Source organism: Bos taurus, chromosome 19 (assembly GCF_002263795.3).
Source record: "Bos taurus isolate L1 Dominette 01449 registration number 42190680 breed Hereford chromosome 19, ARS-UCD2.0, whole genome shotgun sequence".
NCBI classification, from domain to species: domain Eukaryota; kingdom Metazoa; phylum Chordata; class Mammalia; order Artiodactyla; family Bovidae; genus Bos; species Bos taurus.
The window spans coordinates 37,072,615-37,143,748 of record NC_037346.1 but is presented as its reverse complement, the minus strand read 5'-3'; the positions used below and the strand labels follow the sequence as shown (position 1 = coordinate 37,143,748).

The 71,134-nt window shown below is 51.3% G+C and overlaps 1 protein-coding gene across 1 annotated transcript; it reads left to right on the top strand.

Annotated features, from left to right (window-relative positions):
* The first annotated feature begins 31,625 nt into the window (after window positions 1-31,625).
* NGFR (nerve growth factor receptor) lies at window positions 31,626-50,581 on the top strand. Its single transcript, NM_001102478.2, is given in 6 exon segments — window positions 31,626-31,817; window positions 38,693-38,834; window positions 42,106-42,465; window positions 46,037-46,289; window positions 47,525-47,685; window positions 48,348-50,581. Coding segments are annotated over 6 exon segments (1,290 nt in total). The 5' UTR covers window positions 31,626-31,745; the 3' UTR covers window positions 48,650-50,581.
* The last annotated feature ends 20,553 nt before the right edge of the window (window positions 50,582-71,134 follow it).

The following is a 71,134-nucleotide window of genomic DNA, read 5'->3' as shown; positions in this document are numbered from 1 at the left end:
GCAAAGGCTGGGACAGTCACTTTGTTATGTGCCTAATGCAAAAGAGGTGTACAGTTATTGCTGGGGGAGGAAGGATGAAAGAACCCAAGGAGGGGATCATCAGAATCCCCACTTGAGCCAACAAATCGCTGTGTATAATTAGTAATTCATTAGCATTTGGTTATCTAGTGCTGCTGCAACTAATCACCACACAGTAGTTTTTAAAATGTAAGTTCAGGTCAGAGGTTAGAAATAAAAAATGGTCAGCAGGGCTGCACCCTTCAAAATGGGAAAATCTGTCTCCTGGCCATTTCTAGCTTCTAGAAGCTGCTCACATTCCTTGGCTCATAGCCCCTTCCTCACATCCCTCTGACCTCTGCTTCTATTGTCACATGTCTGTGACCCTCCTGCTGCCCTCTTTCCCTTATATGGACCCTTGTGATTATATTGAGCTCATACAGATAACGGAGAAGGCAATGGCACCCCACTCCAGTACTCTTGCCTGGAAAATCCCATGGATGGAGGAGCCTGGTAGGCTGCAGTCCATGGGGTCGCTGGGAGTCAGACACGACTGAGCGCCTTCACTTTCACTTTTCACTTTCATGCATTGGAGAAGGAAATGGCAACCCACTTCAGTGTTCTTGCCTGGAGAATCCCAGGGATGGCAGAGCCTGGTAGGCTGCCGTCTATGGGGTCGCACAGAGTTGGACATGACTGAAGCGACTTAGCAGCAGCAGCAGCAGCAGCATACACATAATCCTAAATAATCCCAGTCAAAAAATCCTTAACTTAATTACACCTGCAAAGTCCTTTTAGCCATGGAAAGTAACACATTCACAGTTCCAGGGATCAGACAGAAGGTGGACATCTTTGGGGCAGGGCAGTATCCTGCCAACCACACCCTGGAAACAGAATGGATAAATTTGGGAAGAAATACGGCTTCTGGAGTCTCAAATGAGACTCCTGCGTGGTCCCATTTGTAGTCAGGATCCCTGAAGTCCTCTTTGGGGATGTTTTAGGAGCCCAAAGTTCTGCCCCTGAAGCAGGAGGGAGTGAGATGAAACCCCAGGAAGACGAGCTCCTTCTCCTCCCACAGGTGACACCTGCCCTCCCCAGTATGAACTCTGACTCTTCCCAGAGCCTCCATCAGGCTAGAGTCCTGCTGCTCCTGGCATCCTTCCACCCCAGAGTCTGTGCCATCTTTCCCTGAGCAGGACAGGGGGCTTTGTCTGGGCATCCTGTGTCCCCATGGAGCACTACAGCATGACGCAAATCAGGGCACAGGGCCTTGTCAAGTGCCTCAAGTGGGCAATGCCAAGGGGTGAAACACGAATTCCTTCTCAGTCCAAGATTTTTCAAGGGGAAGTTTGGTAATTTAGCTGAAAATAAAAATAATTTCATTTGGAGCAACACAGATATGTTATGGAGTAGAATACAAAATTGGCTAGAATTTTGCAAACAAAACTGCAGGACTCATTGTGTGGCAGCCACTGAAGGGAAAGCTGGAGGAAGCAAAGCAGAGGCCCTGCTCGGGGCCTGAGGGGCCACAGGAGGAGCTGAGAGAGAAAACAGGTGTGTGTCGGGCAGCGGGACTGAGGGAACTGGAGATTAAGGGCAAATCTGTGTTGAATGAGGCCTCAGGGAGGTTCGGGGGGTGGAGGAAGATGAACCTCTGCTCTTTCCCGTGGCTGGTTCCCCCCACCCCCGCCTCCACTGGCCCTTCCTTCAGAGCCTTACCTCAGATGTTTCCAGAGGAGGCCAGATGCTAAGAAACCAGGAGGCTTGGCCCCTTCAGGGGATGAAGGAAGGACAGGAAGTGCGGGAAGAGGGGTATGATCTCAAGCCAGGGCCTTACAGACATGGTCTCAGCTAATCCTCACGAATGGGGAAGCAGGTGTGGGGCCCACTTTTACAGATAAGTCAACTGAGACTCAGCAGCGCCGCCTCATCTTCTAAGATTGCCCACCTTCCTGCCTGGCCACCTACCACCCCTCCCACATGCTGGATGAAAAAAACCTGTACCTCCCTGGTAGGCCCCTCTTCCCTCTCCCAGGCTCACCATTGACCCTTCCTCTTTTCCTTGGCCTTGCTCTTCTGTGCTCTCCTTGCCCCCTCCTCCAGGAAGTCCACCTGAGGCCCTCACTCAGCGCTCTCCTGCTGGACTGTCTGTCTCTTCCGTCTGTCAGCAGAGGGGGGAAGAGGAGGATGTCTCTTCCATTTGTCACCTGCCCCCATCAGACTGGGCGTGCACTCCTCCCACCGAGTTGCCTAACTACTCCAGGCTTAAGGGCTGCTCCCTTGTAGACCCCGTGGAGGGGGGCCAGGTCAACCCCCCATGGCCGGTGCTGGGCATTAGGAGATATACAAAGGCTCCAGATGAGGTGAGAGTCTTGGCTACATCCCCACACCCATAAAGAAGGATGTTAACAGCCTCTGAGGGAATGCGCGAGGGTTGATCAAAGTGGTGGGTCGGGGGTTTCCTGCTGGGGCAATGGCTCCTTCCAGGCTCTGGGTCAACACTGGCACCTCCTTTCTGCCCCATCAAATGGAGTATGTCATCCTGAGGCTGCTGATGGTAGGAGAGTGGTTTGTTTCAGCTTCTCACTTTCCCTCCTGTCCGCCACCACCAGGGCCCATCTCTCCCTGCTCCCCCAGGATACCCAATGCTGTCCTCCCCGCCTGTGGACGGCGAGGGGACCAGGGTGCTATCCATAGGGATATGAGGAGGGGACAGGCAGGAGGTCAGACTGGCATATAACAATCTGCACTCCTACCAGCCTGACTGTGAAAATAAAAATCAGTTGGCTGTGCCAGCTGACTGATTAAAAAACCAGGATCATGAAAAGGCTAGAAGGTGTGCTTGGAAGGGGGAAGTAGGGAAGCAGAGAGGAGGACAGGAGCTGCTTTGGGAAGGAGCCTGGAAAAGCCAGCCAGGCATGGAAAGAACCCAAACATGGCACTAGACACCCGAGTCAAGGGGTCAAAGATAGTAAGTATATGGGGCTGGGGCTGAGGCTGTCAGGACCCTTGGTAGGACCCTGTGGTTAGTGGGCCTCGCCCATGCCCGTCAGAGATGGTCAAGAACACCCCATTATTACTACTTTTAAAGTTTATTTATTGAAGTATAGTTGCTTTACAATGCTGTGTTAATTTCTGCTATAAGCAAAGTGATTCAGTTATACGTATATATTAGGCTGACCAAAAAGTGAGATTTGGTTTTTTTCTGTAGGATGTTATGGAAAAACCCAAACGAGCTTTTTGGTTAACTTAATATATTCTTTTTCATAATCTTTTCCATTATGGTTTATCACAGGACATTGAATATAGTTACCTGGGTTACACGGTAGGACTTTGCTGTTTATTTGTTCTACATATAATAGTTTGTGTGTGCTCAGTCGTCTCTCAGTCCAACTCTTTGTGACCCTTTGGACTGTAGGCTCTTTGGTCCATGGGGTTCTTCAGGCAAGAATACTGGAGTGGGTAGCTATTTTCTCCTGCAGGGGACCTTCCTGACCAAGGGATCGAACCTGTGTCTCCTGCATTGTGGAGGTGAATTGAGCCATCAGGGAAGCCCATATGATAGTTTGCATCTGCTAATTCCAATTTCCCAATCTCCCGCCCCTGCACCCCTCCCTTGGCAACCATAAGTCTGTTCACTGAGTCTGTTTCTGTTTCGTAGAGAAGTTCATTTGAAGAATACCCCGTTATTTCACAGATGATGAAATGGAGACTCAAAGGCAAATAGAACTTGCTCAAAGTCCCACAGCCACAATCCAGCGGCAGAGCCAGGACTCAATCCCAGCTCTGGTTCAGGGGTTGACTGCTGTGGAGGCCTCGTCTCCCGCATCATAAGTCCATTGAAATGTGTGGCCATGAGGTTCTCTTTGTTTTTATTGCATCCCAATTCTCCCCATCTTCCCCACCACCAATTCTAATGGCAGGTTTTCCCCCTTGCATTGCTCCTTCCCTGAACTCCAGCCCTTCCAGCCCTGTTCTTCTATAGTAACCTCGGGTCAGCCCTGAGAGAGGGCTGCAGAAAGGATGCCACCCCCCATCCATTCATTCCCTGAGAGTCTCCAACCCCCAGGCTTTTCCCTGGCTCCCGCCTCAGGCCAGACCATTGATTTCCTCAGTTAACTGAATCAGAAGAGCTACAGCCATCCTCTCAGTGAGTGTCTGCCCTGACCTTCTCTCCAATTGATCCCTCTTGCTCTTAGGCACCACCTCCCTGAATGATCCACCCTCAAGACACATCTCTTGTTTCTCATTCACATATCCTGCCAATGATCCAGAGACCTCCACAGGCCATGAACTCATAAAGCAATAAATTCATATGACATCAGAACTGGAAGGGTCTTTAGAAATGTCATCACCCTCTACTCATTCCCTCACTTAACATAAGATCACTGAGGCAGGAAATAACAAGTATTGACAAGGATGTGGAGAAAAGGTAACCCTCTGACACTGTTGGTGGGAGTATAAATTGATGCAGCCACTATGGAAAACAGTATGGAGTTTCTCTAAAAAGGTAAGAATAGAAATATCATAGGATCCAGCTATCCCACTTCTGGGTATTTATCCAAAGAACACAAAAACACTAATCCGAAGAGATATCTGCACCCCTGTGTTCATCATGGCATTATTTACAATAGCCAAGACATGGAAGCAGTGTAAATGTCCATCAAAAGATGCCTGAAGAGACTTATGGTTACCAGGTGGGAGAGCGTGGGGAGGAGAGATAGTTAGGGAGTTTGGGATTGACATGCACACATTGCTGTATTTAAAATGGATAGCCAGGGACTTCCCTGGTGGTCCAGTGGTTAAGATTCCACACTTCTGCTGCAGGGGCCACGGGTTCCATCCTGGTCAGGGAACTAAGATCCCACATGTTGCACAGTGTGGCCAAGAAACCTGTTTTAAAATGGATAACCAATAAGGACCTACTGTATAGCAGCGGGAACTCTGCTCAATGTTATGTAACAACCTAAACGGGAAAAGAATTTGGAAAAGAATAGATACATGTATATGTATAAATGAATCACTTTGTTGTGCACCTGAAACGCATATGTCATTGTTAATCAACTATATTCCAATGTAAAATACAAAGCTTTTTAAAAAAGAAAGAAAAAGATGCATGGACAAGGAAGATGTGGTAATACCAAAATAGAATACTACTCAGTCATAAAAAAGAACATAATTTTTTTCATTTTCAACAACATGGATAGACTTGACAGTTATGTTTAGTGAAATAAGTCAAGGAGAGAAAGGCAAATACCGAATGTTTTCACTTATATGTCGAATCTAAAAATTAAAGCAATGAATAAATATAATGAAACAGAAATAGATTCAAGGATATAGAGAACAAATTAATGGTTACCAGTGGGGAGAGAGATGGAGGCAGGAGCAAAATAGGGGTAGGGGATTAAGAGGCACAAAATAAAAGGTGTGAAATAAATGAGATACAAGGATGTAATGTTCAACACAGAGAATATAACCAATGTTTTATAATTACTATAAATGGAGTATAGGCTATAAAAATACTGAACCATTGTTATAAACCTGAAACTAACATTGCAAGTTGATGATAATTCAATTAAAAAAAACTGGTACATACACACACACACACACACTACTCAGCCATAAAAAGACAAAATCTTGTCATTTGCAACAACATGGATGGACCTTGAGGGTATTATGTTAAGTGAAATAAGTCAAATGGAGAAAGACAAATATGGTATGATTTCACTCATATGTGAAATATGAAAAAACTAATAAATGAAAATAAAATAAACAAACCAAATCAAACAAAGACAAACGTAGATACAGAGACCAGTGGTGGTTACTGGAGTGGAAGGGGCAAGGGGAGGGTGCGATGGGTAAAGGGGATGAGCAGTTTGCTGAGAGATGGAAACTAAATTTTTGGTGGTAAGCACATTGAAGGGTATACAGAAGTAGAAATATAATGCTGTACTCATACAATGTTATTATAATGTTATAAATCAAGTTACCCCAATTAAAACGAAAAGAAACAAAAAGAACACTGAGACCCACAGAAGAGAAATGACGTGTTCAAGTTTTGTAGTTTGATTCAAAATCCAGATCCCCTGACTGCAATTTCTTTTCTGGTCCAGATCAGGTACTTGAGTTCCAGGGGTCATGCAGACCATGGCCAACTGTCAGGATTGCCTTCCAGCAAGACTCCTTGAATTGGATGTTTTCAGCTTGGGAGCAAGGCCAGAAGAACAGGAAGTTAGAGACAAGAGAAAAAAGTGAGAGTGAGCCCTCCAGCATCTCTCAAGCCTTTACTGAACATCTCTAATGCCCCAGACCCCATCAAAGGAGCAAAGTTGAGCAAGCCACAGCCCCTCCTCTCAGGAATGGACAAGCAGATACCTGCTAAGGGATCTGCTGGTGTGGAAGTGCTGGGCTAGCAGTTTGAGCAAAGTGCTGTGGGAGCACAGAGGAGGGAGCAATTCATCCTGCTGAGCAGGGCAGGGAAAGCTGCATTGAGAAGATGACATCTGTCTGATCTTAGAAGGAATAGTACAAGTTTGCCAGGTGGAGGCGGGGAAAGGGGTGTTCTGGGCAGAGGTTAAGTGGGAGCCAAAGCAAAGGGGAGTGAAAACCTTGGCACATCTGGGCAAGGGGAAAAATCCCATGTGGCTAGCAGCTTGTTAGATGTGAGAGGGAGGTGGTCAGAGGTGGGTTTAGAAAGGTTTGCTGGGTTTGAATCAGTTCTAATGAGGTGGATGAAACTGGAGCCTATTATACAGAGTGAAGTAAGCCAGAAAGAAAAACACCAATACAGTATACTAACGCATATATATGGAATTTAGAAAGATGGTAACAATAACCCTGTATACGAGACAGCAAAAGAGACACTGATGTATAGAACAGTCTTTTGGACTCTGTGTGAGAGGGAAAGGGTGGGATGATTGGGGAGAATGGCACTGAAATATGTATAATATCATATATGAAAGGAGTCGCCAGTCCAGGTTTGATGCATGATACTGGATGCTTGGGGCTGGTGCACTGGGACGACCCAGAGGGATGGTATGGGGAGGGATGAGGGAGGAGGGTTCAGGATGGAGAACACATGTATACCTGTGGCAGATTCATGTTGATATATGGCAAAACCAATACAATATTGCAAAGTTAAATAAAATAAAATTTAAAAAGAAAGAAAGGTTTGCTGGGGACGTCCCTCATAGTCCAGTGGTAAAGACTCCACGTCTTCAACAAAGGTTAGACGCCACGTGCTGAACTAGAGATCCCATATGCCGCAAGTCAAAGAGTCTCTATGCCCCAACAGCTAAGACCCAGCACAGCCACATATATATACATTAAAAGACAAGTATGCTGAACCCACTTATTTATCTATTTTGGTTGCGCTGGGTCTTCATCGCTGTACGCAGGCTTCATTTAGTTGTGGCAAGTGAGGGTACGCTTCCTTGAGGTGTATGAGCTTCTCATTGTGGTGGCTTCTCTTATTGAGGAGTACTGAGTTTTAGGCTCAGTAGTTGTAGCAGGGTTCAGTAGTGTGGCACTTAGGCTTAGTTGCTCTGCAGCATGTGGAATTGTCCCCCTCCAGGGATCAAACCTGTGTCCCCTGCATTGGCAGGCAGATTCATAACCACTGAGCCACCAGGGAAGTCCTGGACCCACTTGCTTTATTTTGAAAGTTATGGGAGCCAACATTTTTAAAGCAGGAAGTGAAAGATTAGATTGTTATTTGGAGAGGTGCATTCAGTGAGCAACACGGAGGGAGGAATTGAGTGGGGGTGGGCTGGAAGCCCATTGAGAGGGTCCTGGAATTGTGCAAGTGTGAGGGGCTCTGGGGCTGAGCCACCCCACTGCCTCACAGCTGGGGAGCAGAGGCCCAATATTGACAAGCCCATTTCATAGAGTGGACCAAATTCCATACTCTCATGCCTGGTCAGACATGGAGGAAGAAAGGGAAGAGGAGGCAATAGCCCCATGGTGCCAGCTTGGGCAGCCAATGCTGGCTTGGGCAGCTGTAGCTGAAGGTCTCTTTTGCAGGAGGGAGGGGTGGGCTGGGGAGTGAGGGATAATGAGCTCAGACTGCAACACGTTGAGTTTGAGGCCCCTACCAGACAGCTGGTTGATGATGTCAACTAGGCAGTGAGATAAAGGAGGCCACGTTCAGGACAGAATCAGAGTCTCAGATCCACGTGGTTCAGAGGACATTTGCTCAAGCACCGAAGTCAGCCAGGCTGGGGTTCAAATCCAATTCCCACATTCTTGCTCTGGGACCTTGAACAAGTCCCTTAACTTCTCCATGCCTTAGTAATCTCATCTGTAAATTCACGTGGCAGCCAAAGCTCTGGTAGTTTCTCTCCCCACCTTCTCTGACTCGCCCATTGCTGCTATTAATTCTCCAACTAATCCCACCCAAGAGTGTCCGGAGGATCTTTCACTCCCTTCCTCGTCTGCTGCTGCCCAACATGGACTTGAGGCCAATCACTGACCAGGCCTGAGAGTCCAGCTTTGAGGCTTCACCATGCTGTGACTGACGTCAACACAGAGACTCCCCTGGGCTCAGGAAAGACAGCAAGGCACTGGCCGGGCTGACTGGGTGTGGCTGTCTGCTGCCTGACCTGGGTCTCTGACAAGCACCTTCTGTGCCCTTCACCTTCGTCGTCTGTCAGAGGAGGGGCAGGTTTGGATCTTGGGGGCTGACTTGGGTCTGAAGCCATCCAGGACTCATCTTTCCTATAACCTGACAACTCAGGTCTAGCTCTCTGTCCTTGGAGGATGGAGAAAAGGGGGAAAGGCCAGGCTAAGGGGTCACCTATCAGGTCTTCCCTCAGGTTGAATCAGTCTGGTTGGTCGTGGGGGGTGGGAGTGTCCCATCTGGGAGCATCCAGTGCCCTCTGCCTTGCCAATGGCATGCTTCTGGGATATGAAGGTCAAGGGTCTTCTCAGCAGTTCTGAGAGGGAGGTGCTCTGGGGAAGAGAGGACCATCCAAGGGAGGAAGGATCTCCCCGCCCCATTTGGGGGGGAGGGGCAAGCCGGTCTGACTAATGGGCTCATGATTCATCGCCGGGCTCTTGTCTACGCTAATTGGCTCTGCCGGCCGCCTGATTCATGGCAGGGAGCCGGGCTCTGGGGGACCCCCGTGTCCCTCCCCCGCCTCCCGCCCAGGATGGCTGCGTGAGGCTTTTAGATCCAGGATCCGTTCCAAGGGACTGCTGCCCAGCATCCATCACTGCTGACAGACTGGGGCTCTAAGGTGGGGGAGGGGACACCGGCACGGAGCTGCCATCCACAGCTTCCGGACCCCACCCCAGCTGCGGAAGGGCATGAGAGGGCAGTGGGGGCACCGGGGTCTTAGGGAGCAACACATGGGGGTATCCAGGCAGGTGTGAGTGGTGAGGAATGGTTTTTTAGAGGAGAGAGAAATGGGATGCAGTTAGAAAACGGAAAGAACCCTGGGATCAGGAGGAAAGGCTGGGCATGGGCTTAGAAGCAAGTGAGGATTGGGCTAGGAGGGAAGGGAGAATTGTGGGCTGAGCTTGGTGACTCAGAGCAGAGCTGTGTAACCTAGAACTTTGGGCATCTCAAGATGCCCAGAGCAAGACAAATGAGACCTGAGGTTTTGCTTGAGAAACTGCTGTGACCTTTGGTAAGTCACTTAACCAGTCTGAGCCTCCACCACGCAGGACCTTCAGAAGAAAACTATGACCCTCAGGCATAGGCACTCTTGGGGTCTTCTGGCAGTGTCTTGGTCCAGGCACCCAAGACCACTGAGTAGTGTCTGTCATTCATCACCCTCCACAATGACAAGTGTCTATCAGGACCTGCTTTCCTGGGTACAGGGATTGGTGGGGACTCCATCCCCTGGACAGGAACGCTCCCTCTGTTCCCCCCATCCTCCTTCAGAGCGTCTCACTACTCAGAGACTTTCAAGCTCTCCAAGGCCCCTCATGTCCACCCCACATCTGGGCAGCGGTGTATGAGGCCACACCCTGCAGGCTGGAGGGAAGGGTAGCTGTCTACCCTGATTGCAGAAGCTGGACAGGGTCTGGAGAGGGCAGGGCTGGGGACTGGAAGGGGCCTGACTTGAGCTCAAGATATATCTCTTGTGGGAATCCATGAATGAACCTGTCCTGCAGCCTCTGCCGAGGCAGGCCTAGGATGGCAGCAGAAGGAGATGAATGGAGAATGCAGTCCATACAAGACACAGCGAGGCTCCACCAGCCTCTCAGCTGCTCCCGCCAAAAGCCCAAGCGTCATCTCCTCTCCTCCTGTTGACCCTCAGCCACAACCAGTTGTCAGCAGGGCTTGCTGGCTCAAATTCTAAACCAAACCCAGAATCTGGCTCTTCCCTCTGTCTCCACTGCCGCCAGCGGCTGTCAGCCCAACATTGCAGCAGCCCAGGTCTGACCTTCCCTCCCAGCCTCCACGCTGGCACCTATAATCCATTCTCCACACAGCAACCGGATCTTTTAAACACATAAATTGGATCTCGTCACTCCCCTACTCAAAAAACCCTCTAGTGGTTTTCTCTCACAGTTAGCAGAGAATTCAACCTCCTTGCCTTACCTCACAAGGCCCTCCATGATCTGGCCACTTCTCTGACCCCACCTCTGGCCAGTTTCGCTCCATTCACTCTGGCCTTCTTGCTGTGGCTCAAAATCCACCAAGCTTTGCACTGGCTGTGCCTTCTGCCCAGAAAGCTTTCCCTCTCATTCTGCACAAGGCTGGCTCCTTCTTGGCTTTTGGGTGTCAGCTCTAATGTCACCTCTTTAGAGATACCCCCCATGACCACTCCATCTATTGCAGCCCCCAAGGACTCTCTATCATATCAATTTGTTATATTTTTTAAACCCTTAATACTCCCTGACATTCTTATTTGTTTAAAAATCTTCCCTCTATCACAGAGTTCTGTCTCCTAAGCTTTCACTCCACCAGCTGCTGTTTTCCAAGGTGTCTGGGTCTCTCCCAGCATCTGAGGGTTGAATAAAGGACTCAAAAAGCAGGCCTTGCCACCAGCTTTTCCTAGCAGAATGTTTTTCTCCTTCTTCTTTTTGTTTGTGGAAATGTTTGTCTTCTCCATGCCTTTCCCCCACAATTGGACAGCTGCCCCCCACTGCCATTCTATCCTTTTCACAGGCACTTCCTTTCTCCCCACCTCATCTTACCCCACTGCCTACACCAAGCAGGAAGCCTAGGGCCAGAGCTGTGATGGAAGGGTAGTCACCAGAGGGTGGTCCCTCCTGCAGAGGTTCTATGTGGCTTTGTAATGAGACAGGTGGCTTGTGGGTTCGTGAAGCTGGTGGGGAAAAGCATCCCAGCAGTGTCCAGGAGTCTAGCCCCCTCCATGCCATACACCCCTTCCCTGCCCCCAGGAAGGAGGCGGTCTTGGGAGAGAGGATCCCCTTTCCCACTGGGGATGTGGCTACTCCCTGCAGGGCCCCTGCCTGCTAGGCTAGGAAGTCCTTCTAATTTAGTATCTATCCATTCTCCTGCAGTTCAACCTCACAAGTGACCTAAGTGACTCTCACCCTCCCTCAGGATTTATCTCCTGTTCCCTGACCCCACTACAGAGGAAACTGGGAGTCAGAGGTCAAGAGAGAGAAGGCCAAGTTCATGTCCTCAGTGCTTAGAGGCCAGAGTCAGCAGGGAAAGACTCTTAGCTACAATTAGCAGCAGGGCCAGGCTGGAGAAACAAATCTCTTTTCTGGCTGGAAAAACTGAGGCCTGGAGGCTTGCTTCCCCCTGTCTAAAGTGGAGAACCAGGTTCCTCCTGCTGCTCCTGCCTGCCTCATCCCCCAGAGGCTACAACTGCAAGCTTCCGCCACAAACCCATGCCCCCACTGCCTGCCCCACCCTACTCAAGAATTGTGATGGGAGTAAAGAAATGGCTATGGAATTCTTTGTAGAAGGCAATGGCAACCCACTCCAGTACTCTTGCCTGGAGAATCCCAGGGACAGAGGAACCTAGTGGGCTGCCATCTATGGGGTCGCACAGAGTCCGACACGACTGAAGCGACTTAGCAGTAGCATGGAATTCTTGAGTGATGTGCCCTGTGGTCATTTCCCATCAGGGGGGTTAGCCTGACGGAAGGAGTGTAGCGACCTTTGATCCTGATGGTGGCCACTGGGCAGAGCCACACCAGGAGTGGGCTGCTGTGGCTCCTGGAGGCAAGTTTTTTCCTTCTCTGGACGCCAGTTTCTCCATTTTCTATGAGTCCAAGTGGTGGCGGTTTAGTTCTTAAGTCATGTCCAACTCTTGCGACCCCATGGACTGCCAGGCTCCTCTGTCCATGGGATTCTCCAGGCAGGAATACTGGAGTAGGTTGCCATTTCCTTCTCCAGGGGATCTTCCTGACCCAGGGATCAAAGCTGGGTCTCCTGCACTGCAGGCAGATTCTTTACCGACTGAGCTATGAAGGAAGCCCATGAGCCCAAGGGTCTTCCCCAACTCTGCAGCATTTTCTTCTGTGAAATCCATCTAGCTAGAGATCTAGGAGAGATGTGAATGCATAGAAAAGAGGATGGTGTGTGCCTACAAAAGGGAGCTGCCTGGAGACTGTAGTGTCATTCTGAGACCTGTCACATTGGCCACTCTCTGGTCTTACTCATTGTGTTCTTTACTGACCCTATTTTTCCCCAAGCTCCTGCTAACTAACTGGGAAAAGGAGAACTGGGGAGAAGGCTATGGAAGAAAGCAGCAGAAGAGAAAAGACATTTCCTCCCCAAAGTCTACTGACATCAACACGAAGACTGATGCTGCTCCAACACCAGAAGAGACTTGGCAGCTGCCCTAGTTCCTGGGGGCTCAGAGAGGGTGAGACAGGGGTCTGAGACCACCCTGTGAGTGAGCCACTAAGGCTGTGGGGGCTGGAATAAGCCTACCCTTGGGGACACTGAGAAAGGGGCAAGAAACCCAACAGGTTGAATTTCTGAAAAATACACCAGGATTAGGCATATTTTCCCAGCCATCTCGAGTGTGGTTTTAAATGGAAAACACAGCCCGTCAGGGCAAAAACATGTTTAGATGAAGAGAACCCCCTCCTCCCTCACTGCCTGGAAGCTCTCTTTCTGCTGAGACAAACATGTGATTATATTTATTTTGCAGGCCTGGGAGGCCTGATTGTCACCCCTCCCCTCTGCACAGCTGGGGGCATACAGATCTAGGCTTCACCACCAGAGGTTTCTTCTCCTAGGGGCCTGGGGATGGTGGGAGGTTGCTGGGATCACAGAGTAGAAAAAATCAGTGTTCAAGCCTCTGCTTTGAGTGACTAGAATAATTCTGGTGGGCCTCAGTTTTCTCCATCTGTGAAATGGACGTGGTCAGGGCACCTGTGGTAGCCAGCTTCCAGCATGGGCCCCATGAATCCTACCTCCCGGTTTTCATATTCTGAGTCCCTGGACCCCCACTAAATAGGATCAAGCGGCATGAAAGACAAATGACTTTCTCCTTATTCTTTCCTAGATCACTTGCTTGGGAGGAAACCAGATGCCATGGTTGAGAACACTCAAGCAGCCCTATGGAGAGGCCCATGTACTGAAGAGTTGAGGTCCCCAGCCAATAGCCATCATCAGGCGAGTGACCCATCTTGGAAGTGGTCCCTCCAGTGGTCAAGTCTTAAGAGGATGGCAGTGACATCTGACTATGACTTCTCAAGAGACAGCTAGCCAGAACTACTCAGCTAAGCTCCTCTGAAACTCGTAACCCACAAAAACTATATGAGATAATACATAGATGAAATTGTTTTAGGTCTCTACGTTTTAGGGTAAATTTGTTCGCAGCCATAGATAATCAGTATACTCCTGTAGTCCCTTGTCCTTCTGGCTTGGAGCTCCCCAGCAGCTGTCCTCCTCATCCATAAGCCTTGGGTCCCTCTATCACACTCCTGCTGCCCCCTCAATGCTAGAACCAGCCTTCTTTTGATTTGCTCACCTGTGTTTCCCAAACTTGTCTGACTTAACAACCACCCAGGACCCTTATTAAAAACACTTAGCCATGGACTTCCCTGGTGGTCTATTGGTTAAGAATCTGCCGGCCAATGAAGGGGGACACGGGTTCCACCTCTAGTCCTGGAAGATCCCACATGCCATGGAGCAACTAAGCCCGTGTGCCAAAACTACTGAGCCCAAGCACCTACAGCCCATGCTCTGCAATAAGAGAAACCATGGCAACAAGAAGCCCAAGCACCACAATGAACTGTAGCCCCTGCTTGCTGTAACTAGAGAAAGTCCATATGTAGCAATGAAGACCCAGCACAGCCAAAAATAAATAAGTAAATCTTAAAAAAAAAAAAAAGTCCCCTACCCTTATGGCAGAAAGTGAAGAGGAACTAAAAAGCCTCTTGATGAATGTGAAAGAGGAGAATGAAAAAGTTGGCTTAAAGCTCAACATTCAGAAAACTAAGATCATGGCATCTGGTCCCATCACTTCATGGGAAATAGATGGGGAAACAGTGTCAGACTTTATTTTTGGGGGCTCCAAAATCGCTGCAGATGGTGATTGCAGCCATGAAATTAAAAGATGCTTACTCCTTGGAAGGAAAGTTATGACCAACCTAGATAGCATATTCAAAAGCAGAGATATTACATTGCCAACCAAGGTCCGTCTAGTCACGGCTATGGTTTTTCCAGTGGTCATGTATGGATATGAGAGTTGGACTGTGAAGAAAGCCAAGCACTGAAGAATTGATGTTTTCGAACTGTGGTGTTGGAGAAGACTCTTAAGAGTCCCTTGAACTGCAAGGAGATCCAACCAGTCCTTCCTAAAGGAGATCAGTCCTGGGTGTTCATTGGAAGGACTGATGCTGAGGCGGAAACTCCAATACTTTGGCCACCTCATGCAAAGAGTTGACTCACTGGAAAAGACCCTGATGCTGGGAGGAATTGGGGGCAGGAAGAAAAAGGGACAACAGAGGATGAGATGGCTGGATGGCATCACCGACTCGATGGGCATGAGTTTGGGTGAACTCCGGGAGTTGGTGATGGACAGGGAGGCCTGGCGTGCTGCAATTCATGGGGTCGCAAAGAGTCGGACACGACTGAGAGACTGAACTGAACTGAACTGAGAGGATCTAAATCACCCCATTGAGTCTTATGACCCAGCAACTCTGGAAAACTCTAACTGGTGTCGAAGTTTCTTACATAGCTCCTAGCACACAGGAGTTATTAAGTAAATGTTAGCTTTTCTCCCAGAAGTCTGATTCTACCATTATCTCCCTGGGACTTCCTATAAGGAACATACATGCCATCAAGTACCAGGGATTACACTAAGTGTTAGCCTGCTTAATTCTCACTCTTCTGAGATGGTGGGTACTAGAAAATTGTGAAGCCAGGATATGGCTTTTTCCTCTCCAGATCCCACCCCTAGCCACTTCCCCACGTGGAGCCCCCACTGCCTCCTCTGTCTGGTGTCCCTCAGGACTGCCTTCAACCCCTTCCCTCACTGTCATCCCACTTTGGCTCAATTTGATCCAGTTCACAATTTCTGGTATCTCCCTTGTGCCCATTCAATTCTCCTTTTCTCCCAAACAGCACCTTCATTAAGTTTCACATCAGCTATTTCCCACCTCCACCTCCCTCCATCCCTCCCTCTTGCCAGGAAGCCTGTCCAAATTGCCCACTCTGTTCTCCTCCCTGCTTCCATGTTCCCAGTTCTAGGATGGCCCTGGATACTCCGTCTGGACACCCACCCCACACCATCTCCCTCAGTCAGAAAGCCCCGTGAGGGCCAGAGACTCTATACAGGGCTTGCTCAGCTCTGATGCAGCTGTAGCAGCGGCTGCATGACTGTGGGTCAGTCACTTGATTTCTCTGAGCTTTAGGCTCCTCATCCCCGCGCTGAGCATCTAAAGCCTGCCTCCTGTGGATTGTGGGGAAGGTTAGATGAGATTGTGACTTCGAGGAGAACCTAGCAAGATGTCAAGTGCCATATAAATGTGAAGAGTTATTAGATGTGAGCTTTTTCCAAAAGTGTCTCCACCCACCCCACCCCACAGACTCATGCTTTGTCGCAGCTCAGGGGTTATGTTATTTCCCCTTCAACGGTCTAGGAGTCTCCTCTCTTATTTCTGCCTTCTTTGCTCCTATTCATTCTTTTCAGCCTTGTTCAAGTGTCACTGCCTCCAAATATTGTGGTGGCTCAACTGTCCTTGTCACCCTGCTTATCTCTACTTACTTATCTGCCTCCCTGTGGACCATTTTATTTACCTCTGTAGGTATGCATGCAGCAGGTGCTCAGTAAATGCACATTAGATTTGTATTCCTTGCTATACATTCCAGTCCTACTTAATAGCAGTTTGCTGTCTTCCTGTGAAAGTTGCTCATCCGTGTCTGACTCTGCGATGCCATGGACTATACAGTCCATGGAATTCTCAAAGCCAGAATACTGGAGTGGGTAGCCGTTCCCTTCTCCAGGGGATCTTCCCAACCCAAGGATCAAACCCAGGTCTCCCACATTACGGGCGGATTCTTTACCAATTGAGCCACCAGGGAAGCCCTAGGTATCCACAAGAACTTCCTCTTCCAAATAAGTCTTCAGGAATCACTACCACTTCCCTATAAAAATCTCCATTGGTTACCTGCCCTCTGTAAAAAAAGAACCAAAATGAGGCGTGACTGTGGTCTGGCACTCAGCCTCTCTCCTAGGGCCTGAGACAGAAAGAAAAGCTTGGGGAGGGGTGCGAGCGGGTAGGAGCTCCAGCTCCCCACCCCCACCCATGGGGAATTGGCTTTGACTCCACTGTTGTGAGGTTGGGGGTGGGGGGGTCAGTGTTTGGTTTTCTGGCATTTCATTTATGCCTTGGAAGTTGGCTTAGGCTGTCAGGGGATCTGGGGAGGGGAGCCAGGCTGGTGGCAGGGGGTAGCTCCATAAGCAGTCCCTGACATTTCATTGGCTTCCTCCCTGTGCTGAGGGCAAGATCAAACATCAAGCACGGTCTGGCTGGTGCCTGGGCTAATGGAGCTGGGCAAGCGTTTTCCAGATGTGTGCAGCTGTTTTCCCCCACTTCTAACCCAGAGTCTTGGGTTAGAGAATCATGTCAACTACTCTGGGGGTCCCAGGCCCTCAGGTTTGGGCCCGAGGAGGCCAGCCTCCCTTTCTCCCACCTGTAACCTCAGTGTTTAACGGATGGAGACTCCTTGGCTTTCTCCCTTCCTCTCCTTCTATCTAAGGATTCTTTTAAGGTACTACCATGGGGCTTTCCTAGTGGCTCAGGCAGTAACGAGACCTCCTACAATGCAGGAGACCTGGGTTCAATCCCTGGGTCAGGAAGATCCCATGGAGGAGGAAATTGCAACCCATTCCAGTATTCTTTCCTGGAGAATCCCGTGGACAGAGGAGCCTGGAAGGCTACAGTTCATGGGGCTGCAAAGAGTCAGACACGACTGAGCGATTAAACCACCAACTGGAAGTCCTTCTTGCTGTATAGTCTTCATCCTTCTGCTGTAAGAGATGGTCTCCTGGGACTGGAGGAAGGTAAAGGAGGAGAAACTCTCTCAGGCAGAGAGGAAGGAAAGAGAGAGACTCAGGATGATTCGACAGGGGGAAATGTGCAGAGATAATGAAATATGTTAAGCACAAGTTAATTTGCAAATGGGAGCACTTCACTTCCAGGCACTCAGCCGTCAGAGAGGATATCAGCCTCTTAGCTGCCCGAGCCCCTCTTTCCAAATGCTATAAACTTCTAATAAGGATGTAATACAATTGAATTTATTACAAACTTAATTGTTTACAGAAATGTACCCAGCTGCAGACATGGACTAGGAGGATTGACCCAGTGGAAAGATGGGAGAGCTGGAGAAGTACATTAGGAAAAGGACAAAGAATGGGGGACGAAGCGGGGATAGGAAGAGAAGAAGGAGGTGAGGGACACAAGAGGACGAAGGAGGCAAAGGGTCTGAATTAGTAATGAGTCCGTCTATGTCAGTCTAAGGATTTCTGCCTCTTCAGGGGCTCAAGGAGGCCCCATCCCCACACGGGCTAAAGAGTGTTGGAGGAAGGATGGGCCCAAGAGGAGGGCCTTCAATGACACCTCACACTGGTCTAGGTAGTGGCCAGGTGGGACACTAGGGGTGAGGCTTAGAGAGGGCAGAATTCCTAGGGTCAGTTCAGAGACAGGAGTGCCTATGGAAGGCTTTGGCAGGAAAGCTTATTGGATGGATCAGAGCAGTGGGCTGGCTTTTCTGGCAGAGCCCTAGCTGGATCTAGAACCTTCCAGGCCCTTCTGCTCTATGTCGTCTTGTCCTTATCTTTGACTGACCCTGCCTCCCCCCAGTACATAGAAACACACCAAGAGGCACGTTCAATCATGCAACAAACAGGAACAGGTGCAGGTGTCAGGGACTGAGGATTCACCAACTTGGCACCCATCATCAGAGTGCTTACAGTCTAACAGGCAGACGCAGGGATGGGTGTAGACATGGTCTATAATAATAGGATGGTAGGAAGAACCACAGAGCCTGGTGTGCAGTAGGTGACCAGTGAATACTGAGTGGATAATGTGAACCTGCTACCAGGGAGCAGAGGGGGAAGGGGGACTCATTGTGGAAGCTGGCCAGGCAGCACAGAGGGGAAGCCTTTGGACAAAGCTGAGGAGACTCTGAGCTCCTGGGAGGCAGGGGCTGAGCTTCCACCTCCTCGGATTCCACCACTCAGCTCAGTATGGCACAGAGGAGGAGCACAGTAAGTGTTTAATAAATGAAATGATGCCTGTCAGGACAGAAAGTCATCTGAAACTGGCTTAAGTGAAAAGAGAGAGAGAATGTGGCTCAACATAACTAAATTTCCTGGAGTAGGGTAGGGTGTTAACATCAATATCCAGGCAAAGCTGAGTGCAAATACTTGTTGTCGCCACTGAGCAGCTCTTGTCTCTTCTTCTTGTGCTGGTTTTACACTCAGTCAAGCTCTGCCCAAGGGATGGTAAGAAGGCTTACTGTACTCTCGCTCAGCATCCCAGCACAAAGAAAGCACTTCTTCCCTTGCAGTCCCAAAGAAACCCCATGGCTGACTCTAATTGGATGGGTTTAGTGATATTCTTAAACTGATCACATGTTACCAGGCTTTGGTCACAGGACCACTCCTGGAGTGGGAAGAGGGGTGAAGGTAAAGTGAAAGTAAGCTTCTCCTCATGAAACAGTTGGGAAGAGGAGGCTTCCCATCAGCTAAAAAGTGGTGCTGAGCAACAGATGTCCATGACAAATGGATACCTGAATGATTGGATAAATGGATTGGGCCTTGAAGGGTGACTAGGAGTTCACCAGGTGGAGAGAAGAGAGAGGGTCATCTTATATGTATGTGTACACACACAGAGTCTGATTTTTCATCCCTGGCCGCCCATTTATGTCTGTCCCCATCTGTGTGTCTGGCATCCTGAAAGCCCCAGAGGGCAGGGACAATGTCTGCTACACTCTATTTGGGCACTGCCCAGGCCTGTCCATTTAGACACTTAATCAAGGCTACTTAGGCTCTGCAGTTGCCCTCCCCTGCAAGCAGGGTACTCTCTCCTTCCTCCAGCAGATCTGGGTTCAGCCAGGGCCACAGTCCAGTCCTGGAGGAGGAGGTGGGAACTGTGCAGAGCCAGAGACCTGACAAGCGGACAATGGGGAACCCTCTCCACAATCTCTCCTGTTCATCTGGGGATTCCTCCCTGCTCCCAACAACCTCAGAATGTCTTTAAAAAGGCACTCATGAATTGTAAACATAATAATCCAACATTAAAGGAGAGTTTTTAAAATGGAAAAAAAACGCAATTGCTCCCTTCTGGTCTTGACCACATGGCATATTGAATTTAGGTAGAGTTGCAGCTCCACTTTTATCTACGTATTCCTCTCCCAAAGCTACCACTTGGTTTCTAAATAGAGTTTTAAAGGCTACAGAAAGTTCATGGAGGGCACGCATTCTTGACTTTCCCTATCCTCTCCCAGTGCTGTTTACGCTGCTATTGGTTTATCTTCTCCTTCCTCCATTCATTCCTTATCCACGCGTTCATTCACCCACAGTTATCTAGTATTTGCTACACAGGCCTGTGCTAAGCGAGGAGGAATACCAGATGGATAACAGACACACTCATTTTCCTCCCTAAAAGGCTCAGCATCCAGCCAGATAGTGAAGGCAATCACTGACCATGCGGCAGCATGCTGGTGAGCGGGGTGGAGCAGGGTGCCTGAGGTCCACTTGGGTCACACAGGCTGGAACAAGATGGAGGGCTTCCCCGAAAAGGCAATTCCTAGGTCAAGCTGTGAATGAGTAGGAGGGAGTAAGGCAGTTCTAAAGGGGGACAGGGTGGGGTGATGAGGCTGGAGAAATAAACGGGGGCTTTGAGTTTTCCCTTGGCTGAGTTCTTCCCCCAGCTCCTGCTGCCATGTCTTCATTCATTTGTTTGCTTGACCATTCATGCAGTTCATTCACTCTTGCCTGCCTCCCTTAGGGTGGAACCCAACACAGATCTTCTGCGGAGGCCCAGTGGAGCAGTCAGTAACCCTTTCTCTCAGACTCTGGGGTGTATGCTGCAGGTGGGGGAGGGTAAAGTCAGGGACCCCAGGGGAAGTAAGCAGGGAGAGGGGAGTTATCTTTTATTTGGGAGGAAAGGCAGCATTCTGCGTGCCCCCAGAGTTGGGCTGAGATTGAAGGTCATATCATGGGCACCCCCATAGAGCTCAGACTCATCTATACCCCATTGCTGATCCACTGGAGGAGGGGCCTCCAAGGAGGACTGGGACGGGAGAGGGACCTCAAAAGGCAGAGGAAAGAGAGAAAAGCCGCCAGGGAAATTACACGTTTCTGAAGCCGCCTGGGCTTCAGTAATGAGAACCAGAGAAAGGCCTAATGGAGATCAGATTGCCCAGGGGCTGGCTCCCAGCAGACCCCTTCCCATCCTGCTGAAGGAGAGGCCAAGGACAGGATGTATCAGGGAACAGCCACTCTCCCGATCTGGTCCATCCCTTCCTTCTTCTCAGTCAGAGTTGAGGGGATGGAAGCTGAAGGAGGAGGACCAGGTGGACTGTTTCCAATGGGAGGCAGCAGGGTCCGGAGAGAGGGCAAAGGTCAGCTGGAGTCAGCCCCCTCGGCTGTGGCTTCCACAGGCCAGTCAGTCAGTTGGTCAATAACCCACCCCAAGTCCCAGGCCCTCTGGCCATGAAGGGCCAGAGTGGGCACTCAGGGTCATAAGGGAAACTGGGCTGCACCCCTCTCCCAGGGGATTCCCAGTCCACCCAAAAAGAGTTCAGGAAGCCCCCACTCTGGGAAGAGGGACACAGCCCTGCCCTCGAGAGCCCCAATCTGAGTGTGGTGGGTGGGGAGGCTGGTGCCAAAGCCCACCTGCTGCAGGACAGGATGGTGTGTCATCTGGAGGCGCTCACTGCCAGGGGGTGAGAGGAAGAAAAACCAGCCCTCCTATTAATACTGGTACTTCTACTACTGGTATTGCTTGTAATAACAACAGCCATCTTGAACTGAGTGTTCATTTCAGGACAGTTTTTTTGTACTCAGTCACCTCTGACTCTTTGTGACCCCATGGATTGTAGCCTGCCAGGCTCCTCTGTCCTTAAAATTTTCCAGGCAAGAATACTGGAGTAGGTTGCTATTTCCTATTCCAGGGATCTTCCTGATCCAGGGGTCAAATCCATGGCTCCTGAGTTGGCAGGCAGATCCTGGTTAAAAGTTTGGTAAGTATTTAACTTCATTTAATCTTCACGACCATGTCAGGAGGAGGAAAGGTGGACATGACCACTATTTTGCAGATGTGTAAAGAGGAGGCAATCACTTGCCCAAAGTCACAGCGCTTGAGGGAGCCCACCCAGCACTGGCATCCCGGGACTCAGCTCCAGCAGGCCCTGTGATCGGGACTCCAGGGGACCAAGGCCCCCTGAGCCAAAGCCATTTTCCTCCTCTCTCCTCCTCTGTCTCTATGTCTGCCTCTCAGTCTCTGCTTTTCCCTCCTTCCTGCCATCTCTTCTCGAACGTGGTCCTTCTTTCTTCTTCTCCATGCTTCAGCTTCTGTCTCCTTTCTCCTCTTCTGTCTCTTCCTCCTTGCTTCTCTTCTGACTCCATCTCTGCCCTCTAGTGCCCTCCACCAGGCAACCGTCCAGCAGGGCACTTGGTTCAGGAAGCCAATGAGCAGACCCTACGGGGTCTTCTTCCAAGTAGGGAGCCAGAGCCAGGGCCTGCCTGCAGGGTACTGCAGGGCACTTGGGCAGGGCACATAGGCCACCCAACTGCTCAACGGATGCCCACAGCCCAGGAGAGGAGACACAAGAGGATGCTGGCATGAGGCAGCTGAACACAAGGTAGGGTAGCCCTGGAGAAGCTCGCCAGGTCTCTGGCAAAGTCATGGCCTAAGGTGGGGATGGAAACGACCCTTCCACCCCCTCCTGCCTGTCACCCTTCCCTGCTGCCCTCCTTCTTATCGTTCTTTCCCTTTCTCATTCCTTCTATCCTCTCCCCTTCTCCTTCTCCCGTTCCCTGAACTCATTCTGGGGCTTGCATTTTCTCTCTCTTTTTCCACTCTCTCTCTTTCTCTCTCCCCCTACCCCATCCCTCCTCCTCCTCTATCGATCAGTCTCCCCAGCTCTAGCCAACACGGAGGCCTTGGATGGCGCTCACAGTCTTGCTTTAAATTTATTGCCCAGTAAAGGAGGCGGCAGATGGAAGTCTCCGCACCCCACCCCCACCCTCCATGTCTCCTCATCCCAACAAAAGCCAATCTAGACACGAATGTCGTCCATCAAATGCACCAATATGGGGTTATTTATAGGCCACCCCCTTCCAAGAAAGCAGAGTATTTTTCCTTCCTCTCTTTTTTCTCTTTGAGCTTTCTCATCTCAGGAGCCAGGGATTCGATATTTGAAAAGCTGCACAATGAGGTCCCTATCCCTCAGATTCTAGGGTAGGGGGGCGCAGAAGTGTCTTGATTGGGAATGAATTAATTAGAAGTGAGGCTCTTCAAGTCTCCGAGTTGGGTTATTTATAGTGTTTGGTTAATTTTGATAATTAACACTGGGGATGAAAAGCGAGTTCCGGGCAAGGCTGTGCCCGCCAACAGAGACACACTTCCTACCCCTTTGACTGCCCCTCCCCACACTGCTCTATTTGGACTCTGTCAAAATAGGCTATTCCCTGCCACGGAGCCCCTGGTTTTTCTAAAAACAGAATGAAGATGGTAAGGGCAAAGGCACAAGGGCTGCTTGGGTGAACTGCTGTTTCTGAGAAGTGGGGGATGGTCTGGGGTCGGCTTCCCCATTCACCTAGTGTCAAGCCAGTATCCCTGCCCTCTCCTGCCAAATTTCTTTCCTGGAGCAGCAGGTGCCAGGTTGCTGGTCTGGGCTGGATACTGCACGGTAGCCTATAGAAACACGGGGGAGTCAGGGAGACTGTGCCTGAGGTTTGGGCATAGACGCTCATCCTCCCACAACTGCTGGGGAGAGGCCTTCAGACAAAGGGTGATGGGAACCAGAGACAGCAAGAGACAGCAGGGAGAGGGTGGATGGGCAGAGATTTCCAGAGAAGCAGGAAGTTTTGACTTGGATCCTGCTGCCTGCCCCCTGAGCAGGCTGGGCATTTCAAGGAGAGGGAGTGATCTATCACCCAAAGAAAAGGGGCCTTCAGAGTGCTCCCAGAGTGCATGGCCAGCTCCATCTCAATCCACTTGCTCCCCCATCCCCTGTGCTGCCCCACACTGATGCCTCAGCAGTTCCACGCAGACAGCCTCCTTCCACACTCAGACAGCCTCGGACAGCCCTGGTGCTCAGAACTACCTCCCCTCCCGGCTCCAGCGAGATCAAGGCCCAGCACACCTGTGACCTCCCCTGGGAGCCTCACTTAGCTGGTGGCTCCTCTGCCTCCTGCTCTCCTAACTTTGGTGGAATTCACGGTGGAAGGTGGCTGTAAATATAGAACTGGAAAGACCTGGGGATGGACTCTAAAAGGCCCTGTGAGCCCTTCCCTGAAGGTATGGGGAACTTCTTCTTTGCCTGGGAGCTGGGCAGTGGGCTGTGGGCTGCCCCACAACACCAGGGTAGTTTACCAGGAAGGGATCACTTTTCTTCCTGGGATAAAGACCAACTGGACACCCTCGCATCCCAGTGGAGGCAGGTGGGACCACACTCAGCCCAGGTACAGGAAGTGGTGGGAAGCCTTTCTCCCTCCTGCAGTGTCCTCTCCCTGTGAAGTGCAGAGGCGGTCCGGAACTTCAAATGCAACCCTGCTCTCTTACACTCTCCCGGTGACCAAGGGCCGTGGGCTCCTGTTGTTCCTGCAGCCTGTGCCAGCTCCTCGCCCTCCCCTCCTCCCCTCCCACAGATGTTCTCAGGTGTCTTAACCAAATCCCTTCCCCGCCATTCCTTCCCTTCTCTCCTGGCTCCCAATCCCTGATAGGAGGAGGAGAGATGGCTTCTCCCTGCTCTCCTCATCTCTCCATCTTCATAGTAAAATGCAATAAAACCCTCGGTGTCTCGTCTCGCTCCCCTTTGCGCGGTCTTCCCGCTGCTGCCCCGAACAGCCCCGTTTCACTGGGATCTGAAATCGCCTTAGAGAAGCTTGCTGCGGTTGCCCTAGTTCTTTTAGTCTCCAGTCATGGGTACACTGGGCCACCCCCCGGCTTTGCTTCCATGTTGTTCTGGGAGGTACTTGTTGGTTTGTTATTTTCTATCTTAAATGTTTTGTGCAGACCCCAGCCCTTTTGGAGGATGGCAACCTGTTCCTGCCCCAGCCTGGAGGCCCCCCCTGTAGTGAGGGTCTTGGAAATGGAACTCCTGCTCCCCACTCCACCCCCACCCCAGGGTGCGGACATGCTGCACGCCCCCCCCCCCGCCCCCGCTCCTCCCCCGCCCCCACCAGCCTGCCTCTGCTCTTGTTCTGTCTCCAGTGCCCAAGGCCTCCGGGCTCCTGCTGCCCTCTGTGGGCAGGGCCCTGGGCATGTGGCAATTCCAGGCCAGGCCCCTGACCCTAGGCCACCACAGTCCAACCCTCAGACATCCCTGAGCATTCCCCGCCCAACCCCCCACCAACTTTTCAGCACAGGGCCCTTTGGGGAGCTGCTATTTCATCTCCAGCTTCCTCTGAATGGTGAGCCCATTTTTAATTAAAGTGGAAAAAGCTGAAAATCTGTTTGCATTTAATCATCTTGACGACCTTTTTGCTTAAGAGTTTCCAGCTGAGGGGGGGATGCTGAGAGGGGGATTTTGAATGGGGGGAGCATTTCTTGAGAGCGGGCCTGGGTTGGGAAGGAGGAGGGAAATCTCTCACCAGGATGAATAATGGAACAGGAGCCTGAGTGCCGACTCAGCACTTTCCTCCAGGAGGTGCCCCCACCCGCACCTGCTGCCCCTCACTGGAGCTCCCTGTGGGCTGGGCCACACAAGAGCCTGGCCTCAGGCTCCACAGGGAGCGGAAACACGGGCAGCCTGGGAAGGACAGGTGAGCACAGGCCTGGAAAGGCACAGTGCGTGGTCCCAGGTGACACACCTCTTAGACTAGGCGGTCCCCAAGGCCCTGGGCCATGTCCCCTCTCCCCAGCCCCTGAGAATACAGGAGGGGACGGCAGCATTGCATCCCTCTCCATGTTTCAGACATGCTCCCACAGGACTAGAACCAGCAGTCTAGGTATCGCATCTCCTCCTCAGAGTGCCAGGACCCAGGCAAGGGTGCTCTCCCCCGCAACACTGGAATCTGCTCAGCCAGCGGCCAGAGTGGGTGGGACTGAGAGAGCCAGGCCTGTCTCAGGCTCCCCCAGTGCATCAGGTCTGGCCTTGGGACGGTGGGGATCCTTCCCCGGCAATTCCTCCCCCTTGCCTCCTGGGGATATTCTCTTGACTGGGACACTTAACAGACTGTGCATCTATGCCCTTTACCCTCTTCTGCTAGAAAACCAACCCAGACAATCGCACTTGACCCCACTTCCCAGACGCGCCAGAGTGAAGATAAGCTGGGGCCTGGGCTGTCTCCTCCCCCAGCGTTTCCCGTGGGAATTGTGCGGGAGCCTGAGTCCTGTCACAGCTCCGGCTCTTATTGGCAGCAGGAAGGCCCCCCAAGCTTCCTTTCCAGTGCTGAAATGTCACCTCACCTCTCATCTGGTCTCCAGCCTGCAGGCCAGAAGCCACTATCAGCAGGAGCAAACAGAATAAGAGTAATTGACATCTGCCCAGTTCCCATGACACACACTCAAGACCTCTTTGATTCCTCACAGTAACTCTGAGACTGATTATCTTATGCCCATTTTATAGATTAAAGAAACTGAGGCTCAGAGCAGGGGAAAGAACTGGTCCAAGGGCACACAGGAAATAAATGTCAGGCCTGGGCCTTCCCATGCCTCACCCTCTCACCTTCATGTTCCTCCAGCAGAGGGTAGTCCTACTCAGGTTTTCTTTAAAATGTCTTGAACTGTCCTGGGCTTCCCAGGTGGCTCAGTGGTGAAGAATCAGCCTGCCAATGCAGGAGATGCAGGTTCGATCCCTGGATTGAAAATCCCTGGAGAAGGAAATGGCAACCCACTCCAGTATTCTTTCCTGGGAAATCCTGTGGACAGAGGAGCCTGGCAGGCTACAGTCCATGGGATAGCAAAAAAGTTGGATGCCACTTAGGCACTAAACAATAGCAACTATAACATCTTTGGATGCAGGATAAAAAGCGGGAGAGATGACTCAGTCCTTGCGAACGACATGGCAACTCTGCCTGGGAAGGCCCTAACTGGAGTGTCCAGAGGAATTTCCTAGAGAAAGGGTACTTCAGGGGAAATGTGCTATTGAGAGGAAGGCAAAGACAAAGAGAAAGGAGGCCCCCAGAGTCAGCAGCAAAGGTGCGGCCCTGAGGCACAGGGTACCCAGTCCCTCCCCTGTGCCCTTACCACAAGGCCTGGAGCCCTCTCCATCCAAGCACTTGTGTATAGCATTGCCCTCTCTGGGAGCCTCTTCTCCAAGACACAGAGTCCAGTAAAATTAAGTCCTTACTGCTTATGTATGAGCAAACCAATCAGATGTGATGCCTTGATGAGACGTATGAGTGCAAAACAGGACATGTGTGAGGAAGGGTGGCCTTTGAAGGGAGACTACAGATGGAAATTATGGAAGACTTTGACCAAGGCCACAGTTATGTTGAAGGAAGAGAAGAAACAACTCTCATGGGGGCCATAGAAGGGCTCAGAGGTGGGAGAAACTGAGTAATGGGGGTTGGACAGGGTGGAGGCAGGAAAGGAGCGCCAGTCTCTAAGGTTGGTGCAGACAGTGGGGGAGGGCACCACAGAACTGGCCCACTTTGATGCTTCAGTTAATCTAACTGGTCTCCAAAATTAGTGAATTCCTCTCCCCTCTCACTATTGATGCAGTTCGAGAATCCAGCTGGGCTGACCCCAAACTAGTCCCCAGCCCACCCTGCCCCCTCATTGGTCAGAACCCCTTTGCAGCCCAGAAGGAGGCAGCTCAGAGGTAATCACTGCATCACGCTTCAAATCCAAGGAGCTAGCTCCTAATGGGGGGCAGCGGGTTTCACTTACCTGGCCTGGCGGCCTGCCAGAGGCAGATGGGATGCAGCTAGGGGAGGCCCAGCACCTCCTTGTCCCCCTCCCCTCAGAAATTGTCCTTTCCTTGCCCATTGCCTTTCATCCCTTCTCTGCTTGGACATTGAACTGAAGTGGGGTGGGGTGGGGTGATTTTCCCAAAGCAGGAAAAGTGAGTGCTCACTAGAAGAGCCTGGAAATCATGTCTTCAATCAAAAGACAAGAGATTATCCCCTGGCTTGCCTCAGCCTTGGCCAAAACCCAGATTCTGCAAATGCATGTCAGGAGTGGATAACAGCTTTAGTATTGAAGGGCCACGTGCAGCCCCTCTGAGTCACAGGTTCTGTCTCCCCAACTCACTGGAGGGAAGGCCGGAGGGGCTGTAAGAAAGGAGTGGTTGGAACATGGGCGTTAACATTGAGACATGTGGTTGTGGAGGGCCTTGTACAGTGGCCACTTATGGCATACTGCTTCCTTTAGGGATCCTTGAGCTAGTGGCTTAACCTCCTCAAGCTTCAGTCTCTTCATCTGTATGTAGTGAAGCTAGCACCTCCTTATGAGATTATGTGCTGTGCTGTGATTAGTCACTTAGCAGTGTCTGACTCTGCAACCCCATGGACTTTAGCCTCTGTCCATGGGGATTCTCAAGGCAAGAATACTGGAGTGGGTTGCCATGCCCTCCTCCAGTTATAAGATTACAGTGAGGATTAAAGGAGATACTTGTGTGGATCTCCTGGCTCACAGGGCATCTCAGTAAATGTGAGTTCTCATTGTCTGCACCCCCATTTCTGCTTAGAAGTGAGTTGGGGCTGCAGGCTGGTTCCCCAGGGACTGCTGGACACAGGGACAGAGACCTGTGAGCAAAGTTCTACAGGGGCCCAAGGTGAGGGGTCCCAGTGGAAAGGAAGGATAGGGAGTATGAGTTAGGAGCTTGCCTTCCTGGAGGAGCAGGGTGATGGAGGATGGTGAGATAAAGAGGGGAGGGGCAAACCCTTCCCTCTTCAATTCCTGAAGATGCAGTCTGACCCACCACTACCACTTCCAGCTCCATGTAGATCTGCACTGGGATCCACTACCTTTTCATCTTGGTCGCTCTTTGGCCCAGGAGGCCTTGGTGTATATGTGGTGGGAGGAAGGGGCCTGTATACCTGTAGTTCTGTTATAGGAGATGGTTTGGGGGGACCCTCCAATTAAAACTGCTGCCCCCTTGGTGCTGCCTTGCTGGTCAGCTCCTAAGAGTCCTCTCCCCATCCCCCCTCCCATAGCTGTGACTGCAAGTGCTGAGGTTTAGGGGAAAGGGAGCTGAGTCAGACAGAAATTTTTGAAGCATGCTCATGTTTGTGGCCAGGAATCATGACAATTAGGGAGTTAGGCTGGGGCAGGCAGTGGCACCATAGAACCTCCAATATTGTTCCAAGGGAAAGGGGTGGACCTATGTAATCAGCACTCATTAATTAGAACAGGATTCCCTGCTGCTTGTGGTGCAGATGTCAAAAGGCAAGTGGTGGCTGTGGCTATGGCCCTGGCATTTGTGGTGATGATGTGGATGGTGGTAATGATGACGTGGTCATCATGACAGTGATGGGGACAGTTGTGGGATGCAGTGATAGCAGTGGTAGCTGTGGCGCTTCTGGTAGTGATGCTCGTGTCATGGTGAGGGTGGTCATAGTGGTGCTGTTTCTGGTATAGGTGGGCAGGATGGTGACAGTGATGGAGACTGTGATGGCGGTGGTCCCAGCAAAGGAGCACTCTAATCACTGTCTTGCCATCTATCTAACGGTCAAGCCAAGGTGTCACATTATAAAATAATCCTTCATATCAAATCACTAACACGCTGGAACATCAGCTCCATGAAGGCGGCTGCTATTGTTCACTGCTGTATCCTCAGTACCTAGAGCAGGGTATGTACGGTCCATAGCACGTGCTCAATAAATGCATGGGTTGAATGAATAAAAGGAGATTGAGTCTCTTTTTTGATGCACTTTATTTTGCTGTTCAAGATAGGATCTTTTCTAAAAAATTCCCATTTTATAGATGAGGAAACTGAAGCTGAGAGAGATGATATAACCACAGACCAGGCAGAAGTAACTAATGTGAGGATGAGGTGGGACCTGTAGGCATATGTGGCCAGGCCTGTCTGACTCTCAGTTCAGTGCTCTTTTCTCTGCGCAGTTCACAGCGTCTCCCCACCAGCACTCAGCATTACATCGTGGTCTTGTGCTTAGGCTTAATCATAGAAATACTGCTAATAATAGTAACAATTGCTGTTTGTAATTGTTCGAGTAAGGCTTAAATTGATCAAGACCATGGAAATTATTAATAACCCAGGCCCAGCCATGGTGATGTGGGTCATATTAAATTGTGTTGAGATGGATAACCTTGGCAATAATAGTAACCAGGATCATAAATTAATAACAGAAGTATTTAAATTAATGCCATACTGCCGATACCCTTGGTAGTAAGCTGCTCAGTGCTGCTCTTAGTACTAATGTTGCTCCTTCCTGCCTTCCATGAATTCAGCTGAGAGGCAAGGCAGGGCTCTAAAAGCAGCAGGAGGAGACAGCTTAGAGGCAACCCCTGTCTGGGGGGAGGGATCCTCAGGGATTTCTGAAGAGGGGATGGCTGCCTGGTGTCTTCTGCCCAGCCGTGGGAGGTAGCTTATTCACATTCACGGTCAAGGCCACAGTGATTGACGTCTACCTGTCCTTTCTGGGGATATCCACTGGATTTTGTTGGTTACCCAGGAAAGAAACTCACAGGGCAGAATTTTTACTCCCACAAATGAACGATTTAACTGGGAAATCACCTACCAGTAGTAAGCTTGCCCTCAGCACAAGTGTCTTAATCTCTCCCTTCTTCTTGTAAGGCTATTTTTTCAAAGTTAAAACTGAGGTCCACACCTGGCCAAGTTCAGGGTGAGAAGATGAGCTTTATAGACTTGCCCCCTACAACTCTGTGCTCCAGGGCTGTCTGGGAACCAGGAAAGGGTGGGGACAGGCAAGGTGGGGGTGACCATCAAGGTGGAGGTGGGAGTGCTTCCTGCCAAAAGACTGGTGGCAAACTCCTGGGGTTGCCAGGGCCTATAATTTGAAACTTCCAAGTTTTCTAGAGCATGGTGAGTATGGTCCTGGAGATGTACATGGATGGGTACATGGATGTGAGTCCATTCAACTCTTTTATTCTTTCTGCAGACCTTTATGGAACACCTACTGTGTACTAGGCATTCAGATAAGAAACTATAGTCCCTGCCTCCAGGGAGCTCATCAGCTTATGGAAACACAGTCTAATGAAGGCAAATGGTTGAGGATACATCTATGTGTTCATATCTCTGTGTGTGTGTGCACTGTGTGAGAGACTATACATATGAGGGCTTTCATGGAGATGACTGCACACGAACACATGTACATGTGAGTGTGTACGTGAGGACGTGTGTTTGAATGTTATGAGCACACGGAGGATGAATGTGCATGTGTGGAGGTGCACAGGCGTGGGCAGAAGGCGCCGGTCCACAGGACTGCGTGAGGATGGCGGGGGCATAGGAGACTGCATAAGCACATATGTATGTAACCTTGGGAGTGTGTATTCCTTTTTGTCTGTGTGCACACCTGGGATCGCTTCAGACCCGTCTTTTGAGAATTCAAATGATGTCGGGATGGTCTCCTCCTTGAACGTCCCCGCTGTCTGTGGTCCGTGTCAGACCACTTGCCACCTCTCTCCCTCCTTTCCCTAGGCCTTTGCAGAGAGAACCCCGCACTGGGAAAGGGCAGAGGAGGGCTTGGATATAGACCGGGAAATGAAAGGAGGGGCGGGCAGTGAGCATTACTGCTGATAACGGCTGGGTGGGGAGCAGGGCACCGGGGAAGAAGCTGAAGCCAGAGGCAGGGAAAGATGCGCAAGAGAGGGAACCCAAGCCCACAGAATCCGGGACGGACGTGTAGCAGCGCGGGTCGGGCGCCGGGTACCAGGTCAGGGATAAGCTTTGAGGGCGGGGCGCGGAGAAGAGGCAGCGGGGCGCACGGGCGCGGCTCCCTGCCCGATGTCCCTTTCCGCCTCTCCTCTCCAGGAGACCGTGGGGAGGGCGGGCGCTGTTCCGGGGGTGGGCGGGCTGGGCGGGGAGAGGGCGGGGCCGCCGCACTGGCTTCTCCTAGCCCCTCCCGCCGGCAGCCAGAGGGAGCCGAGCCTCCGCCAGCTCTGAGGGGCTGGCGCTGGAGCGCTGCACAGCGCAGCCCTATCGGTCCGCGGAGCGGGCTGAACTGAAAGCCGAGCGCTGCCGCGGGAGGCGGCCGATGGGGTCAGGTGCCGCCGGCCGCGCCATGGACGGGCCGCGCCTGCTGCTGCTGCTGCTGCTGCTCCTGGGGGTGAGTGCTAACTGAAGGGGAGCTAGCTCTCTTTCCCGGGACCGAAACCTCGATGAGTCCAGGTTTCCCTGAGGAGAAACAGAAAAGAGCGTTGGGGTCCCAGATGCTGGGGTTGGGGGGTGGATGGCGAGAGAGGAGCTCCGATGCCAGTATCCACGGAGGAGCGTCTCAGGTTCTCACAGTGAAGAGGCGACTCTGAGATTTAAGGTAAAGATTCGGAGAAGAGGGGCGCACGGAAGCAGGTCCTCGTGTGCCATAGGAGGTGTGTGTGGAGGAGCTGGGAGGGGTCTCTCAGGAGAGAGTCGTGGGGCTCTCGGATGCCTGGGTTCTTCGGAAGAGGGCGCTTGAATGCGGGATCTCGAGGCGACTTTCCCTCTGAGCATCTTGATCTCTGGAGAGTCGTGGGACGGAACCCAGGCTAGAGAAGGACGAGGAATGGGACAGGAACTAGAAAAGTGAGGGGCGAGAGTGGCTGGGGTGGGGAACCGGAGACGAGGAGATAAGAATTGTGTGGGAGGAGGATGGAGGGACTGGAGGCAAGGGGACCGGGCATCGGACAATGAAGACCAGCCAGACAATGGGGTGGGGGGAGGGGCGTGGGAGGGAGAGGTTCGGGGAGCGGGGCTCTGTTGAAGGGGGAGAAGTGGGTTAGGCAGGGCAGAAGAGACGCTGGTGAGGGAGGTGGAGAGAGGGAAGCAAAAGGAAAGAGGACGGAGTAGGGAGAGAAGACCCTGAGTGGTCTGGGCCTCGCCTGTCCGCCGAGAGACAGTGGGACGAGAAGAGAGAGCAGAGACAGACTCTTCCCGCATGTGTCGCGCGCTCTTCCTCGCGGGGTCGGGGAATTGTGGTTTGGGGTCCGAGGCTGGGAAAGGAGTGCCCACCTCGCCAGGGCGAACCCGCCTCCCCGGTTCCCCAGCGACCGGCGGGCTCCCGCTACGCACTTATTCTCGCGGTTAGAAGCAGAGCTGCGGACTGGATGGGACGAAGCAGGCGTCGTCTGACGGGTTCTGGCCGCTGCCACTTCTTGGGGTGCAGAGAGGCGGGACTCGCAAAGCCGGGAAGGTCTAGGCAGTGCGCCGCCGAGGGGGCGCGCCGGCGAGGGCTGCCGGCAGGGGGCGCTGCGGCGCGAAGGCTGCGCGATCGCGGCTACTGGCGCGACCGGGACTGAGCGCTTCACCCGCCACCCGGACCCCCTGTGAAGTCAACCTGCCGCAGCGCCGCCCAGACCGTTCGCTACGTTTCCGCGAACGGCGGGGGTGGGGGGATCGGGGTTCTGCCCGCCCCCCGCCCAGCTTTCGGTGAAAGACTCCCGGCTCGGAACAAAATAGAGGCTCTCAGACATCTCGGCGAAGAAACTGCGGGTCTTACAAAGCGTCGAGGTCCGCCCGGTAGATCTGACAGGACATTCAGGACCCGATGTGTGGCCGTGAAGGGAGTGCCCTGGAAGGTTCTGCAATGGAGATGTCCTCACTCTCCCTGCCGTCTTCATCTCTGAGCACTGAGCCCCCAACCCCCCATTTTACAGACAAGGAGACTGAGGCTCTGAGAGTTTTAACCAATTGGTCAAGGAAGGTCCCACAAGCGAGTTGAGCCAGAATCTTAGGGAGACTGCCCCTCACCTGACTGCCAGCTCGGTACCTCCCGTACGTCTTACGGGGCAGCCCGGCGTCCCAGCTCCGGAGAAGAGCTGCACGTCTCGGCGGCAAGCGGGCGGGAATATGGGGGCTGGGATGGGCAGAGACCCATCCCCGAAGCTCAGCACAGCCCCCCGGGGCGGTCAGTACCTGTGGCTGCGTCTGGGGATTTGGGAGTGACTGCGGGCACGTCTGCGCATTCACACCGCGGGTTAGAGAAGCCTCCCCCGGGCGGAGGGCGGGGGTCGAGGCGGGTGGCCAGGTGCGGGGATTGCGGCAGCCAGTAGTGCGGATTCCGGAGGGGCGAGGGCGTGGGCTCGGGTTTTGGGCTGGAGAGTGTCCCCCGAATAGAGAAAAGGCGAGGAAGGAAGGGAGCAGGGGGTGGAGGGCCCGGGGGCTCGGGAAGGTGGACCCGCACAGAATCTGCCGCCCGCACCCCTGCGGCTCTCGCCCCTGCCTCGCCGCAGGGCTGCTGTCTACGGGCTGGCCCTGCGCACCGCAGCGGTCCGAGTTTCTTCCTGGGCCGCGGCGAGAGAGTGCTGAAACCGGAGCGCATCTCGGCGGGTCGACTGACGGGCCGCGCCGGTAATGGAGGCACTTTGTCATTCAGACGTCTGTAACCGGAGCCGCCGGCTGGCTAATGCGCCTAATAGGGACGCAACTAGGACAGCAAACGCGAGGACAGGAGCGGGTGGGGGAGGAGACCCCAGCAGGGAAGGGGTCCCCGCCCTGCTGTACCAGCCGGGTCGCGTTCACGCGCCTAGATTCTTCCCTGGGGTGGGAGGCGCGGAGGTGGGAATAACAAAATTGGTTGAGTGCCTACCGTGTGCCACGCACTGCCCTGGGTAATTTCTCCTGTCCCAGCAGAGCAAATCTAGTTATTCCCATTTTACAGTTGAGAAAGCTGAACCTCTCAGGCCTTCAGAAAGGAAACCAGGTTCCCCCAGTTAGTATGTAGTGGCGCCCTTGTTGGAACCCCGGATTCCTGGCTTGGAGTTTACTCTTTCCTCCTTATGCCAGGCACACTCCCCTGCCCAGCCTTCCAAATCACGGGAGGACACGTGGCCCTGAACCACCACTAGACCTGGAGATTAGACTCTGTCCTGTGCCCTTGGCACCGCAGATTTGTAGCTGAGCCCCTTCACTCCCCCCACTCAGAGCCCTGCTCCCTTTCAGAGTCTTCCTGCAGCATCCTCCTCAGTAATTAGATCTTGTTTTCCCCCTCAAACTCCACCCCTGTTTCAAGGGATGGGAGGGGGGCATGTGCCAGTGCCTCCTCAGGGTTTGCATTGGTCTCAAAAGACCCTTCCCATATTTGAAAACTCTCCAACCTCTTCACCCAGCCAATGGCTCCATTCACCTAAGGAACCCTTTGCTGAAGCTATTGTGAATAGTTAGGACTCATCACCGTGAAGCCTTCCTATAGTTTCAAATTCTTTCAGCTATTTTGGTGTGTTTTCTGTTTTGTCCAGTTTTTTTAAATTGATTATTAAAAGTCAGTTCACCTAAGCATATTTGCACCTTAGTTTCTTGAAAGCCTTGACATGGAAAAAAAAAGATTTGCAAACATTCTCGAAAATGGAATGAGTAAGTATAATAAATGTTAATTTCAAGCAAATGTGTCTATCATTTTGGTAAATTGCTCATTTTGGAACAATTAGCCTGAGTCCTAGTGACACCCACCCCACTTCCCAGGATTGCCGGCCTTGGACCGATAGATGGTGTAGTTGGGTTAGTGCTTCCTGGCCACTTAGCAGGATGACCTCTGACGGCCTCAGTTTCCACGTCTGTCCCTCAAGCCTTCCTCATCAGCTTCTGGAACAACTGTTTGAGGTGATATTTCCTCTCCCTCATGGCACTGTGACTCCTGCCACGAATCAGGGACCCTGTTTCATTGGAAACTCTTAGTTTAGTGCTCAGTAAATATTTGAGTTAGTTAACTTTAAACAGAGCTGTTCTCCAGCCTCCTTTGGCCTGCATACCCTCTTCAGACTCCTCTTGGTGGGTAAATCTCTCTCCATTTTTATCCTGCCCCCTACTCTGAGATGGTTTCCCCTGTTTGGGGATGGCTGAATTCTCCTCTCCCACTACCTACCCCTTAGGCTCAGCAGCTCACTCTCTATAAGACAAAACATTTCTTTGGTAACCAACATTTATTGAACTCCTATTATGCACCAGGCAGAGTTACATACCTTATTTCATTTAATTTTCAAAGCAAACTTGGGCAGTAGATATCATCAATCCAGCATTTTAGGGGGGGGCGGAAATTGAGGCTTAGAGAGATTGAGAATTGATACCCAGAGTCGGACAGGACTGAAGCGACTTAGCAGCAGCAGCATACTATTAAGTAGCAGAAATGGAATGTTTTGAAATAGAAAACAAAACAAGTTTAGGAAACACATGGTTACTAATTATGTGGCCTGGATTCCAAACGGAAGACTCTGGAGAAGACAGAGGACCACAGGCTGCCACAGGGAGAGGAGGCTTCCAGAAGAGGGGCTTGCATGAGGCTGCCCCTCTGCCCATGACTGCCACAGACAGACCCCCTCAGCTATCTGGAGCCCAGTTCTCTCTACCAGCCTCAACTAACTGGAACACAGCCAAAAGCCACAAAGGACCTTGGAAAAGAGAAAAGAGAGGTCCCAAAGTGAATAAACACCATACTCATTTATTTACTGCCTCCAGCAACCCTGAGAGGCAGAAACTGTCATGGTTACCTAATGACAAAGAAACTAAGGCACAGAGAAATTCCAAACCTGTCACAGGTCAGCCAGCTTGTAAGCCGTGAGCCAGTACTCAGAGCAGTGAAGGCAGCAGAGGAGGAAGGTAGACTTTTTACTCTGAGTATTGCCCTCTGCTAGATCAGATCCTGCTTACACTCGATTTATATACCTTCTTCCCAGGGCTAGTTACATATTTTCTAAAGATTGAATTTGTTGTTGTTCAGTCACTAAGTTGTGTCAAGCTCTTTTGCTATCCCATGGACTGTAGCCATCTTCCCTGAAGTCGGCCAGGCTCCTCTGTCCATAGGATTTCCCAGGCAAGAATACTGGAGTGGGTTAACATTTCCTTCTCCAGGAGATCTTCCTGACCCAAGAATCGAACCTACGTCTCCTGCAGTGGCAAGGGGATTCTTTACCACTGAGCCACCAGAAATTAGAACGGGGGAGGGGCTGCTTAGGTCCCACTAGTAGCAGCGAGAATTGACAACTGATATCCTGACAGGAAGGGAGCAGGCAGAACTGAAGAAACGCTGACAGGGGAACTCAAAGAGACAAAAGTGTGTTACTCTGGGATAAAAAGCACAGGGCTTCACTGCATTGCATCCTGGAATACTTGTTGATGTAAATATTGAGTCCCTGAGTCATGGGGAAACCGTGAAGGCATGTTCCAGAGAAGGAGGAAGGTGCAGCCTCCATGGTTAAAGTGAGAAACATTAGGTGAGAACAGCAAAGCCATGATTTCCCGGAAACTCAGCTACCCAGAAAGTCAGTCCCTGAAGTGCTAGTTAATTGAGGCTGTATAATATTATGTTCTTAAATATTCCCTAAATATACATGCTGGGTCCCTAATATGTGCCAGGTACCATCACAGGCACTGAGGCAACCAGAGTCCTTGGCCTCAGGGAGCTGACAGTCCAGTGGGGGACTCTGTAGAGTGTCAGAGCAGACAGGAGTGAACAGGGAGGACATGTGACAGGGCAGCTCTGCCTGATGAAGCAGAGACTGGGGCCACAGAACCAGTTCCCTGATGAACTGCCATTAAGCAGAACACTGAAGGATGAAAAGAAATCCATACAGACCCTTCTGGAATCTTGCTCACCTCCTGGGGGAAAGCCTGCATCTGGGACTACCCTCTCCCCAGGCCAAGGCTTCTGGTCTGCAGATGTTCCCAGCACTGTGTTCCTGCCACCTGGGAGTGGATGGTGGCAACACCCAAGGTTCCCCTCCTGTGCTGCCTGTATCCTCCCCACCAGTCTCTGGAGGACTGCAGGCTGCCTCCTAGACTGATCCAACCTATCTATCCCCCTGCCTCCCCTGAACCCTAGTGAGACCTCAGGACAGTTGGAAGGACTGAAGGGAAAGGAGTATTGGGAGCCATTCTGGCCAATGTGGAAGCAAGGAATGCCCAAATGATCCTTACGGCTCCTCTCTAGTCCCATGACCCAAGAGTCCATACTTCCTCTGAGCATCAAATGGGAACTGTGTGGTCTGGAGCCAGGGAAACAGGCTGTGGAGTTTTATTAGACGTTAAGCTTTTTTTCAAGGAACAGAAATATAAAGCAATCTGCCAGCAGCCCCTCCCTCTAGGGAATCTGGTGCTAAATCATTCCATCCATGAGCAAAGATGCCTCGGCAGCAAGAATCTGACTCCCTTTTCCGCTGTTTCCAGTGTTGTTCCCACTGACTGTATGGGGGCAGGGAGAAAAGGGCTGGTGGCTGGAAATCAAACCCTGGGGGAGCAGGGCTGCTGGGTGGTGAGAGCAGCCACTTTCTCATCATTGGTAACAGGCGTCCTTTTCCCCCGTCTTTGCACCAGAGTCCTGATGATTGGCTGTGGGCCCTGAGCTGTCTCCATCTCTTATCTTTCCAGAGAGATGAAAACTCAGAGGGAAATGAGCAGATCAGAATTCCCAGAGCAGAGTCAGGATTTGAACCCAAGGTCCCATCCCTCTGCCTTCTGGTCTTGGGTACAGACACCTCCCATTTGATACTTAATATATGGAACGGTAGGATTAAGGACCGAGAGTAGAGCTCTGCTAGCCTTTCTTAGAAAAAGATTCCCCTCAGGGTAGACGCATCCCTGCAGGTGTACAGCTTAGCAAGTGTCATTTGGGCTAGATTTCAGCTTCAAGTTGCCCCCTTGGCTGGGAGCCCTGAGCAAGCTGCAACTCGCCTGCTGGTTCCTGACCGCAGCCCAAAGGCCCTCTGCTGGTCCTCAGGTTACCCTCCCCACATGGTGTGTCCTTGGGATTCCAGGAGTTACTGTAACCCCAAGGTGAACTTTGCAGAAGGTCAGCATCTGAGGCTCTTGATCTCACAACCCAGCAGCCTGCAGGGGTGTGCTGTCCCCCTGCCTTTCTTCCCTGTCAGCTTTCAAGTGCCATATGCCTCCCTGGTGAGCTCATCCCAGACCAGGTGGTTCCAATAGAAGGCTTCAGAAAGGGGTGTTTGCTCCCTCGGAATACATCCTGTCTCCTTGCTCTTGCCAGTCTGACCTTCTTCATCTTCCCCCATCCAGGTGTCCCTTGGAGGTGCCAAGGAAGCATGCCTCACGGGCCTGTACACCCACAGCGGAGAGTGCTGCAAAGCCTGCAACCTGGGCGAGGGTGTGGCCCAGCCTTGTGGAGCCAACCAGACCGTGTGTGAACCCTGCCTGGACAGTAAGTAGAAAGTGTCCGGTGGGGGAAGGAGAGCAGAATGGAAGGGAGGGCAAGGGGACTGGCGGGCATGCCCAGTAGAGGCCTTACAGGCGCTCTGGGTCCTGGCAGGAACTCCTGCCCACCACTGCATGGGTGCCAGAAGTGAGTCTGACCCAGCATAGGAGACAGAGAGGGGCAGCTCAGAATGGATGAGGGAAGTATGCAGAGGCAGAAGGGGGGCATGATGGGGGATGCCCAGGGGGTGCCCGTTCCCAGCCCCCAAGTAGAGAGGCCTAGTAGAAGAGTGTGGCTAGGTGGGAGGAGTAGCTGATGCTAAGATCAGCTAAAAATATCATCTGCGCTGCAAAATCAATGGCTGCCACTTACCCTCGGCGCATTTGGGGGGAGGGGAAGAGGATCAAATCCTAGCTACCCTGGAGACTGACCTTGGGGGATCCTGGGAGGGTGTGGCTACCACCCCCCATCAGCCCCCAGCACCTCCCACTACCCAACCCCCCGCCCCGCATCCCCGCCACTGCTCCCCAGGGCAACTGTACTTCAGTTCTGACAGAGGAAACAGAGTTTTCCCCAGGCAACAGGGATGGGGGTTGGAGCATTACAAGGATGTCCTTACTGGGGAGCTATGTTGGGTGCAACAGCGGGGAGGGGCACTGTGGCCATTCCTACCTGGGATTTCCTTGAGGAGGGGAGAGAACCCCATCTTCCAGAGGTGCTGGATGAGGTGGTGGGTCTGTGATCTGAAATTCTGTGCCCTTGTCTCATCTCTGATGGATGCCCTCCCACCAGGTGCTTTCAGGCCATGAACCCTTTTCCTGACTCTGTCTGGAAATCTTTCCTGAGGACAGTTAGGTCCTGCCTTCTACCTGGCACTCAGTGCCCACCTGGGGGCCAGTGGGAACTCTACTCAGATTGTTCTTTAATCATGTTGGGAACCAGGGTGTAGGAACTGGGAACTCTGAATCCGCCGGTCTTACCTTGAATGTCTTGCCACCGCCGCCACCACCACCTCCAGGCACCACACTGCACACAGCGTATCTCTCCTTCAGGCAACCCCAACTCCTTGGTATCCCAAACACAGCTTTCCTATTTCTGTGCTTGTGGATCCTGTAACTCCATCCCCCAGCAGAGGGATGCCAGGTAGGGAAGGCTAGACATCCCTTTGCTACCTTGCCATCTGGGTACCTCCCCTGGCCCTGGCCTAACAGGGTTTCCATCCCAGGGCAGGACTAGCCAATCACAGCTGCCCTGGAATCTCCCATGTTTTCCTCTCATTTCCTAGACTCTTACCCAGGACCTCTTCTCTTTGGACAGCAAGTCTCCCAAGATGGGACCCTAATCCTTCTGTCAAAGCAAGGGCTGGGATACAGGAGGCTGAGAGAGGGCATCTCCAGGGAAGGGGAGAGGAGACAGGAGCAGAGAGGCAGCTCAGAAATCCCGCTTGCTCCCTCCACTCCCCTCCCTTCCTCTTTTCTCACATTTCCCCCCCTCCCCCAGCTGTGTTAACAGGCTGCCTTTAAAAGTCTACTTTATGGGATGGAGACCCCAGCGGACTTTCCCTCTATCCTCAAAACGTTTCCACAAGGAAACCCATTAAGCTCCTGCCTTCATTCTCTGCCAAAAAAGACCACATTTTTCCCACCCCCTAAAACTCTCTCCTAGGAGTTCGCTGCTAATTTTCTATATTTTCCCATGAGCAGGGCCCTCTCCTTTCCCTCCCATGTGACTAGACCCACCCCACTGCCACATGCCAACAAGATAGGAGCTTCTTGTATAAATCGGACATCTTGCCTTTGCTAGGAAGTCCTTTCTGTTTGACTGTATCCCTGCTACTGAATTTATCATTGCCCACCCCAGGGGCCCAACTGTTACAGGATCCCTGCTGTGTGTCAAGTGCTTAATGGTAGAATTTCACTTACTCCTCACCACAACCCTGTGAACAGAGACATTATTCCCAGTTTTACAGAGAAAGAAAAAAGCTCAGAGAGGTTAAGTAAGACACCCAGAGTCACACAGCTAATAAAGTGATGGAAGCAGGTTTTGAATCCAGACCTGCTTGATGCCTAAGAAGAGAAGCACAGGAGTTGCTCTGCCAGAAGTGAGTAGAAACTGAAGGCTCCCTCCAGGCCCATCTCTATCTTTTCTTCTCTCCAAACCCCCACCCTACTCCCAACTGCTGCCCCTTTGACTTCTCTCTGCTTTTTCCCTTCTTTGCTTCTCCAGCCCTAATCCCAACCTCCAAGATAATGACCCTGTGCTCCATCTTGTGTCTGGATGCCGTTAGAGAAGGTTAAGATAGGAACCCCACAGCAAGCCCCAGTTTCCCTCCATTGGGATCCTAATCTGCTACCTCTGCTTCCACATTCTGAGCTACCCTCTTTTCCCAGTTCTCAGGTCCTAACTGTGTGCTCTTCCTGCCCTTGGAGCAAGGATACATTCTCTTGGATTCAGTTTGGCATGGAGTTCCCCACTCTGGGCTAGAAGGGGTAAAGAAGATCTGGCTCTGTGCCTACCCACTCTTTACACGAGGCAGAGAGGACCCTGGCATCCGTTCCCTTACTCCAGCGCATGAGTCAAGAGTGAGCTTAGAGATTTTTCCTTCATGCCCTTTGACTCATGCTCCAGAATAAGGGGAGGGATGCCAGGGTCCTCTCTGCCTCGTGCAAAGAGGGACCACACACACAAGTCCTCTTTCCCTTCTAGCTTCAACCCCTCCCGCTGTGCCTTTCTTAGCAGGAGTCCCATCCCCGCCCTCTAGAGCCAAGCCCTTCAGCAGCGTGGGGTAGCGCCATGGGTGGGAGATTTTGTCATCTAACCCTAGTTACTCCCATTCAGGCCACACCTGAGCCTCTGCCTGTGCGGATAGAAATGGAAGGGCAGCTGAGGCTCTCTGGGAAGGCTGGCCATGCCTGGGCTGGGTTCACAGCTCAGCTCTGGCCTGGGGGAAGGGCTGGGTGGGAACCACGCTCAGATTATTCCTTAATCATGCTGGGAACTCTCGGAGAGAATCTGCCAAGAAATTTACCGGCACCAGCTGTGTTACCCCTTGAGACTTCAGGGCCAGAGTTTCCGGGGCCGGAGCATGGGGTTCCTGGCTCCCTTTCTCCTTCCCAGCTTTCCCACACCCGGAATCGGGGACGGGCGGGAGAAGGGGGTGTTAATGAGGGGGCGAGGTGGGCCGAGGGGCTCCAGCGTCCCAAGTGCCCCGAGGGCAGGCGACTAAATTCGGGGTGTGGCTCCCCCACCCCCATCCCGCACATCCCTCTGTCCTCAGGCGTGACCTTCTCGGACGTGGTGAGCGCCACGGAGCCGTGTAAGCCGTGCACGGAGTGCGTGGGACTGCAGAGCATGTCGGCGCCCTGCGTGGAGGCCGACGACGCCGTGTGCCGCTGCGCCTACGGCTATTACCAGGACGAGACGACCGGCCGCTGCGAGGCGTGCCGCGTGTGCGAGGCGGGCTCGGGGCTCGTGTTCTCGTGCCAGGACAAGCAGAACACCGTCTGCGAGGAGTGCCCCGACGGCACGTACTCCGACGAGGCCAACCACGTGGACCCCTGCCTGCCCTGCACGGTGTGCGAGGACACGGAGCGCCAGCTGCGCGAGTGCACGCGCTGGGCCGACGCCGAGTGCGAGGGTGAGAGCCCGGGGCTGCGCGGTGAGGAGGGCGCCCACCCCGGCCGGCAGGGTCTACAAGGGTCCGCCCATGGCCTGCAGGGGCAGCCCCCATGGCCTCGAGCCAGCAGACACCCTCCTGATCTTTCCCACCAAAGGACCCCATCCACTGTTAGCCTCTCTGGGCTAAGTGTTTGGAAAGCATCCTCCCAGGCCGCACTCGGTTCCCACGCTTTGGTAATCTGTGGCTGCCGGCTTGGGACTGGGTGGGTGGCAGAGAGTTGGCCTCTGTGGCCAGAGCACAGATAGTGCATGTTTGAGCCTGAGGTAGACTCTCTGAACTGGAGAAGGGGTCTAGGACCCTCCAGAACTGGGACCCTTTGGCTCTGAGACCCACTGTGGCTCTGGGACTTAGGATGGAGTCCGCCACACTCTCACTTACTGAGTGATGTCAAGAAGGTCACTTTGGTTTCTGGACCTCAGTTTCCTACTGGTCACAGGGTTTCCAGGTTAGGGACAGGGGCTGGTTCACGTCACCTTGTTGGGGAGGGGTCAGAAGTCACTGTTACAGTTTAGCCAAGGATGAAGTGAGACCCGGGGAACACTGAGGAGATTGTGGGAACAGGGGCGCTTTGGGATAGAGAAGGAAAGGAAAGCAGCAGGCTTGGGGTTTGGGAGCCTGAGGATGAGGCAGGTGCATGTGGAGGGCCCTCAGCTCCCCGGGGGGATGGGAGCTGGGTATGCCCGCCTTAGTCGGATGGGCGGTTCCTGGCATGGGAGGAGGAAGCCCTGTGGTAGCCAGGGCGGAACTGTTTTGGTCCCCTGGTTGGTGACATCCATCGTGGGAGAGGGGTTGACTGCCTTTACTTTCTGTCGCTCTAGGACTGGGCACCCGTGTAGCTATTTCCCTTTGGGACCTAACCCTCAGGGGGCTCTCCCATTTTGAGCAGGCAACAAGTGCCTCCTTCTGGGAGCCCTGAGTTGGACAGGAGAGAGCTGGCCTTTGCCCCAGTCTGCCAGCACTTAGTTCCCAGGAGATCCCCCTTTGTGGTGGGGGCAGCACAGCCTCTGCCTTCAGTCTGCCTGCAGTCGGATGGGGGAGGCAGATCCCCTGCTGTGGAGAGCCTCTGCTCTGACACACCCGTGCCGGCCTTCCAAATCCTGTGATCCTCTGGTGCCGGGACCTCAGGGTGGAGAGGGCTGTTAAGCTGGGCTGAGGCCAAGCATGTGTGTGAAGCTTCCTGCACTGGGATGTGGGGTTGGGGTGGAGCAGTGGGATGTGGTGGTTCCGGGGGCAATTGCCCTGGCCCAGGAGACAGGCAAGTAGCATCAGGCGCAGGGCAGAGCAGGGGGAGTTTCAGCAGCCTGCAACGGGCAGCGGGTGGCACGCTTCTGTGGGCAAGTTGGGACCAGCTGGTGGGGGGTGGGAGTTAGGGGTGCAGTTAGAGCAAAGAAAGGTTGCCAGCTGGGAGAGGGGTGGGCTCTGCCTTTACGGGCATTCACAGATTCCTTCCAGATACTGCTCTGCTTTTCCAGCCACCCTGAAGGGGTGTGTTTGTCCCTGCCCCTCTTCTCCTTCTCCCTCGGAAGGGTTACATGTCAGCTCCAGGGCAGGGGGGAGCATTTCAGGAAATGGAATTTGACTTGTGGTAGTTTGGCTGTCCCCCTCCCCTCCAGTGCAGGGTATATTCCTTGCATATACATTTCAGGTGTCCACATGGTGACTCACCCACCTTGGGGGCAGAACCTGACCCTCTAGCCCTCAACTAAAGAAATTTGGGTTTAGGAGGAGTAACCCAGTCCTTCTTTCCACCCCCCCAAGTCTGAGAGCTCCTATGCCGGAAATGGCTGTCAGGACCTGCCAGGGGCTTAGTGGATTGGAATGCCAGAGGACGTGGTCACATCTGGATCTCATCCTCGCCCTCTGTTAGGGGGGCATTCGGGAGACTAGGGGAAAGCGCCCTGGAAGCGCTGTCTTCAGCCTGGTCTGGCTCCCACCCTCCCTCAGCTCTTCCCCTCTGCTCCTAAATCTCTGTGATGCCTGATTCACTGACCTTCCACCTAACCGTGCCTTCAGCCTCTGGGTTCGGGTCACTTGAGCAGAGCTGTACCCTCAGCCTCGGGGGTCAGGTTGCCCCTCCAGCTGGCCCAGTCCCCTAGCCAGGCAAGAGAAGACCCTCCCCAAACCAGTGCCGTGTCAGAAGGTAGGGCTGTGTCTCCTCCACTCCCTGCCCCACCTCTTCCACCCTATCCTTCCCAGGACTGAGATGAGGGAGGGGAGGGATAGGGCAGCAGATGGCAGCCCCCTCGCCAGTGCCAGCCAGATGGATTCCAGAGTCACATCTGGGGACCTTATTCTTCAGAAGGTGCTGAAAGTGGGGGCCTTTGAAGCATCTTTGCCTTGAGCCAAGGAGGTCTAGGAAACCAGTAGGCAGCTTCAACTCCAATTTGGGTGGGCAAACTTGAGGGCTGAGTGGGGCAGATCTGGGGAGCAAAGTCCCTGCCCTTCACCCCAGTGGCTTGTCCTGTCTGCTTTCCCTCCCTGCCTCAGGCGTGGGAAGCGAGGATAGATGGGGTAGCAACTTTGCCCAGACAGGTACCCCCAGGTCATCCAGAGCCCACAACCCCAGGTACTGCCTTCAGCTGGGTGAAAGAATGGAAAATACCACCCACTGCTGCCAGGGAGTGCTCAGTCCCCTACCAGGGGGGCTGGCAATGCCCAGCTGATATGAAAGAACCTCAGTAGGTGGCAGAGCAGTCTCCTTCCTCTGAGACAGGGCAGTGCCTGGTCTGTGGGCTTGCTCTCCACCAGCAGTCCTCATCCTTTCCCACTTGGGTTTGGGCTATCTGACACTGTCTTCTCTGGATGGCAAGATCAGATGGTATGGGGGCTACACAGGGCAGGAAATAGCCACTATCCATGGACTGGCTGGAGGGAAGCAAGCCAGCTGTGCACCTCCCCACCCTGCCTGAGCCTAGAGCTAGGACACGAGAGCCTGGAAAAAAGGCTGGATGTCAGCTCTCAGAGGACAGTGCATCGGACAGTACCTCTCTGCCACACCTGATTACTCTTACCCTTCTTTAGGACAGGGATGACTGGGACCACTAGGACAAGCTGGGGCCAGAGAAATTACATTCGCTAGCCTGCCTCCAGCTAGAGGCATCCTAGTGCTTATTTACTTCTTTGTGTGTTTATCTCCAGGCGAGGCTTCTGGGTACCCAGAGTAGGCAGAGTTGAATTATAGGGTCACAGCTTTCCCCGAGATGCAAAGGAGCTTGAAGACTATCTTTTAATATCCCCATTCTATAGATACGGAAATTGAGGTCCTGAGAGTTGAAGGAACTGGTCCAGAGTCACACAGGAAGTCAGTGACAGAGCTGAAGGGGGCCGAGGGCTGTTGATTCTTAGATCCTTGGTCTTCTCCACCATCGTGATGTCATATAGCCAATCCCAGCCCACACCTGTACGTGTAGCCGCCGGGCATACAAGCACCTGGGGCAAGGCCGGGGCTGGGGTAAAGCTCTGGGGGTCAGGATCTAGGGGAGGGACTCAGGGGAAAGTGGGTCCTCACTCCTGTAGCCTTTTCTTCCAGAGATCCCTGGACGTTGGATTACACGGGCCACGCCCCCTGAGGGCTCCGACAGCACAGACCCCAGCACCCAGGAGCCCGAGGTACCTCCAGAGCAAGATCTGGTAACCAGCACTGTGTCAGATGTGGTGACCACGGTGATGGGCAGCTCCCAGCCTGTGGTGACCCGAGGTACCGCCGACAACCTCATCCCTGTCTATTGCTCCATCCTGGCTGCTGTGGTTGTGGGCCTTGTGGCCTACATCGCCTTCAAGAGGTGAGAGGGGGAACCTGAGACAGGGAGCCAGATCTTTGGCCTCAGGGAGAGCTTTGCTGCGACCATGACCTGAAAATGCACACACTCTTTTAACTCAGCCCCAAACCAAGCTCATCCTCACTTGCCATCAACTTCACGCTGAAGTCTTTACTTCAAGGTGTGGCAGGCCCGTCCTGCCCTGGCGTCAGCACCTCCCCACCCGCACTGTCCTCCCCTGCCTGACTCCTCAGCCTCCAGCTGCACACAGAGCTGCTTTTACCAGCTGCTTGCATCCTCATTCCCTGGACCCCATTTATTCACACAGTTACCTGTGTGTGTGTGTGTATCTTTCTTTCCCATGTCACACATGGATGTTATGGCACTCATGTCCAGAAATCCAGGATGTGGAGAAGAACTTGAAAGCATTTTAGATGTTTAAATGCATTTTCCATTCTTTAGAAAAAATCATCAAAGAAATAACATGGTTGTTTGGGATAATGCAGAGATGACCAATGTCTTGTAAAGCAAAAAGTCGTAAAACCTCCTTTTATCTCTCCAAGTCCTACCTACCCCTCTCCTCTTTGGACTCTGTTTGGAATGGATCCCTTCCAGCCATTTTCTATGCATTTATAAACACATGTGTATAAAACCTTTTATAGTTATATGTACACGCAGGTTGGCTTTCTTTTTTTTTAATATCAATGTGATCACACTCTACATATTCTGCAACTTACTTTTTCACTGATCTCCCTTGGGAGAGCTTTCCTCAGAACATATAGAATTATCTGATTAGTTATAACTGCTCATTCAATAATATGGGTGGAGTATAATTTATTTAACCAATCTCCTATAGATGGACATTTGGTTTGCTTTTAGTTTTTCCTTATTGCTTATAATAGCAGGGGAAATCCTCACACGTACGCCTGCACACATGTGGGAGTACTTTAGAAGGAAAGATTGGGAAAAGTGAAATTCTGGGAAGTCATTTATTTGTGCACCATTCGTCCCATGGACATTTACTGAACACCGGCCACATACACCAAGCCCTGGGTGCCGCTGTGCCCTCACGGTGCTTCCAGTGTGGGCCGGGGAAAGGAATGTAGAGGGCAGGTATGAGAGAGCCTCCCGTGCTGGGCGGGGGTTAGGGACCAGCCCCCACCAGGCCTCTGGTGCCCATGCGCCAGAGCACAGACACTTTAGCCACATGGCCGTGTGGCTCCTCAGGCTCTGAGACTGGGCCTATGCTCCGGCTCCAGGTGGAACAGCTGCAAGCAGAACAAGCAAGGAGCCAACAGCCGACCTGTGAACCAGACACCCCCACCAGAGGGGGAAAAGCTACACAGCGATAGCGGCATCTCTGTGGACAGCCAGAGCCTGCATGACCAGCAGCCCCACACGCAGACTGCCGCAGGCCAGGGTGAGTAGCAGGGCCGGGCGGGGGGGTACTGAGGCAGGGAGAACAGGAGTCATGAAGATTAGACTGTAGGAGGGACTGCAGAGGGGCTGGCTGCAGGCCTCTGGGTGGAAGCGGTGGGGTGAGAGAGTGGGTAGCAGAGGCCCTTGGCAGTGGAATGACTTGGGAACAGAAGCTTTGACAAACTGGAGCATCTAGACTCATCAAGCTAATTGTCCCCCAGAGCTAATTACTCCGCAGAGTGGCTGCAATTAGCCTCCTGCCCAGGACTTCTGGGGAACAAGTAGTTAATTATGTCCCCTAATTGGTGGCCCATAGCCCAGCTCCAGACACTTGCTGCAGTTGAGTCTAGGACCAGAAGTCCTGTCTCCTCTGCCTTGATTAATTGCTGGGGGGCGGGGGCAGGGAAGTTAGGGGCTGGGGATGGCTCTGGAGCTAAGGATGAGGAGAAGACATGAGTCAGCATCCCCCAGGTGCCTCCACTGCCCTGCCCACATCCAGGACTGCATCTTGGGCATTCCTCTGCTTTTAGGCTCTTGGGTCCTCCCCAGACTGAGAGGAGAAGTGTCTCAGCCCTTCTTGGGTCTTATTCCAGGCCCCCACACCCACTGTGGGAGAAAGGGGGTCTAGTGGGTAGTGCCTGACTCCCCCTGGGTTCTTGGCAGCCCTCAAGGGTGATGGAGGCCTCTACAGCAGCCTGCCGCTGGCCAAGCGGGAGGAGGTGGAGAAGCTGCTCAACGGCTCTGCGGGGGACACCTGGCGGCATCTGGCAGGCGAGTTGGGTTACCAGCCTGAGCACATAGACTCCTTCACCCACGAGGCCTGCCCAGCCCGCGCCCTGCTGGCCAGCTGGGCTGCCCAGGACAGCGCCACGCTCGACACCCTCCTTGCGGCCCTGCGCCGCATCCAGCGCGCCGACATCGTGGAGAGCCTGTGCAGCGAGTCCACGGCCACGTCCCCCGTGTGAGCCGGCCCGGGAGCCCCTGCCCTGCCCCCACATTCGGACGACTGACGCTCCAGCCAACCCCTCGGGTCAGAGCTGCCCGCCTCTGGGCAGGGCCTCAGAGCTGGGCCCCCAAACCACAGCCCCGTCGCTGCTCCCGTGTGGCCCCACCACCTCCAATCATTGCTTCTCCCTCTCGTGCCGCAGGTGCCCCTGCAGCCTCTCCCACCCTCTCTGCCCCCTCTCCATCTCAGGCCTCCTGCTCGCTTCTCGCCCTGTTTCTCGGGGTGCCAGCCCCTCCCACCTTAGCAGGTTGTCATATCTGGGAGGCTGACACCAGGGATGGTGGTGGGGGCATGACAAGGCTCCAGAGACTCAGAGGGAGAGACTGAGGAAGCAGAGCCATGGACACTACACTGTGAACTCGGGGAACGAGGGAGCACCTGTATGGCCTAAACCTCTCTCAGCCCCCTTGCCTCCTCCCCTGTGGCCTAAGACGAAGAGCCTCAGAGGTTTATCAGAGCTGGTAAGGGGGTTGAAATCTAGTCTATCCCCCTCCTTGTATAGGACCATGAGGCCCAGAGAGAGATTCATTTGCCCAAAGCTTCCAGCAATGGAGAAGCCAAAGATGAGCTATCCCCTCACCCTGAATGAGGAGCGCAGACCTCAGGCTTGCTGGAGGGGACCAGACGACCCTCTGGCAAGTGTCTCACAGCCAAACCCAATCTGCTCTTCACCATCTCCAGAGCTATCCAGCCCCTGTGAAGGGCAGGTACTTCACCCAAGGCCTGACCCCCTGGTCTGTCCTGACCCCAGTCAGGGTTGGGGTTTGTGGCGAGGGGTGTGGCTTCCCTCTGCCTGTCCCCTCAGGTATGTCAGTGTGACATCTGTGGTGTGGCAGTCTGTAAGTATTTGCCATCCCAGCATAGACTTGGAGCTAACACAGGCAGCATCTTCCCCTGGAGTCAGCCTTGGGGGTCGGGGACTAAGGACCGCCCCCCCTGACCTGCAGCATGCAGATTCAGAGAGACACACACAGGATGAGAAATCTTGCTTCTCTCCAAGAGTTCTTTCTCTTGGGCCAAGGCCGGATCCTGCTGGGGCAGCTGCCAGAGAAGCATCGAAGGGAATTGAACTCTGCTCGCCGTCTTCCCTCACCCCCGGGTTTGGCAGGCCAAGGACGACTGAGGCTTGAGCTGGCGCCTGCCTTCCAAGGGCCTGCACGTGGAGGAATGCTCCCCCCTCCACCCTTTCCCTGCAAGCACGGGTTTGGCTGGGCTCTGGAGGCTGCAGTGAAAAAAAGTGGACCAGTGTGGGAGCGCAGCAGGAAGAAACGGAGTTAGAGTGTGGCCCATCGAGGGTCTCTTCCGAGTTTAGACGACCCTTCAAAGGACTGTTTCTTTCCTAGCTTGGTACCAGAAAGGGGCCATGAGGTCCCTCCTGGCCTGTTTTGCTTGATGTTGGAATGAGTGTGGCCCCCCTCTATTTAGCATGAACGAGCCCCAAGCAGGGTGCGCACTGCCAGCCACCCCCTCCCCAGCCCAGGGGTCTCTCACCCCTGTATAAGGGACTGGGGACATTGTACATAGACCACACTTCTTTGACCTGAATCAGTAACAGGAGGAGGAAACTCACCTGCTGACCCCTCACCTGTGAATTTGGGGAGTGGGACAGAGTCTGAGGTATTTATTTTCCTCCCCAGCAGCGGGGGAGGGGGTTGGAGGTTGCAAGTATGTTTTAGCATGTGTTTGGTTCTGGGGCCTCTCCTGCCTCCCTTTGGGCTGAGATGGAGCCTTTTTGCCCAGTCCCTCCCGCAGCTGGGAGCTGTGAGCTCCACATTCCTTGTCACCCTCCCTGTCACCTGCCCCTTGCATCCTGTGTAATCATTTCTTGGGTCCTCCTGAAACCTACACATAAAACATAAATGATGAACATTAAATAGCAAAGAAAGAAAAATCGTACAGAGATTTTCTGGAAACATACGTGGTTTGAGTTGGTAGGGGGTTGTGTGTGTGTGTGGTAGGGACCTGGGTATAATTTCCAATTCGGTGAGTTCCTGTCCTATTTTTCTCCCCCCACATAATGGGGAAGTTTTAACAGAAATCCAGCAAATTCACATGTGTCACCATGGAGTTAAGTGGGATGAAGACAGAGTGGGGGGCCTTAGCTGCCAGACCTTGGCGAGGGAAAGTGAAAATGGCCATGCAGGAAGCTGGCCAGCTATGAACTGGACCAGATGTCAGAAGTGAAACTGACCACCAGGGAGCCAGAGGCTTGCTAGGAGGGCCAGGTCACAACCCCACAGCTCCCAGCCACCCACATGACCTGGGAGGCACCCCTCAGCCCAACACACAAGCGCACACACACAGTCCTGCTCCAGATGGCCTGGCAGGAGCCTGGCTGGCCCAGCCTGAGGTGGGCAGGCCCCTCCCCTGTGGCTCTCCCAGGCAGGTCCCAGCCCCAGCTCCCACCAGCCTGGCTTTGCGCCCTGCCTGGTCCAGGAGTTGCAGACTTCCAGGCCCTGGGCCTGTGCCCCTCTCCCAGGCTGGCCAGACAGCTGGTTTGAGCTGCTCAGCTTGTGGTTGCTAGGGAATGCCACGGGAGGCTTGCTTTCCCACAAAGAACAGCAAACAAGCCTTCCTGATCTTGGGATCCTGGGAAGGGCCAACCGGACCCCAGCCAAGAGTTATGTGTGAGGTGGAGGGAGGCGTCTTCCGTCTCCCACTCCCAGCTTGTGAGGGTTGTGAGGAAGGTGGTGGGGAGGGGCAGTGATTTAGAGTCAAAATTAGAAATGATCCTGGGTCTTGGGTAACCCCACTGTGATGGGAGAGACAGACTCTTAAGGGACCTTGCCTCCAAAGAGGGGAGATACAGCCCCAGACTTGAGGATGCCTCTAATCCGATGAGGGAGGCACAATTCCTGTCCCAGAAGAGCCCCCATTCTGATGGGGGAAATGCCTCTAATTTGGTGGGGGAGAGCCAGATGCTGCGTGTGGAAATAAGGAGATGCAGACCCTTCCACAGTCTTAAGTTCTTGACGGGGAGGCAGCAGACAGCCCCTGATGGTGCGCAGTGCCATGCTAACGGTGAGTGGGAGTCCCCTCCCAGGGATTAGGGAAGGTTTGCCAGGAAAGAGACACTGAGGCTAAGCCCTACTGAAGTGGAGTCAACAAGCTGGGGGAGGAGAAATTTCCTGGCAGAGGAATCAGCGCAGCAAAGGCCCTGAAGAGAGAGAACAGAGCACACGGGCCCTGGGGAGACTCCTGTGCCTGGAGTCCAGAGAGCGAGTCAGTGGGGCCAGACAGGGAAGGGCTTACAAAGAGACACATTAAAGCCACCTGGACTAATCTTAGAACACTGGGGAGCCACTGAGGGGGATTAAGCAGGGGATGCCATAGACAGGTTTCCATCTCAGAAAGCACAGCTCTGGTTGCTATGAGGGGCATTAGGGTGGGACAGGATAAGAGGGCCAGGAGGTGGAAGTGAGAGGTAAAGGAGGAGCCACAGAGCTGGCAAGAAGAGGGCATCGTGAAAGCTCCTTATAGCACACGGGATGGGATAGGAGGTGTGGAGGTAACTGACGCTGGTCTGGGGCTCCTGGGGACAGTGGGGCAGAGAACCCGAAAGACAGTGCCAGAGATTCACACCCACCCACCACCACATCGTGGAGAAACCCTCTTTGTCCTCCTTCAGCCTAACTTTCATCCCTTCTCTAATTCCCCAGCAAGAGCAAAACTGCTTCATTGGTTCCCGATCTTTAATGTTGCCTCAGACGCTGTGTGAGACTCCTGCCAACCCCTCAGACGCTGTATGAGACTCTTGCCAACCCCTCCAGACTCACTGCCTTGCTCCATCTGTCCTCATCCTCACTCTATGCTTCCCCACACCAGCACTCTCACAGTTCTTCAAGCTTCAAGCTACAGGACCTTTGCACATGCTATCCCTTCTGACTTCAGTCCTGAATATTCATTGGAAGGACGGATGCTGAACTTGAAGCTTCAATACTTTGACCACCTGATGCAAAGAACTGACTCATTGGAAAAGTCAGTTCTTTCCCACCTGATGCTGGGAAAGATTGAAGTCAGGAGGAGAAGCAGATGACAGAGGATGAGATGGTTGGATGGCATCACCAACTCGATGGACATGAGTTTGAGCAAGCTCCAGGAGTTGGTGATGGACAGGGAAGTCTGATGTGCTGCAGTCCATGGGGTTGCAAAGAGTTAGACACGACTGAGCGACTGAACTGAACTGACTGATCCTTTCTGTACCATTCTTCCTTTCTCAAGTTACCTCCCAGTTCAGTGCTTCCTTGGGGAAAAGCTCTCACCGTATTCTGGATACAAATCAGGTTTTTTGAATCCAGGTTCAGAGAGCATCAGGTTCCACTCCTTCCCCGCCCCCACTGGTTGTGTCACATAGCACGTGGAATCTCAGTTTCCCCAGCCAGGGATCAAACCCATGCCCTCTGCTTTGTAAGCACGGAGTTTTAACCACTGGACCACCAGAGGAGTCCCTACAACTCCTTTTCTTTAAACTAGTTACCTCTCTTTGCATTTAGGCACCCGTCTGAGTGATTATTTGATTACTGTAATCTCCAGGAAACCAGCGACAGGGTCTGGTTTTGCTCACCTTCTAATCCTCCACACCTTGCCTGGCATACAGCTAGCACCCAATAAAATTTTGTTGAATAAATGGATGAATGTGCTCTGAAGCAGCACTGTCTGATAGAAATATAATGCAAGTGACATGATTTTCAATTTTTTAACAGCCACATTGTTGTTCAGTTGCTCCGTCATGTCTGACTGTTTGTGACCCATGGGCTACAGTACGCCAGGCTTTTTTGCAGTACGCCAACAGTAAAAAGAAACAGGTGAGATGAGCATAATAATATATTTTATTTAGCCCAATATATCCAGTGTCTTCAACATATAATCAATATTTTAAAATCATTAATGATACGGTTTACTTTTTTCTGCTAAGTTTAAAAAATCCAGTGTGCATTTTATTCTTACAGCACATCTCAGTTCGGATTAACCCCTTTTCAAGTGCTCAGTAGCTGCGTTTGGCTGGTGGCTGCCATACTGAACAGCTAGCTCTAGCGTCAGCCCTCATTCTGAGCCCCCCAGTGGGCTCAGAGGGCAGATAGATGCTCCCTGGCTTCCTCCTGTGTCCTCAGTCTGTTTGGGCCCGAGGCCTATTGTTCTCTCCTTTCCACCCCTAAGGCCCCTCTCCTCTCCACTGTCTCTTTCATTCTCTAGGTTACAGGATGAGACCCTTCATCTTTGTCTGCTCATCACGGCCCCTTTTCTTCTCCTAGAGCCTCCCTCCCCTCTTTCATCTGGTGTAATGACGCTGAGATGAGTCTTGGAACAATAGGAGAGGCCTCTTTACCCAGTGGGGAGGGGCGTAATGGGGCCACCAAGCCTGCACTCCACAGGAAGAAGGGGCTCAGCCAGAGCTGGGGTCAGAAGAAGACCTCTCCCATGATGCTCGGGGCTGTGGGGTCTGCTGACCATATGCCTGGAGGAGGCAGCTCCTCTGATAATGCAAAGCAGATTCTTCCCAGCTCTGTGGCAGCTGATGGGCAGAAGGCCAGGCGACAAGACTGAGGCCCCAGGAATCTGGGTTCAGAAGAGCTGAGGTCAAGAGTACTCCTTCAGCCTCCAGCCCCCTGACTCCCCCCAATACCCCTGCCCTCATACTGACCTCTCCCAACCACACCAGGCTCCAGATCACCCTCCAGCTCCATCAGAGACCCCCAGTTCTCAGCACACATCCTTGGGGATCTTTGATGCAACTCCTCATTGAGAAGGGCCCCCAGCATTCTTCTTCTCAAGGCAGACCCTGAGTGGGGCTCTTCATTTTGGGCCTGGGATCATTCCTCCCAGGCCCCACTGAAACTTAAGGCTTTTCACATTAGTCCCAATTTCCATACCCCATTCCACCTATTCCAATCCTCCAAACATGTCAGAGGTGAAGCCTAGATCATTTCTCTAAGGCTATGTCATGCAAGAACATTAAGGAACATTCCAACTCTCATCCTCTATTCCTCCAAGGGCACTCAATCCTGCCCTCGTCCCACAGCATCCGGGCACTTCCCAGTTCCCATATTCCCCTTCCAGCAATCCCTGTTCCAGCTGCTTCCAGCAACATTCCCAAAGGGCTCCTGGGAGAGGTGTGATTGGGTCTCCTCCCAGGGCAGGAACTGCTCCCTTTGGAAAAGTCTGGGAATGCACCCATCCCTTTCCTAGCTTCTGGTGACTCATAGACGCTAGGGGTCCTTCTGCATCATCCAGGAGGCTGTCGCCCTCCTGAGAAGCCCTTTACACTCTCTGGCCTGGGCCTGGGCTCGGTGTCCACATTCCAGGGGCCCAGCCCAAGGCCTAAGTCTTCAATCAGCAGTCCAGATGGTTCTCATTCTACGCCTACACACCTTGGGATGCCAGCAGTCCACATCGGATATGCAGGCGAGGGGCACGGGGCAGCCAGGCCTCCATTTGTCAACCTTGGACCCAAAGGAGATCACATGGTGACCTCCTGTAAGATGATGCCAAAGGCTCAGAAGCCAGCCACCTGGGAGCTCCCCTCTCTTCACTCTGTGTAGCAGTTTGGATTTTTCATGTCAAAGGGGAGAAAACCCAACTCAGGGTGGTTGGCAGGAATTTACTGGCCTCAGAAGTGAAAGGTCCAGTGGTAAGGCTGGCTCTTGGCACAGTGCGATTCAGAGATCCAGACACTACCCTACCACCCCGTGTCTCCTTCTCCGTCTTGTGCTTCCTTCTCTTGAATAGACTCTTTCTTTGTGATGATAAAACATCCTTTGAAAGTCTCCAGGCATCCCCAGTTCTGATTGACCCAGCCAAGGAATGCCAATCACTGGTTGGGTAAGGTGGAGGTCATATGATCCATCCACAGGACAGGGATGTTGCCCTAAGACATTGGGACTGAGAGTGGGGGAAACAGGTACAGTCACCAAAAGTGAAAGTGTTAAGTGTTAATCTCTCAGTCGTATCTGACTCTTTGCAACCCCATGGACTGTAGCCCATCAGGCTCCTCTGTCCATGGGATTCTCCAGCCAAGAACACAGGAGTGGGTAGCCATTCCCTTCTCCGGGGATCTTCCTGACCCAGGGATCACACCCACATGTCCTGGATTGCAGATGGATTCTTTACCATCTGAGCCATCAGGGAAGCCCGTACAGTCCACCAAAAGGGGACCCCCAAAAATGTAAGGCTTCAGCCTAGATCAACATTTGGGCTCCTCCCTCTTCACCAGGCAACCTGAGCAAGACTCCACCCCCAGACCAAGCATATCTTTCTGGGGAGAAGGACTTGAATGCCAGGCTGAGGAATTTGGACTCAACAGGGAGCTACTGAGGTTGTCTGTTCTGGAAGGAGAGGCAGGAAGACCAGCTGGGAGGCTGGTGCTTCAGACACAGGGACTAGCAGTGTGGAAGAAGGAAGGAAGCAATTTAGGAAATACTAAGAAGGGAGAATAAACTTGGCACAGGATCAGATGGGAATAGTAAGACAGAGAGTACATGACTCCCAGTCTCCAGCTTTAGCAGCTGAGGTGCTGTTCGCAGAGCGTGGTCCCTAAAGGAGGAACTAGCTTTCATGGAAGATCAAGATTTCCATGTTGAAACAAAACAAAGTCATAGATACAGAGAACAAACAAGTGGTTGCCAGAAGGAGGGAGGTGAAAGGAGGAGAGAAATAGATGCGAGAGACTGAGATACAAACTTCTGGTTATAAAATAAGTAAGTCACCAGATCTGAAATATGTGGGCTTCCCAGGTGGTCAAGTGGTAAAGAAACCGCCTGCCGTTGCAGGAGATGCAAGAGATGTGGATTCGATTCCTGGGTCAGGAAAATCCCCTGGAGTAGGAAATGGCAACCTGCTCCAGTATTCTTGCCCGAAAAATTCCTTGGACAAAGGAGCCTGCTGGGCTACAGTCCATGGGATCCCAGAGTCCGACACCACTGAGCAACTGAGCATGAATACGTGAAATATACAATGTGGGGAATACAGTCAATAATTATGTGATATCTTTGTAGGGTGACAGTAACTAGACTTATCATGATGATCACTTTGAAATGTATAGAAATATCCAATTGCTATACTGTGCACCCGGAGAAGGCAATGGCACCCCACTCCAGTACTCTTGCCTGGAAAATCCCATGGACGGAGGGGCCTGGTAGGCTGCCGTCCATGTGGTCGCAAAGAGTTGGACACAACTGAGCGACTTCACTTTCACTTTTCACTTTCATGCATTGGAGAAGGAAATTGCAACCCACTCCAGTGTTCTTGCCTGGAGAATCCCAGGGACGGGGGAGCCTGGTGGGCCGCCGTCTATAGGGTCGCACAGAGTCGGACACGACTGAAGCGACTTAGCAGCAGCAGCAGCAGCATGCTGTGCACCAGGAACTAAATAGTGTTGTAGGTCAATTATATGTCAAATGAACAAACTCATAGAAAAAGTGACATACAACATGATAAATATAATTAACACTGCTATGCATTATATATGAAAGTTGTTAAGACAGTAAGTGCGAATAATTCTTATCAGAAGGAAAATTTTTTCTTCTATTTTTTTAAATTTTATTATTATATGGATATTCGCTAAACTTACTGTAATCATTTCATGGTGTATGTAAATTAAATCATTACAATGTACATCTTGAACTTATAAAGTGCTGCATGTCAATTATATCTCAATAGAACTGGAAGAAGAAATTTTCTGTGTTGAGTTTGAGAAGCCTCTGAGACATTCAGAAAAGAAAGGCAAGCAGTATTTCTTTAAATCAGGAGCAGGGAAAGAAATTCGAGGGCTACAGTGCCTCAGTGGTAAAGAATCCGCCTGCCAGTGCAGGAGACCCAGAAGATGCGGGTTGGATCCCTGGGTCACGAAGAGCCCCTGGAGAAGGAAATGGCAACCCACTCCAGTATTCTTGCCTGGGGCATCCCATGGACAGAGGAGCCTGGCAGGCTCCATGGGGTCAAAGGAGTCAGATACAACTTAGCGACTAAACCACCACCAGCAGCAGCACAGTGGAATATTTAAAAGTCATCTGTCAGCCACTGGGTGAGGTCCCTGGGAAAGAGAGCCTTTGAGGTAGTCCTACTCAGGTGACCAAGGAGAATGAGGAGGCAGAGATGACCATGTTAGTCGGAACACTGGGGAGTCAGTGAGTTGAAGGGCCTAGATCTTACGACATCCAGGAAGTCTAAGAAAGGAGAAAGTTTCTGGGAGAAACAGCAGATGATTCCCAATGCAGGTGCTGCAGAGAGGCCTGGGAGAGAGAGGCTGGGGGAGCCGCTGCGTTGGACCCTAAGACTGCAGGAGACAGATGACTGATCGGAGAAGAGGCTGGCAGGTGAGACAGTGGAGACGCCCCTGGATAAATCTCCTAGAAGCTTGGCTGTGAGAGGGACGTAGGGCTTGCCGTGGGATAAGGAGGGGCTTCCTTGGGGAGATGGGGAGGGAAGACGTGACCTGCACAGTCAGGGAGTTTTAAGGTTTAAAGCCAGGCTACCTTGAGCTGCCGCTCTGGTCTTGGACTCTACAGCCCAGTTCCACCAGCACAGCCCTTCTGTCTCAAGGGTCCAGGCCAGCTGAAGGGGGGTCAACTTCGGTCCTCAGGTCTCAACCCTCTTGTTGTCCCAACCATCTTGCCCTCTACCCCACCTATTCTTCAGTTCCCCATCTCATCGCCACGAATACAGGATTAATTAGCAAAAAACAGTGCCTGGTTCACAAAGAGCTCAAAATTCAGTTAAAACAAAGAGGGAAGTTGTCTAAAAATTCTAAATGGGACTGGATTCTGCCAGGAGAACCACAACCTAAATCACCTGTCAAAATGCCACCTCTTTGAGACTTTAATAAGCAGCCATTAGGCCCTGCAAGTTATAGCCTCATTCCGCCCCTTCCAGGACTGAAGAAGCTGCCAGAATCACATTAGGTTCCTGCAGAAGCCACCTTGGCAGTTCTAGGCACCAAGCCCCACCCACCTCTCCCCAGGGTAACACATGGGCTGGGCACGTGCCCAGAGAGTGCCACATGTCTGTCAGGTTGCAGCCTGCCTCATGCCTCTCCAGAGAGGCTGTCAGAAGCCTTGGACCAGGGCAGACCCAGACCCTCAGCTGAGGGGCAGGGGCTGCAGTCTAGGCCAGACAGTGGTGCCTGGCCAGCCAAGGGAGGGGGAGGGAGCCCAGGTGCCAGGGGCAGGGGCTTGGCGCCCCCATCTGGGAGCAAGGTGATGCCTCCCTGGGCAAGAGGGAAGTCTTCTGGCGTTGAGGCTGTCTCAGGCTGACCAAACCGAGACGATGCTCTGAAGCCGGGCAGTCCTCGGTCCATGAAGAGCTTCCACACAGGACAAAGAGCAGCCATGGTGCAGCTTGCAGGACCTGGCCCTGAGGCCCGCTGTGAGGATTAGAGTGGAGGTGAGGGTGGGTGAGGGGCATCAGGAGCCATAGCCCCATTCTCTGGACTCTGGGCCCCAAGTCTGGCCTCACGGTAGGGGAGAGGCCCTGGCTCCCTCAGGGGACCCCTGGGGACTTGGGGGCCAACCAGAGCCTCTGAGGTGGCTGAACTGAACAGCACAGCTGCCTGTTAACCAGGGCCTCTGGAGACACTACTTAACGATAACAAATGCCATTCTTCTAGCATTTCAAAGTTGACAAAGCACTTTCACAGCTGTAATGTCATGTGATGGTCTCATGAGCCCTGACCGAGAGGTATTACTGAACCCACTTCATAGATGAGACAACTGAAACCCAGAGATTTGCCCAAGGTCACCTGATAGGAAGTAGCAGAGCCAACCTGGGAGCCACATCTCTCCCGAGCACCCTGGTCGCCTTTCCCTCTGCCCTTGCCGCCCCCTAACCCTGCCAGGCTGCCTCTGTTGCCAGTGGGATGAGGAAGGAGGCGGTTGTGTTGAGGGTAAGGTGACATGAAGGGTGGGGGTGAGAGGCTGGCCTGGGGAGACAGGGAGCCTAGAGTGGGGACTGCATTTCAGATAGGGGATGGAAATTGGAAAGAAAGTGACCCCAGTCAGGTATTTCCCAAGACTTACTCCTCTTCCAAAATCCCTTGCCCCCTCCTGCAAAGAGTGACAGGGACAGCTGGAGCCCACCAGGAGAAGAAAGGGGATCCCCGTTTAGAGCCCAGTGTCTTAACATTGATGCACAACCGGCCCCCCTCCCTCTGCCCCCAGCCCCCTACCCAGGCTGCAAGAGGCTGGCGCCACACAGGGGAGCCTGGCACAGAGCCACACTAGCGGGGCTTGGTGGAGGGGGACAAAGACCACTGCAACCTGAGTCCCACCCTGGGGGACCCCTGCCTGAACCCCTCTGCCCATCCACAGCTGCTCACCTCTCTGATCCACCACTGAGAGTCCTCAGGGCCTGAGCTTCAGTCTGGGATTCAGAGAAGTCTGCCCTGTAGAAACACCCCTCTCCTTCCCGCCCACAGGGACCTTTCCTGGTTCCTGAAATGAAGTTCCAGGTCAGAACGCTCTTCCCACCTTTGGTTATTTGGGCTCTATCACCCAAGGGACATAAGTGTGACCTTTAGAATCACACAGTCCTGAGTTCAAATCCCAGCTTTGCCACTTACTAGCTCTGGGATCTTGGACAAGGTAGTCGCACATTCTCACAGAGCCTGTTCCTCAGCTGTAAAGAGAAAATAAATAGCAGGTCTTTTGGAGATTTGTTATAGAACTTAAAGCTAATATGTGTGAGATTAGACCTAGGACAACCCTGGGTCACAGCAGATATTTGAATCATTGTCATCCCCCCCCCACCACCACCACACTATCATTATTGGCTCCCACAGGAACCCACCCTGCCTTCCAACCTACCCCCAACCCTGCAGCCAGACAAGGTGACTCTGTGTTCCCTGAGTTAAGCCTATGCTTCCTATTTGGGGCTTTTACTGCTGTGCCGACTGCCTGGGGAGCCTCTGCCCTGCTCTATCCATAGCCACATCCCTTTCCCAGCTCCTCCTGGAAGTCCTCCCAGATCCCCCTCTCCCACTGCCTCCAGGATATCTCCTTTGCACCACAGAGAAAAGACTGTCCATTTGGGTCCTTGCTTTATCTTACAGTAAATTATAAACTGACTCATCTCTGTAACCCTTTCCATCTCCATGGGGGGCTTCCCTACCCTCCAGCACCTGTAAAAGCCCATGGAGTGCTGACTGTGTTCCCCCTCGGTGGAGCAGGTTCAGCCCATGTCCCTCCAGCCTGCTTGGATCCACTTCTACACGGAGCCTTTACATCATCCAGCCAGGACAGAGCATTACCATTCAAAGAGAACTTGGAACCAGACTACTTGGAACCTGTATACTCAGATACGATAAAGAGAGCGGGAAAGTGGAGAAAGCAGCACAGTAATGGGAGCCAGCCCCGTGACTTAATCCAACTTGACATGGTTGGGCAAAAGCCGTTCACCGTTGTCCCTCTGGCTCCAACCAGGCCAGCAACTCACACCTTCCCCCATTCCTGGCTGTCTGCTATTGCAGACGTGGGGCTGGAGTAGCCACCCCCAGACACCAATCTGCAAGACAGAGCCTGGGCCTCCATGCAGGGGATAAGGGGAGGCTGCGGGGTTGGGGCAAGCAAACTTGGGGATAATCGCTAAGTTTGGCTGCAGCTGACACAGGGCTGGAGACGAATGCATCAGACACCCATTTGCCTTCTGAGCTGCTCTCTACCTCCAATCACCACGGCCCACCTGGGCAACATCCTCCATATTTTGAGTAAAGTCCCTTCTTCATTTCACCTGAACTGTGAGCTTCTTGAGAACTGGCCCTCACCCAGTGCTGTGCCTCATGAACAATTATTAGTACAATCACCCCATTGTACAGATGAGGAAATGGAGGCTCAAAGATGTATAGTGACTCATAAGGTGCACAGGTGCACATGGATTCACAGCAGAGATGGGAACCTATTTGAGACCTCGGGCCTCCAATATTCTGGACTCCTCTCACAGTACCCTTTTGAGGGGGAGGTCAGTTTCTCAAGGCAAGATATTCTCCTCAAACTTCCAAAGCCAACAAGTTCTGGAGGATTCAGGAGCAGAAAGCAGGCTCCTTCCTCTCCACCCACACTCTCCCAGGGCTCCCCAAGTCACCTCCTAGCTTTGGAGGCCCTGAGCAAGGTCACTGGCCAGTGGCCAGAGGGGTTTCTTTCCTGGTTTTTCTACAAATCCTTAGTCTCCTCCTTCCCTCCCTGCCTCCGCTCTGCGGAGGAGGACTTGAGGCCCTTGAGGGGCAGTGAGCCAGCCAGTGATGCCTCTGGAAGGGGACGCCAGGGTCTGGCTCCCAGGTGCCAGTCTTTCTGGAACCCCAGGCCATTCCTGTATAAATAGCAAAGCTCTGCACTCTCTGTTCTGCCAGCCTTAACTCCAACCTCAGTGTCCTATGCTATTTGGAGCAGACAAAAATTTCTGGCAGCAACTGTTAAGCCCCCAGAGTGATGGGAAAGGCACGATTCTGGTCTCTGGTCAGCTCCTCAACTGATGGTGGAAACAGGTCGCACTTGGAGGACGGCAGAGAGAGGAAGAGCAGTGGGCGCTGGTGCCGGGCAGAAGGGTCGGCAGGGCAAAGGCGACTTGTGGGAGCAGGGCGCTGGGAAGAAGGGCTGGCCCGGGAGTTTTTGGCCGGAGGAAAGGCCTGGGGGACCGGCGGCGGCGGCCTGCGTGGGTTGGGGCAGAGGCGCCGGCCAGGGCTGGCCCAGGGAGCGGGTGGCTGAGAGGCTGGGGGAGGGCAGGACCTCGGCGCTGGAGGTCCCGTCCTGGACCGGCTCCGGAGGCCCCAGCCGGGAAACCTAAGCCTGTGGGCCCTCCCCCTCCCCAATCATCGGGTGCTAAAAAGCCCACGACATTTACGACTTCAGGAGGGTAAAGAGCCTGAGAAAGAATCGCAGACCATATGGATTTGTTTCCTGGGTTTAAAAAAAAAATCTAAACTTCTAATTAGGCCGGGAAAAGCCATCGGCCTCAGTCTCGAGGCCCCTGGATTCAATTACTCCTCGGGCTCCCCCACGCGCGGCGGCAGGGCCCTCCTCGCCCCCTCCACACGCGAGGTCAAGGGTGCCTGGAGACGGGGCGTGGAATGGGGGTGTCCCAACAATGTTTTTATTCACTTGGGATGGATTCGATGTTACATCCCCTTGCGGCTGTTGCGAGTCTTCAGCGCCCAGCCCTCCCCCCGCCCCGCCCCTCGGCTACTGCCTCCCAGAAGAGAGGTCTTGGGATAGGGCCTCCTTGAAGGCCCCTCCTCTCTGCTAGAAAAACTTCTTGACATCAGGGTAAAACTGAATCACTGAGCAAGTTGGAAGGTAGAATTGGGGGTATTTTCACCAAAAAACGTTTTTAAGAGTTGGTATAAGACTTTTTCTGGAGAAGGCAATGGCACCCCACTCCAGTACTCCTGCCTGGAAAATCCCAGGGACCGGGGAGCCTGGTGGGCTGCCGTCTATGGGGTCGCATAGAGTCGGACACGACTTAGCAGCATAAGACTTTTTCTAGGATATATGGAAACAAATCGGAAAAACCCCCTTCGTGGGCCACGTGTGCTCTGGGTTCTCCTGGAGACGGTCCCCTCAGTCTATACACACCTTCTCTGAGCCCTGTAACTTTCTCAAGTCTGTTCTTGCACCCTCTCCGTCCAACTCTAGATTCTGGGAGAAAGAAGTCACCCCCTCCTGCCTCTCACCCTCAACCAACCCTGCTGACCTCCCTCTCCCCACACCCTTCCCGCCCCTAGCTGGCCTCCCTCCTTGTGGGACCCCCTGAGTGCTCTAGGCCTCACCCTCCCAGACTCCCTGCCCCTGCCCCTGTGCTCTGAGGGCCTGGTCACCCCTGCAACGGGGTCCTCCCTAAGCTGCCGGGACATAGCTACCTCTCCACTGACTCCTCCCTCCACTGCCCCAGGGTCAAAGCTTCTGGGTTCCCTTCTGGGCCCTTCACTCTGCCTAGGCTTTGCTGTCTTTCTGGCTCACATCCCTACTCTAAATGGCTTCTGAGTCTATTACCTTAGCACTTTCTCTCTCCTTCTGATTTGCTCAAGTTTCTGGGCAACTTTAGGTTCACAGCAAAGGTGAGTGAAAAGTACCAAAGAGTATTGACAATTCCCATGTACCCTCTATCACCCCAACACATATCTTCCTCCACTGTCTACATCCCAGACCACGGTGGTGCATTAGTTACACTGGTGAACCTACATTGACTCTTCATCATCACCAAAGTCCATGTTCATTAGAGTTCACTTTAGTGCTATACATCTTATGGGGTTGGACAAATGCATCATGACATGTATCCACCCTTATAATATGGTACGGAATCGTTCCACTGCCCTAAAAATTCTCTATTTGCCCCTCCTATTGACCCCTCTCTCTCCTAGTCCCTGGCAACCACTTATTCTTTTACTATCTCCATAATTTTGCCTTTTTCCAGATTGTTATATGTATGACATGCAGTATGTAGCCTTTTCAGATTGGCTTCTTTCACTTAGCAATATGCATTTAAGTTTCCTCCATGTCTTTTCATGGCTTGATAACTCATTTCTTTTTAGTGTTGAATAATATTCCATTTGACTTCACATTCCAGGATGTCTGGCTCTAGGTGAGTGATCACACCATTGTGATTATCTTGGTCGTGAAGATTTTTTTTGTACAGTGGGCCTTAGAAAGCATCACTACGAACAAAGCTAGTGGAGGTGATGGCATTCCAGTTGAGCTTTTTTAAATCCTGAAAGATGATGCTGTGAAAGTGCTGCACTCAATATGCCAGCAAATTGGGAAAACTCAGCATTGGCCACAGGACTGGAAAAGGTCAGTTTTCATTCCAATCCCAAAGAAAGGCAATGCCAAAGAATGCTCAAACTACCGCACAATTGTACTCATCTCACACGCTAGTAAAGTAATTCTTAAAATTCTCCAAGCCAGGGTTCAGGTGTGGATTTAAGTTTTCAGTTAGTTTGGGTAAATACCAAGGAGGGTAATTGCTGGATCACATGGTAAGAGTATGTTTAATTTTATAAGAAACTGGTAAACTGCCTTCCAAGGTGACTGTACTACTTTGCATTCCCACCAGCAATGAATGAAAGTCCCTGCTGCTCCTCAGCCTCCCCAGCATTTGTTGTCTCAGTGTTTGGGATTTTGGCCATTCCAGTAGGTGTGTTGTGGTATCTCATGTTTGTTTTAATGTGCAATTCCCTAATGACACATGATGACATCTTTTCCTATGCTTGCTTGTCATCTCTTCTTTGGTGAGCTGTCTGTTCAGGACTTTGTCCATTTTGTAATCAGGCTGTTTGCTTTCTAATTGTTGAGTCTTTGGAGTTCTTTATATATGTTGGATAACAGTCCTTTATTAGATATGCCTTTTGCCAATATTTTCTCCCAGGCAGTGGCTCGTTTTCTGATTCTGTTGACATTATCTTTCACAGAGCAGAAGTCTTTCACTCTAAAGAAGTCCAGCTTATCAGTGATTTCTTTCAAAGATTGTGCCTTTGGTATTTGTGTCCAAAAAGTCATCACAGTGCCCCAGGTAAACTAGGTTTTCTGCTGTATTATCTTCTATACATTTTCTAGATTTTGGGGTTTTACATTTAAATCTATGATCCATTTTCAATTAATTTTCTTGAAGAATGTGAAATCTGTGTAGATTCTTTCTTTTTTCTTTCTTGCTTTTTGTTCATGTGGATGTCCAGTTGTGGAAAAGACTATCTTTTCTCCGTTGTGTTGCCTTTGCTCCTTTGTTAAAGATCAATTGACTATATTTCTGGACTCTCTATTCTGTTTCTTGATCTATTTATCTATCTTTTGCCAATGCCACAGTGTGTTTTGATTATTGTAGAACAACGGCCTGGTTCCAAATCAGGAAAGGAGTATATTGGCTGTATATTGGAACCCCGCTTATTTAACTTATATGCAGAGTACATCATGAGAAATGCTGGGTTGGATGAAGCACAAACTGGAATCCAGATTGCTGGGAGAAATATCAGTAACCTCAGATGACACCAATCTTATGGCAGAAAGCAAAGAGGAACTAAAGAGCCTCTTGATGAAAGTGAAAGAGGAGAGTGAAAAAGCTGGTTTAGAACTCAGTATTCAAAAACCAAAGATCATGGCATCTGGTCCCATCACTTCATGGTAAATAGATGGGGAAACAATGGAAACGGTGACAGACTTTATTTTCTTGGGCTCCAAAATCACTACAGATGGTGACTGCAGCCATGAAATTAAAAGATGCTTGCTCCTTGGAAGAAAAGCTATGACCAACCTAGTCAGCATATTACAAAGCAGAGATATTACTTTTCCAACAAAGATCCTCTAGTCAAAGCTATAGTTTATCCAGTAGTCATGTATGGATGTGAGAGTTGGACCATAAAGAAAGCTGAGTGCCGAAGAACTGTTGCTTTTGACCTGTGGTGTTAGAGAAGACTCTTAAGAGTCCCTTGGACTGCAAGGAGATCAAGCCAGTTAATCCTAAAGCAAGTCAATCCTGAATATTCACTGGAAGGACTAATGCTGAAGTTGAAGCACCAATATTCTGGCCACCTGAAGCAAAGGACTGACTCACTGGAAAAGACCGTGATGCTGGGAAAGATTGAGGGCAGGAGAAGGGGACAACAGAGAATGAGATGGTTGGATGGCATCACCAACTCGATGGACATGAATTTGAGCAGACTTCAGGAGTTGGTGATGGATGGGGAAGCCTGGCATGCTGCAGTCCATGGGGTTGCATAGAGTCGGACACAACTGAGCAACTGAACTGAACTAAGTCTTAAAGTCAGATCTTCCAACTTTGTTTTTCTCCTTCAGAATTAAATTGGCTATTTTAGGGTTTTTTGCCCCTCCATTCAGATTTTAGAATCAGTTTGTTGATATCCACAAAAAACTAAGTGGTATTTTGATTAGGATTGCACTGAATCTGTCGGTCACACTGGGGATAATTGAGAGCTTGACAAAATTGAGTCTTACTATCTATATACATGGAATATCTCTCTATTTAGTTCTTTGATATCTTTCATCAGAGTTTTGTAGTTTTTGTCATATAGGTCTTATATGTATTGATTTATACATAAATATTTCATTCTAGGGGATGCTAGGTAAATGATAGTGTGTTTTTAACTTCAAATTCCTCTTGTTCATTGGCTGAATGTAGGAAAGTGATTGCTTTATGTATATTAACCCTATATCCTGCAACCTTGTGATGATCATTTATCAGTTCCAGGAGTTTTTTTGTCAGTTATTTCAGATTTTCTATATAGATGATCATATAATCTAAGAAGAAACACAGTTTGATTTCTTCCTTCTTAATACCTTTTTTCCCTTCTTTTGTTTTGCTGCATTAGCTAGGACTCCCAGTACAATATGGAAAGTCAGAGAGAAAGGGGCATCCTTGCCTTGTTTCTTGCTCCTTAACAGGAACAAGCATTTAGTTTCTCATCATTTAGTATGTTGTTAGCTATAGATTTTTTGTAGATGTTCTTTATCAAGTTGAGGAAATCTCCTTCTATTCCTAGTTTGCTAATAGTTTTTATCATGAACAGATGTTGAATTTTGTCAAATGCTTTTTTCTATACCTATTGATAGGGTCACAAGATGTGACCCCTTGTAGATGTGATGGATTACATTAATTGATTTTCAAATATTGAACCAGCTTTGCATATTTAAGATGAATTCCATTTGGTCATGGTGTATAATTTTTTTTAATACATTGTTGGACTGGATTTGCTAATATTTTGTTGAGGATTTTTGCATCTATGTTCATGAGAGATATTGGTGTATAGTTTTCTTTTCTTGTATTATTTTTTTTTCTTTAATAGAAAATTATTTAATTAGTATACATGTGTTCCCCATCCTGAACCATCTTGTATTATTTTTGTCTGGCTTTGGTATTCAGGTAACGGTACTCTCGTAGAATGAATTGAAAAGTATTTCCTCGGTTTTTATCTTCTGGAAGAGATTGTATTAATAGAAAACTGGTATAATTTCTTCCTTAAGAAAAGTAAAGTAAAAAAGTAAAAAAATTCACCATCTGGGTGAACCCATCTGGGACTGGCGCTTTCTGTTTTGAAAGGTTATTAATTATTGATTAAATTTTGGTAATAGATACAGGTCTATTCAGATTGTCTGTTAGTGTTTTCAGTGCTTTTGAACTGTGGTGCTGGAGAAGATTCTTGAGAGTCCCTTGGACAGTAAGGAGATCAAAGTAGTCAATCCTAAAGGAAATGAATCCTGAATATTCATTGGAAGGACTGATCCTGAAGCTAAAGTTCCAATACTTTGGCCACCTGATGCGAAGAGCCAACTCTGGAAAAGACCCTGATGCTGGGAATGATTGAGGGCAGGAGGAGAAGGGGGCGACAGAGGACGAGATGGTTGGATGGCATCACTGACTCAATGGGCATGAGTTTGAGTAAGCTATAGGAGTTGGTGATGGACAGGGAAGCCTGGAGTGCTGCAGTCCATGGGGTTGCAGAGTTGGACATGACTGAGCGACTGAACTGAACTGAATATCCAGTTGTACTGCAGTTTGTTTATCCATTCAATTGTTTTGAAAATGAATTTTTATTGGAGTATAGTTGGTTTACAACATTGTGTTAGTTTCTGCTGTACAGCAAAGTGAGTCAGTTATACAAATACACATATCCACTCTTTTTTAGATTCTATTCCCATGTACGTCATTACAGAGCACTGAACACTCAGTTGTTGATGAATGAAACATTTGCGCTTTCTCCAGATTTTGACTGTTACAAGTAAGACTTCTATGAACTTTCATGTGTGCCTGTCTTTTTACATTTGCTTTTCTCTTAGATCAACACTTCAGAGTGGAATGATTGGATAATATGGTAGGTATATATTTAACTTTTAAGAAACTGTCAAACTGTTTTCCAAAGTGGTTGTATCATTTTACATTCCCTCAACAGTGTATGAGAGTCCTAGTTTTTTCCATATCCTTGCCAAGACTTTGTATGATCAGTTTCTTTTCTTTTTAATTAATTATTTTAATTTTAGGATAATTACTTAATAATTTGAGCTTCTTTTTTTAAACTTTAGCCATTAATTAACCTATTATGTTGTGGTATCTCACTGTGGTTTTAATTGAGCATTTCCTTAATGACTAATATTATTGAGCATCTTTTCATGGGCTTATTTGCCCTCAATATATTTTCCTTAAAAAAAAATCTCTTCAAATCTTTTGCCCACTTTCTATTGGGTTGTTTGTTTTCTTACTGTTTTGAGAGTTCTTTATATATCTGTAGCTACAAGTCCTTTATGAGATATATGCTTTATAAATATTTTCTTGTGTTTTGAAAAATAAGCTTTTAATTTTAGGATAGTGTTGCATTTACAGAAAGATAACGCAGAGAATTCCCACATATCCCACACCCAGTTTTCCCTGGTACATTAATGTCATACATTTGTTACAAGTAATAAACCAGTTATTATTGTTCAGTGGCTAAGTCCTGTTCAACCCTGTATGACTGCCGTGGACTGTAGTCTGCCAAGCTCCTCTCCATGGGATTTCTCAGGCAAGAATACTGGAGTGGGTTGCCATTTCCTTCTCCAGGGGATCTTCCCATACCAGGGATTGAACTTGTGTCTTTTGCATTGAAAGCGGATTCTTTACCGCTGAGCCACCAAGGAAGGCCAATAAACCAACACTGCTATATTAATAATTATTATTATTTTTATTTTGGCCACACCACACGGCATGCAGGACTTTAGTTCCCAGACCAGGGATTGAACCCGAGATCCCTGCAGTGGAAGGGCAGACTTAATCTCTGGACTTCTAGGAAATTCCCGGATTTCCTTACTTTTTATTTAATGTCCCTTTTCTGTTTCAGTATCCCATCTTGGATACTATACTTAATCTCCTTAGACTTCTTGCTGCTGCTGCTGCTGCTGCTAAGTCACTTAAGTCGTGTCCGACTCTGTGCGACCCCATAGACGGCAGCCCACCAGGTCCAGGGACACGGGAGCCTGAGACTTCTTAGGCGGTAACAATTTCTCAGACTTTCCTTGTATTAATAACCTTGACAGTCTGAGGATTTTGTAGATTATCCTTGGTCAAATATTTTGTAGCGTGTCCCTCCACTGGGATTTGTTTCATGTTTTCCTCGTGATTAGCCTGGGGTTATGGATTTGGGGTGTCATTTTTATCATACTATATCAAGGGTATGTTAACGCTGATCACCTAGCCAAGGTTGTTTGTCAGGTGTTTCTACTGTAAAAATACTCATTTTCCCCTCTTTCCATACTGCATTTTTTGGAAGGAGCTCACACTTAAAGGATGGGAAACTACGCTATACCTCACAAGTAGGATATATATTATTTAGACTTCTCTGCATGAGATTTGTTTCTCCTCTATTTACTTACTCAGTAATTTATTTATATCAATATGGACTCATGGACATTTATTTTCTACTTTGAGCTATAATCCAATACTACTTCACTTATTCCGTTGTGCAGTTTTTTCCAGCTTTGGCCACTGGGATCTCTTTCAGTTTGATCTGTGTTCATTTGACATATCTTCATGACTGTGTATGTAGTGGGGGAGGTTGCCTTTTTATGTGTTTTGTTTTGTTTGAGTAGTTTCTTACTTTTGGCACTACAAGATTCTCCAGGCTCATCTCGTATATTTCCTGTCCAAGTCCTGCAGGCGTGTGTGCTCAGTCATTTCAGCCGTGTCTGACTCTTTGTGACCCCATGGACTGTAGCTTGCCAGGCTCCTTTGTCCATGGGATTATCCAGGCAAGAATGCTGCAGTGGATTGCCAGGGGATCTTTTCGACCCAGGGATCGAATCAGGATCCTGCATTTCTTGCATTGCAGGCAGATTCTTTACTGCTGAGCCAGCAGAGAAGCCTGTTCATGGCCTAAAATCAATCAATTTTCTAAGAATCCCTTGTTCCGTTTATTGGAGAATGATATTAGAAACCAAGATCTGGGCACTAAAGTGCTTATTTCTAATAGCGTGTCATTGCTTCTAGGCTGTCTCAGTTGTTACAGCAAGGAAATATATGTATACAAATCCATGTATATAGATTTGCCTATATATATTTCTATATATAACCATCTGTTAAGTTGAACATGAGTTTATACTAATGTCTCTAACTGTAACCCACAAATCATTCTGTCATTCTAGCCTCCTCTCCTTGCTTACGTGTATCACTGCTTAGTGAGAAACCCAGCTTCTACAATCCACTATCCATTTATGTAGCTGTTCAATTCCAGTATATACACATACCAGAATAGAACTGTGAACCTGTGCCCCTGCAGGAAATAACTTTACCAGCCAGAATCCCGTGCTGATGTACCGTTTCTTCTGACTTTAATCCTACAGATGGGACTCATTCACAATCTCCTCTAGAGAGGTTGTTTCATACATTCATTAACAGACTATTTTGTCACAATCTGCATTCTTTTGTAGCTGAGCTTGGGCCTTCCCAGGACAGAAGTCCTCAGACTCCCCTGCTCTTGTTTATAGAAAAA